This window comes from Maylandia zebra, linkage group LG6, assembly GCF_041146795.1.
Source record: "Maylandia zebra isolate NMK-2024a linkage group LG6, Mzebra_GT3a, whole genome shotgun sequence".
NCBI lineage: Eukaryota > Metazoa > Chordata > Actinopteri > Cichliformes > Cichlidae > Maylandia > Maylandia zebra.
This window is the reverse complement of record NC_135172.1, coordinates 5909997-5982085: the sequence shown is the minus strand read 5'-3', so window position 1 is coordinate 5982085 and position 72089 is coordinate 5909997. Positions and strand designations below refer to the sequence as shown.

General features: G+C 40.1%; 2 protein-coding genes and 2 long non-coding RNA genes across 6 annotated transcripts in view; 2 read left to right on the top strand and 2 right to left on the bottom strand.

Annotated features, from left to right (window-relative positions):
• Positions 1-4452, bottom strand: part of LOC101464068 (homeobox protein OTX1 B-like) — a 6272-nt gene extending 1820 nt beyond the window's left edge. The window contains exons 1-3 of the mRNA XM_004562179.3: positions 4197-4452; positions 2179-2370; positions 786-937 (exon numbers count right to left, since the gene is read on the bottom strand). Of these exons, the coding sequence (XP_004562236.1) occupies positions 786-937; positions 2179-2275 (249 nt within the window). The 5' untranslated portion in view covers positions 2276-2370; positions 4197-4452. The remainder of the gene's footprint in view (positions 1-785; positions 938-2178; positions 2371-4196) is intronic.
• A 21735-nt stretch (positions 4453-26187) lies between these two features.
• Positions 26188-29489, top strand: LOC112434913 (uncharacterized). Its single transcript, XR_013098818.1, has 9 exons — positions 26188-26408; positions 27370-27395; positions 27698-27783; positions 27932-27964; positions 28061-28150; positions 28562-28633; positions 28742-28830; positions 28943-29045; positions 29313-29489. It is a non-coding gene; the product is annotated as an uncharacterized LOC112434913 (long non-coding RNA).
• A 21-nt stretch (positions 29490-29510) lies between these two features.
• Positions 29511-35141, top strand: LOC112435011 (uncharacterized). Of its 2 annotated transcripts, XR_003024362.1 has the most exons (4): positions 29511-29547; positions 29653-29731; positions 34254-34447; positions 34556-35141. It is a non-coding gene; the product is annotated as an uncharacterized LOC112435011 (long non-coding RNA). The 2 variants fall into 2 exon arrangements; XR_013098817.1 differs by lacking the exons at positions 29511-29547; positions 29653-29731 and having other exon boundaries at positions 34080-34447.
• Positions 35142-36662: 1521 nt separating this feature from the next.
• On the bottom strand, positions 36663-41169 carry LOC112435026 (uncharacterized). Of its 2 annotated transcripts, none has more exons than XR_013098816.1 (5): positions 40924-41169; positions 39022-39118; positions 38538-38648; positions 37923-38089; positions 36663-37590 (listed from the first exon to the last, which is right to left on the bottom strand). XR_013098816.1 is itself a non-coding variant. In XM_024802905.2 (5 exons), exons 1-5 carry the CDS (start codon positions 39740-39742, stop codon positions 37128-37130), a joined length of 1194 nt encoding a protein of 397 aa, XP_024658673.2. In that variant the 5' UTR covers positions 39743-39974; the 3' UTR covers positions 36663-37127. The 2 variants fall into 2 exon arrangements, 1 of the variants encoding a protein (XP_024658673.2); XM_024802905.2 differs by lacking the exon at positions 40924-41169 and adding an exon at positions 39387-39974.
• Between the last annotated feature and the right edge of the window lie 30920 nt (positions 41170-72089).

The window sequence follows — 72089 nt, the reverse complement described above, 5'->3', positions numbered from 1 at the left end:
TGATGCATGCCAGCGACATCTTTAACTTTAAACTTTTGTCTGGTGCCTCCTTCAGTAAGTGCTGTGGTGATGTATATAAGTGATGACATGCTTTAGAAAATATTTTGTAAAAAGTGGAAAATGCTGATAAATAAAAGTATTCTAAAATATTTTGATTTTTAAATGTAAATAAATTATCAGTTTTGAAACATTACATCTTGTAAGTCTGATACACTGCTTTCATAATGTTCAAAAGATTGCATTAAACTATATTAACTGCCTAAGAACTCTTTTTATCGCATTTTATTTTAATAAATCCTGTGATGGCGTTTATGGTCACAACTATACGATGAGTATATTAATGTAAAATGGTGTTCTATGACCTTGTGGTTTATAACATCAATTTAAAAAGCGTTTTTTAAATGCAAATCTCCATAAGAAAATCAACCACTGCAGCTGAAATAATAATACAGATATCTGGGCTTGTCATAGTGTCATATCCCAGATATGCTATAATCCCAGCAGAGGGCTGCTAAAGCCACCCATGGAAAACCTTTCAGAGCCTTCTTTAAAGAAAGCTCACCACATCAAAAGGTGGCCCTGCGTTCTGCCACAGCCCAGCCAAATCCTTCCCTTACACTAAAGACTTTTCTCACAATCATGCAGATGCCTGAGGTTTTAAAAAATCCATCGAAAGGTGCCACGAAATGTAAAACGACAACTTCGGTGCATGGAAGTGCCTTTTCTTGTCCTACATTTAAACATTTAAGTTCTAAACCAGGAAACAGGTTTTGTGTGTGGCTGACCTGCACTCTTGATTCCGGCAAGTTAATTTTCAGCGCCACCTCCTCCCTCATGAAGATATCCGGGTAACGGGTCTTGGCGAACAGCGACTCCAGAATGTCCAGCTGAGTCCTGGTGAAGGTGGTTCGCTCCCTGCGCTGCTTCCGCGGGTTGGCTGAAAACGAAGTGCTTGTTTAGTATTGGACTGAAGTCTATTGAATACCGTATAATACTAGTTTGCTCGTCCCAAATTACAAATTTCCAAACCTCGAGCATATCGCACCTTCATTAAGTCTTTTGCTTTTAATTTTTGGATGCAGAAGTTATATTCCTTTTTAAGATTATATAAATCTTGACATATAAGCATTTCCTCCAATCGAGACAAAGGGGAGTGATAGGCCTGTATGAAATATCATATTAAGGTCTTGCGAAGTACTGCGAAATAAAGCAATGACAAAGTTCGGTCTTGAAGTTTCACTTTTGGATTTCAAAGTAATTTATCTAATAAGAACATTTACCAGATAACAGTGCTCTTTACAAATTCACCATCGAAATTCCAAAAATGTTAAAGGACGATAATATGACGCTTAGCAGGGATCTGTCACAATCATTACACTCACTGCTTAGCAGTACGAAAACGGAAAACAAACCAAACCTCCCATTAGCTTGAAGCAAAACACTTTTTAGGCTATGGCAATTTGGTTATTATTATAAGGATATTATTGGGAATAATTTGGCTGAAACTCATGCGGTAGTCTGCGTTAGGTTCTCACAGCTAACCAGCGTTAACACGGGCTTCAGGGGTCCGGGCCCACCCAGTAATGTCACTAGTAATACACTCGAACTATAAGTCTAATTATTACAGTCTGATAATGAAAAACTTAAACACTCATATCCCAGATATGCCACTGCATATCTGCCACTGCCACCCAGTTTATTCAGTTCACAGTATAGAGTCTCTGCAGCGATCGGGGTAACCAGCATGACTGAGGAGGACACTGAGCAGATGGGCCTGTGCAGGTCAGAGTCTTTGAAATTAAAAAGAGGTCTTTCATCAGTTTGTACAACTTGTTTTAAAGCACGGTTAAAGCTTGAAAACTGCTAAACAAATAGAAAAAAAGCGTGGAGGAATATTATGCGCGCGCTAGTCAGATGTTCTGGTGTCCTGGTGAGTTAACTAATCCACTTCTGCACTTAGAGAAAACGCCTCTCCTGCTTTGCTATAATCTGAGACTGATATTTATGGACTTTCTAACTGCGGCTCCATTTCTATGTTACAGGCGGCAAATGATAATTTTATAATGCTTTTTCATGGAATAGGAAGGTGAATCGATTCCCTCCCCGTCTCAGTATGTTGCATCTCCAGTTCACGTAGTCGTCAGTTTGGCACCGACCCTGCAGCTCACGGATCCTTACCGGGATATCCCACAGACGGGTGCAGCAGGTCCATGGCAGCTCCGCTCAGGCCCAGCCCGTTCATGCCGTACGGGGCCTGTTTGAGATAGGACATCATGCTAGAAGCAAGCGGGAGGAGAGACCGGAGTCTGGACGGAGAGGGCAGGTGTAGATCTCCCGGTTGTCGAGTGTTCAGCTCCCCTGTGTCCGGCTCTGGTTGTGAGACGCAGATGCGCGACAATTAATACTCATAATAAAAGAAACTTATTGAAAAGAGGTAATTTCGTAAGCTTATCACGTAAGTAAAAAAAAAAAAAAGGTGTTCGCTGAGAAATAAAACTCACAAAAAACAAACACAAAAAAACAACCAACAAAAAACCACACACGCAGAAACGATGCAAAACTTGACTTTGGGGAGAAGCCTGTCAATAATAATAACAACCCCAAACATTAATCACAGCCTTTAACACTCTGAAAACACGAAAAACACAAATACAATTTCATGCTGTTAGAAAAAGTATAACAATATTGATCGTCAATTTAAACATTTGATTTTTTATATTTTTATTTTATATTTGGGGCGTTTAAAATCATTTTAGCCCATGAATGTTAATGTATTATGAACAATAATAATCACTGGAAACCAAATTACCCAACAAGAAGCTTTAAAGGAAAACACAAACCATATACCATATGAACCTTTTCACATATTTGTGCTGGGGAAACCCCCCAACTCCAGCAGTAAAATAAACTGGAACAAAGTGTTACAAAACGCCTGAACTTTGCCCGTGTTGGAAGATAACATCAGTTTAGAGACACCCCCCCCCCCCGCCCCAAAAAATGCTTACGGGGAAACTGAATTCTTTTTTCTCATAAAGAAAACCTCAAACTCCCGCTAAACTATTAATCTAGTAATCACATTTTTGACTTTTCTTAAACATCCACCAGGATGTTTTAACAGCCCTGTTATCACTCAGATCTTCATTATGATTTCATTAATTCAATAGATCAATAAAATCGATCTGCAGCAACGTAGGTTTGCGTCAGTCCAAATGAACTTTTTTCTCAAGCAGACGTCTTTGCAAGTATCAGAGTCTTAAGTGGTTGCTCACTAGATCTTAATATTATAAATTAAAAAAAGAAGTATTTGCTATTCCTGTTCTAGCTCATATTTTATTATTTCTTTTGTATTTCTCCAGCAGTTCTTCTGAAAAAAAAAAAAGAATGCGCAAAATGGCACACGTAATCATCGGACACATGTAACATTACTGCTTTTCGCTGAAAATGAGTTCAAATAAGTAACATAACCTAAACTGGGGTAAGAAAATATAACAATAAAGACATGATAACATACAGAAAGCTTCCATATCTAAATTTACAGGGAATATCCATCATGTTGGATTTGATTCATTTATCCTTTTCTGTAAAACTCGAGTCTACATTAGTGTGGGGCTAAATATTGGCTCAGAATTTCCAAAATCCACTGGGGTCCGTTTGGCAGCACCTGGAAGGTGCCGCGGGCCTCCTGTTGGATCTGAACTGAGGCCTCAAGCGCCAAATAAAGCCCGACTTATTTCCATAACCACAGGAAGCAGACAAACCGCGCAATGTAAATGCTAAACTTGTGTGCAAATGAACTCCATTACAATTTAGATTAGGTCAACAGTGCGACAATTAGCAGAGTGCCCTTATCAGGAAAGTAACTGGTAGGCTGCGGGCTGAAAGTCCACCGACAGAATAGAAAGTAAGACCCCCCCCCCCCCTCAAAAAAAAAAACAAAAAACAAAACAACTTTTAGCTGGAGCGATTGATACGTTTAAAAGTTTTGTGTTGTTAAAGTTGTGAAATATGTCATTGATAAATAATTATATTTTTTGATTGACTGACTTGTTTTTAAACATTGCCTTTTAAAGCTAGTTTTCGTTGATAAAACGATTACATATTCAAAAAGGAAAAAGAAAGACACGTTCACAAGCGAAGAGAAAAAGAAAAATAGATCATTAAGAACAATTAAAATTAGGAACACATTTCAGTCTCACCTTCTTCGGGCTCCTTATTTTAAAATTCCCTTTAAGTGTCAAAACAGTAAGATCCAAAGTTCAAGAAAAATATCCTCATGAAGCGCAATTTTTTTTGTTATTTGGCAGAGGTAAGAAAAAAGGTTCGGAAGCTCCACGTGAAAACCACACCTGTCTTCGATCTGTTAAACAAATGCGTACGGAGAAATGAACAAAAACTAAAACTAAAAAATAGGCCTTATTTCTCTCTTCCGCGAGCGTTTTGTCTCCAGCCGACGCTGACGGATGGAGATTAATGAACGTCTCTAGGGCCCTAGCTTCTATGAGCCCAGAAAGCACACGGGCCTTCTTTCTGCGAGCCAATCACGGCACTCTGCGCCTATACAAGCCACGACAGCGACCAACCAGCCCCCGAGTTTGACACCGAAAAGCCCGCCCCTTGCGAATCTAAGTCACATCACGTGACATGAGTGAAAAGTTCAGGTCAGAAAGTTGGAGAGTGGTTCGGCTGCCATTACAGCGAGAAAACCACGATTCAGGTGCAAAACCTGAGATGGAACCTTGATACAATTAAAGAAACATTTATAACAAATAATGTTAACATTCATTAAATTAAACGCTAGCTTTAATCTGGCTTTGAAGAGTAACGAAAAACATTGATATTTATTAGGCGTAGTGTTTTGAGTGTTAAGTCATTTCCAATATAGTTTCACACTTAGGTCGCATTAATATTTACTTCAAAGAATTTCCATCAGATAATAAAAATGGCAGAGCTTTTAAAAACAGTTAAACGAAAGAAAACACAAATAAACAAACTATTAACTATCACATTAGAAAAAAACATTGTAGTGTTTCATTTAAGGTGCAATAATAGAAAAAAATAAACCTGTTTTATTCCGAGTTAATCACAAGCATATCTCAAACAACCTTGTTCTTCTATTGACAACACATCAAGTAAATAACCAAATAATCTATGTTAATGGAGAAAGTCTGCCTTGTGGCCTTGAGGAAAAAAAATGAATAATAATCAAAAAGAATAAAATCGGTATGTTGTTTGGGTAAATGAGTATGAACAAGTTTGTAATCTATCTCATCGCTTTCCCCCGGAAATTGGCTGTTGACGAAGGTGACAAAGCCAGGGATTGATCACTAGTATCAAGATATCAAATGGACGGAATCATTGTTGTGGAGGGTTTTTGTGGGTCTAATCCCAAATTGCAGGAGTATTTTCTTAATACTAAACCCGTAAATCCAGGGATCAAGCAGCTTGAAGAGGTTTGTGTGTGTGTGTGTGTGTTGGAGGTGGGGGTTAAGTTTGGAGAGGCTCTCATCTGTGGTGTTGGTGCTTATTAAAAGCAAGATGCATAAAACCCCAGGTTATCAGAAAGCATGGAGGAGGCTTTGGCTAGGTTGCTGCACATTTTCCCACCTTGTATATGAAAATCTCACATAGAACCTTCCATGCAGGCAGGGCAGAAACCCCCTAAAATCTTCAGTGTGCAGAGAAGATTTTAGGGGGAGAACACGTGATCCTGGATAACTAAAACACACTATCTGCTATGACTGTGATTTTCCTCAGTTCTTGCCCAGCTGGGACTTTCAGGTAAGCAATACTAAAACTTGATAATACTGAAAAATTGCCTCAGTAAGAGGCAAAACTGTATAAAAATCTTCTAATCTGATGCATTGTCTTAGGTGATGTAAATTTAGGATTGTTTCTCTAATAGTGCATTATTTCCCCAAGACTGTGTCATGTGATAATCTGTAGAAAACTGCTGTGGTAAGTGTGAGTGATCTAGTTCTTACTGAGCTTTGGGTCTTTGAACTGTTTTCTTACGCTACAGGAAATGAGTCTGTACAGCTGATCTGCAGTTTGTCTTTCATATATTTTTCTGGAAATTTCTCAGTATGATGAGAATGTGATTATGTAACACCTCCTCAGGACAATTACATTGAGGAGATGCTACTACAAGAAATGTTTTACATGTACTGACCTATATTGAATTTTCAAAATATCATGTAACTGTCCTTTTTGGATGTGTTATAGACTCTTTTACCAGACAAAGGTATTTTGAGTTTAATTAATTTTTTTCCCCAAAAACAGACAGCACACAGTAAACAAAGATAAATTTGACTGAGAGCATCATTAGTATTTTTCCCAGACATATTACAGAAAAATATGATTTATTTCATCAGCACAATGATGTGGAAAAATCATATGAAAATCTGATATCGTGATGGCTCAAGCTCAAGAGACCATCTGCAGTTAACACAGCGATTTTATACTGTGAAGTACACAGTTTAAAAAAATCTTTTAAAATTATCTGTTATATTTAAAAGCAGTCAAGCCTTTTTTTTTTTACATTTTACATATATATTTTTTTAATATCAGAAAAGACTACCAATAAATTTAAACATATTTTTGCAATATTGATTTATAGATCATGTCATTTAGGCACACAGTTTGTATGATACCACAACCCTAAATCTGATAAGAATAGAATAGAATAGAAAAGCTGTTACTGTCACTGTTACAAGAACAATAAAAGGCAGTTTGGCATCTCTCCGTGTGAAATACACAATAGCGTAAGTAAGTATTTACATAACAACACAGATAGATTTACATTTACACAAGAAAGACATGTACAACTTATTCATACACCTGCATACATACACATACATACATGTATATATACATGCATATATGCATGCGTGTGTACATACTTCCGCATACATGCTTACACACACACACACACACACACACACACACACACACACACACACACACACACACACACACACATATATATATATATATATATATATATATATATATATACACACACACACACATACATATACATACATGCCATCTGAGGAGCAGGTGCATTGAGAGGTGCAGTGTGTGATCAGTGATATTGCACCTCGAGTGAGGGGGCTGTTGCTACGGTTATAATAAATACCGTTTGGTGATTACCTTTTAATCTCTTTGGTTATGTGCATATGTAACAGAGAGAATACACATTTTATGATCACCAAATGGGCGTGCACAGGTATGAAAAGATTTATCTGTTTAGAGGTGTCCATCTGTCAAGTTGGACACTGTCACTCTAAGATATACTTTCGTTAGCCATGTATGTGTCAACATTTCTTTTCAGGCCATTGGCATCTCAAGAGTTTTAGATTTCATGTATTTCAAAGATTTAACTTGTAGTTTCCAAAAAGTGCACTGAAAGAGGACCCGTGCCCAGGGACATCTATCTTTTTTCTATTTTTTTCAAACTAAAGTTTTTTTAAAATCTGTAAATCAAAACCAGAATTTCAAAATGTAAACAGGGAGGGAAATGTTTAAACACGTTGTCCAGAGTTTTAAACAAATAGAGAAACATGCTCTGCTTGATTAAAGAAAATGCAACATAGTGGACTGATTAAAGTCTGAAGTTAAACCTTTCTATTCATTAACCAATTTCCATTATGCAAGTAAAAGAAATCCTGAGAAATCTGGTAATGTGCACTTTATCAACACTGTTAACCCCCTAAGGTTTTGTCAAGTATAAGTCTGTGTGACTAAATCACTAAATTTTAGGGAAATTCTGAAACTAGGTTTGAAATATTCTTTTGATTTTATGTTAATAGATTAAGCCTCAGTGCTAAAGGATGCCTTGCTCATATCTCTATTACACACGCTAATTCTGGCAAATGGAAAGGCAATGCGTTGGTTAACATGCCTTTTAAAAAGTCAACCCAAAGCATGAGCAGTATAGACCCATCTATATACAGGAGGCAGTCAGGGTGGATCCCCGAGTGCCTCCTGTTGAAACCTGTGTAGTTTCCATGAAAGTGTGTTCTCTGTTAATACTCTGTTAATTCCCCCTTAAGAAACTGTGCTCTCCAGAAAGTGTCCTTTCTCACACTCTGACGGTACTGCTACGAATCCACCCAGGTGTTGGACTGACAGAAGGCAGAAACCTGAAATGAAACATGTCTCGTTATTCAGTGTCAGGTACAGAACAGACAGCAGTGAACACTGACAGAGACAAAGTGAAGAGCAGTGAGTGAGGAGTATGTAGCTGTCAGTCACTGGCCCCTATGGCCACACCCCTCTCATTAAGAAGGCAAACAATGAAGATAGAGGGAGGGTGTGGTGGGGTGGTGGGGTTTACAAGCAGGGAGAAATCAGACACCAGGGCCACAAAACCAACTGACCCCATCCAGTACCCATCACCCCCTGAAACACAGAGAGGGATATGTATGGAGGGAATGACTTGGATGTGTGCATGTGTATATTGTGTGTGTGGGTGAGTGGTGGGATGGGGGGTAGACTTCCAATCCTTTTAGGATTATGCCCCCTCCAACTCCACACCCCCTTTGGCTCTGTTCTTCGCTCTTTCACTCTACTGCCCCTCGGGCAATCACCTTAAAACTTGCATAGCCAGCACTCATTCAGATGTCTCTAACAATGTGTAGCAGTGGTAACCATGTGAATGCTGGCAAGGCATGCAGGAATGCACAAATTCAGTTCCCTGTAACCCTCCCTGTAAACGGATTTTAAAAAAAAACATACTGAAGGTGATGAAGCATTTCCCAGGAATGGTTATTTTAAAATGGTTATTACCTTAAAGTACTTCTCTGTTTGAAAGAGAAATAAGATGTGTGTACTGCATGTGATCTTTGCAGTGCAAAAGTTACAGTTCTTGAAAAAGGTTTGGGTCATTAAAAAAATATCCCCTGCTTCCCCCCCTATAAAAGCACCTTTGATTTGATTTAATGAAAAAAAAAAGTTCGTTCATCATAATTTTCTTTCTTTTGAATTTCTTTGATTTTATTGTTTAAATCAGTCCCATCCAATCAGAATGTGGCAAACTAGCATAATTTCTTATTTCCCCCTCACCAGTTTTATTAGTAAATTCAAAGTATTGCATAAAACATTTACATTGTATTTATAAAGCACCAAATCACAACAACAGTCGCCTCAAAGTACTTAATATATATTGTAAGGTTAAGACCCTACAATAATATAGAGAAACCCCAGCAATCAGATGACCACTTATGAGCAAGTACTTTCGCCACAGTGGGAAGGAAAAACTCCCTTTTAACAGGAAGAAACCTCCAGCAGAACTAGGCTCAGGAAGGGGCGGGGCCATCTGCAGTGAGCTGTTTGGGGAGACGGGAGGGAGACAGGAAATACGTCATTTTCAATTCTGGATGCCAACAAAGGGTCAGAATTACACTGCATGCTAACAGTTGGAACAATAAATTTTTTTCAAAGTCTGCACTGCAAAAACCTAATTGTTTTTCAGTTTTCATACGAATAATAATGCTTGAGTTAAGCTGCCCAAAAAGTTGATTCTGTTCAGCTGGATGTAACGTTTTTCATTGGGAGAAACGTCATCGCTCATCCGACTAACTTCTTCAGTCTCAGCTGACTGGAGGTTTCCTCAACATTATAAACAGTACATTTGCTTACTGATCGAAATTAGCACCACTTACGAACAATGGGCTGTAAGGTCAGTTTTATGATCGTTAATATGCAAATTCACATGACCATTGATTAACAACCACTGATCAAAGAACATTGATCAGTGACAACTGATCAATGGTCATGAGTACCATTCACAGAGAGTTGGGGAATGGTTGCAATCACAGCATTGTAAGATGGTGAAAGATGTACCCTTAGGCCCCCTCCTCGATTCAGAGATGGTCTTTTCCCTTGTCCAGGATGTGTACAGCCTCATCATTGAAAGAGTGTCCACTTGTCTGTAGGTGTAAATAGACTGCGGAGTCCTGACCTAATGAGTTAGCTCTTCTGTTTTGTGCTATCTGCTTAACCAGAGGTTGTTTGGTTTCCCTGGATGTATAAATCATAGCAATTAGAGATTTGACTTTCACCCAGGTGTTTGCCACATACAGTGGCTTGCAAAAGTATTCGGCCCCCTTGAACTTTTCCACATTTTGTCACATTACAACCACAAACATGAATCAATTTTATTGGAATTCCACATGAAAGACCAACACAAAGTGGTGCACACTTGAGAAGTGGAACAAAAATCATACATGATTACAAACATTTTTTACAAATAAATAACTGAAAAGTGGCGTGTGCGTAATTATTCAGCCCCCTGAGTCAATACTTTGTAGAACCACCTTTTGCTGCAGTTCCAGCTGCCAGTCTTTTAGGGTCTGTCTCTACCAGCTTTGCACATCTACAGACTGAAATCTTTGCCCATTCTTCTTTGAAAAACAGCTCCAGCTCAGTCAGATTAGATGGACAGCGTTTGTGAACAGCAGTTTTCAGATCTTGCCACAGATTCTCGATTGGATTTAGATCTGGACTTTGACTGGGCCGTTCTAACACATAGATATGTTTTGTTTTAAACCACTCCATTGTTGCCCTGGCTTTATGTTCAGGGTCGTTGTCCTGCTGGAAGGTGAACCTCCGCCCCAGTCTCAAGTCTTTTGCAGACTCCAAGAGGTTTTCTTCCAAGGTTGCCCTGTATTTGGCTCCATCCATCTTCCCATCAACTCTGACCAGCTTAATAATAATAATAATGGATTGCATTTATATAGTGCTTTTCGGGACCCCTCAAAGCGCTTTACAATACCACTATTCATTCACTCTCACATTCATACACTGGTGGAGGCAGCTACAGTTGTAGCTTCCCTGTCCCTGCTGAAGAGAAGCACCCCAGAGCATGATGCTGCCACCACCATATCTGACAGTGGGGATGGTGTGTTCAGAGTGATGTGCAGTGTTAGTTTTCCGCCACACATAGCGTTTTGCATTTTGGGCAAAAAGTTCCATGTTGGTCTCATCTGACCAGAGCACCTTCTTCCACATTTAGGCCACGGTTCCTGGGTTGCTCTGTTAAGTTGTTACTTATTTTGATTTCCCCTTGTGACCTTTACCCTCTGTGTGCCCCTCTGTATCTGTGAGCCCTCATCTCCCCTCCTTGTGTTTCATTCAATGTTTTCCCCAGCCCGTTATGTCTGTGCTCTCTCTCTCTCTCCTTCTGTCTGAACCTCTGTGTACTTCCTGTTTTACTTTGACAGTCTCTCATCAGTATGCATCATGTTGTGTTCACTCCTGCCCTGTCTTGTTACGATTATCTGTGTCAGCTGTGTTCCCCGTGTGCTCCCACTTCCCTCCTTAACCCTCTGTGGATTTACGTCCGCGTCTCCCTCAGTTCGGTGTCGCGTTCTCCCTCATGACTGTGTGTGATTCTCCTTGTGTTTTCTGGTGAGCTTTATATTTAGTTTTTCCCAGTTTAGTTTTCTATAACTTGTGAGGTGCTTTTCCAGCAATAAAGCTGTGCTTTTTGAGTTTATCCCCCGTGTCCCCGTGAGTTTGCGTTTGGGTCCAATTCCTGCCTGCCACACAGCCGAAACCATGACACTTAAACAACCTCTGAGGCCGTCACAGAGCAGCTGTATTTGTACTGACATTAGATTACACACAGGTGCACTCTATTTAGTCATTAGCACTCATCAGGCAATGTCTATGGGCAACTGACTGCACTCAGAACAAAGGGGGCTGAATAATTATGCACACGCCACTTTTCAGTTATTTATTTGTAAAAAATGTTTGGAATCATGTATGATTTTCGTTCCACTTCTCACGTGTGCACCACTTTATGTTGGTCTTTCACGTGGAATTCCAATAAAATCGATTCATGTTTGTGGTTGTAATGTGACAAAATGTGGGAAAGTTCAAGGGGTTGAATACTTTTGCAAGCCACTGTACCTGAACTGATGACTTATTGGTGCTCCAGGGTTGGAGCACAGAGTCCTCTTTTCCACTTCTTACATTTATAAGTTGGCCAGAATAAGTGAAACCGGGGAAACCATGGCACACCCATGTTTCTGCCTGTAGTACCAACCCTTGTATGTGAAATATGCAGAATCAAGACACAGTTCCAAGAGCAAACACACTTCGTGGGTGCTGAGGGTGGTTCTGTTGCTGAGGTTGGGGTTGTCTTGTAATTTCTTACGAACTACTTAAACTGCTTCACTGACTGGAACACAAGTAAAGAGAACATCGCATGAGGCCATTGTTTCATCTGCCTCCCTAACGGCATCTCTCATTTTCTCAAAAAAATCCAAAGTGTTCTGGATTTGGTGTTTAAAGCTGCCTACCAACAGATTGATAATTACAGACAATTGTTCAATCTGGACAATCCAGATGGATGATAATGTTGTCGTCATTACTAAGCAATGTGAATGCCTTTCTCTCCTCCATGCTGATGTTGGATGCTGGGGACTTTGCATTGCTTAGACAGGCCAAATCTTTCGTCCATAGTTGGTCTGCATTGCTGAAAACTAAGCTGTTTTTTAATTTTTTTTTAAATTTACAGTTATAAAAGGGTGTAAAAGAGTGTATTTATTTATTTAATTATTTGTTAAAAAACCCTAACCAACCTAGCAACTGACCAAACAAACAAAAAACCCCTGAATAAACCAGCTAGTATTGGTGCTTAAAACCAAATCCCAAATAGTTTTCCTTTGAAGGTCCTCATTAGACCCTTAACAGAGGAAACATAATTGTTTCAGGGCACTTTCATGGGTTGTTTTGAATGTTAGAAACAAATCAATAACTTGATTTTTCAGTTGGAACATTTGTCAGTTCTGACACATCACAGCACAACAGCACAAAATGGGGACATTCATGCGGCGATCTGGAACCTTTGTATGATTATCAGATAAGTATAAATGAGCAATATGTCTTCTCATGGTCCTAGATGTTGGATTAAGGGTTTTTGAATACTTGGTTTCAAATACTTGTTTAAGTATTTTCTGCTTGATTCTCAAGTTAGTTATTGTTCATATCTTTATCTTCTTGCATTTCCTTAGTGCTTTCAATTTCAATTTCAATTTCTATCTTCCTCATTACCGTTTTATGTTCACTCATTTTCAGTATTCATAGTTATTTCCTGTTTTACTTTGGTAATAATAGTCATCTATATATTGTCTTTGGATTGACTGATTAGCTGCTCACTGTATAACTGTTTGGAAAAGAGCCGTCTAAAATGTGAATTTACACCTTCCCAAACAACTGCTGATCTTATGCACATGACACTCCCACCCTGTCCTTAGTGTACACGAAAAAGGGAACTGCCATTTGTCCTTATCTTGTAGTCCAGTCAACTAGAAGCAGTGAGAGAGTTTGCTCTATCATCAGGGCTGGGCATTTGATAGGATTCTGGCACTACAGCTAATCAATCTGCAGCACAGAGCTGCCAGGAGATGTGTAACAAAGCTCAAAGAACCTCACAAATGGTCCAGTCCTGGGGATTAGCCTCTGCACAGGATTAAATATTGATTTTGAACGTCTAAAAAAGCTTATTGTATAAAACTGCAGCAGACTACAAAAGTAGCGGACTCTATTCATGAATCTGTCTTTCAGAGAGGAGCATGAACTTTCAAATACAGAGACCCGGAGCATGAATTAAAACAGAAATAAATGGAGGAGAAATCAATGGCAGGGATGAACTATGGTGGCACATTGTTAACTGGGGAATCATAAGTCTCCCTCACTTCTTCATGTTGGAGGTGAGAGGGTGGTATATTTGCTTCTTCTGATTGTGATGACTACTTTATTGTAAATCCTAAAACTTTCTCACGTTATTTTTGATGATGGGCCGTTTCTATGGGAGTTCTAGTTTGTAACTCAAGTACAGCTGAACAATTTAATGGTTTTATGAATGATTAAAATATGTATGAAGTCCAGGGTGTACCCTCCCTCTCATCCTATGACAGCTGGAATAGGCTCCAGGACCCTATGACCTTGAATTGGATAAGTGGAAGGAAACTGATAAATGGCTGGAAGTACTGAAGTAAATAGGCCTTTATTGGAAATGATTACGTGATTAAAAAAGCAAAATAGCAGCTTTTTTCAGTGATTGTGTGAATGTGTGCGTGAATGGGTGGATGACTGGATGTGTAAAGCGCTTTGGGGTCCTTAGGGACTAGTAAAGCGTTATACAAATACAGGCCATTTACCATTGTGAAAACATGTTGCAAAAAATTAGATGGAAGGTGAGTCAGTTTAGTTCACACGGTGAGAAAGCAACTATGTGGTACACAACTGACGTTCTACTAGCAGCCTGGGTTTAGGGAGTGTGGGTAAAGCCTGGTTCTGCCAGAGGTTTCTTCCTGTTAAAATGAATTTTTCCTTCCCACTGTTGCCAATTGCTTGCTCAAATTGGTCATTGAGTATTATTGTGGGGTCTTCACAATGAAAAGCATCATGAAGGGACTATTCATGTGATATATATATATATATATTAGGGGTGCAACGATACACAAAATTCACGGTTCGGTTCGGTTCGATACTTTGGTGTCACGGTTCGATATTTTTTCGATACAAAAAAAATGTTCATGCATTTTTAATTTGTCATTTATTAAAATTATAAATATATATTTTAACTCAAAAGTACAGTTTTTAAATTTAACCCTAACCCTTGTGCGTGTTTTTTATTTTGACAGCGAATGCGCACCTGCGGACCACTTATGTGCAGCCCTGGTTATTTAGCTCGTCATATTGCAGCCACAGAAATTCTTTTGTCCATGAAACCATAAAGCTGCACTTTCTTTTTGCCTTATAGTCTGATTTGTCATAACTTCTCCGTTTTGTGGTAAGCTTTTCTTTGGCTGTCACTTCTTCACCCTGACCTGTCTTATTTGGCTCAGCAGAACTAAAATATATATCCTGCTGCTTTTACACACGGACTCACATAAGCTCAGCGATTCTCTGCGCGATCAACCTCTCACATGTTTAAGCTTGCTGCGGGAGATTTCACTTGTCATGTTTGCATAGTAAGCTAACGATTAATAAGACGATGTCAGAGGAATTGGTGCACAAATTATCATCACTCACAGATCAGTGCTGTCGCTCTCTATACACAGTTCGCACGATTGCAAAGTGAAAGCAAAAAAACAAGCGCAAATTCAAACACGATTTCAATATGTCACATATTGACAGTGTCTCACCGATGCCAATGACATAATTACCCAGCTACATTTCCGAAAGAATGCAAAAGCATTGACATATATTTTTCCTACAATAGCCCGACGGGCAGGGCAGAGATAGATTTTGGTAGCCCGACTGAAAAAAATCGCTAGCCCCGGGACGTCGGGCTAGCGATATTGCGAGCCCTGTATCTGATTGAGGAATCACTCATCTTTGGAAAAGAGAGTTTATTACAGAGAAATGTCTCTTTCCAAAATAAAAGCTATACTATCCGCTTCTTCTGGGCTATATTCTCAGCAGCATAAGGAGAATCATGTGCTAACAGCTGTCTAAATGACTCGGCTAAAGTTAGTAGCATGCTTGCTTGTTTTTGTCTGCTTCCACTTGTCTTTGCACTAGGATGATGTCGGCGTAAATGTGCAGTCATATTCGTTGTGTTCCCACTAGTGCTTTCAGGTTAATCTCGTTGAAATGACCTTAACGCCACAACACGGCAAATCTCCGTTAACGAGCTACCGCCGATCTCTCCGTGCATGGGGCTAGACGGCCAACACGTTAACGAGCTAACTGCGCTAACACACTAGTTCACACCAATGTAATTGAGCATTGCACGGCACATCCAACATACTGTTTTACTTTAGTCCATGACTCGCTTACCTTCAGGGTCATACGTCACATGAAAACCAAAATAATTCCAAACGCCAGATCTGAATGAGGTTCAATTTGCCTGTTGCAAGGAGAGCTTAACTTCTGTCTCGCTAGCTTGCCCTGTGCTCTTCCTTCTGACTATGCTGTCTGTGTGGAGTGCTCAGTGGATCTACGCTGGAAAGTGCAGCCTAGGCGGAGTAGTCGAACGCAGATTCACTGAGCGCTCAACACAGACAGCATCGTCAGAAGGAAAATTGATAAAATAAATTACAAATGTTGTATTGTTCGATACATATGCGTACCGAACCAAAAGCACTGTATCGAACGGTTCAATATCGATACGAATATCGTTGCACCCCTAATATATACATAGTCTAGCCTAGGACCCTTACTGGATACAGACGCCCCAGGCGGAAATTGAACTTGCGCTCCTCTGCTCCAAGGGCATGTAGTCTAACCACTACGCTATCCAGCTGCTATTCAGAGTGCTAGGTGCAGTGAGTCCCAAGCTAGGCGAGTGGCTCCAGCAGATCCCGGGAACAACATCGGAGATCTCTGTCCAGAAGAGCGCAGTCCTGGGAACAGCTAAGATACTGTGCAGGACCCTCAAGCTCCCAGAAGGAGAAGGAAAGTAGTGGGGCAGTCTACAGCGTGGATATTCAATTCAATTCAATTTTATTTATATAGCGCCAAATCACAACAACAGTCTTTAGAATAAAGGCGCCTTTATATTGTTAGGTAGACCCTACAATAAAATATACAGAGAAAAAACCCAACAATCATATGATCAAACCTTATGAGCAAGCACTTTGGCGACAGTGGGAAGGAAAAGGATGCATCAGTCACGGCCATCTGCCGTGACTGGTTGAGAGACCCAGAGATTAATAACAAGTGTGATTCAGCAGAGAGGTCTATCAACACATGTTGAGTGAGAAAGGCGACTGAAAAGGAAATACTCAATGCATCATGGGAATCCCCCAGCAGTCTACACCTATTGCAGCATAAATAAGCGAGGATTCAGGATCACCTGGTCCAGCCCTAACTATATGCTTTAGCAAAAAGGAAAGTTTTAAGCCTAATCTTGAAAGTAGAGATAGTGTCTGTCTCCTGAATCGAAACTGGAAGCTGGTTCCACAGAAGAGGGGCCTGAAAACTGAAGGCTCTGCCTCCCATTCTACTTTTAAATACTCTAGGAACAACAAGTAGGACTGCAGAGCGAGAGCGAAGTGCTCTAATAGGGTGATATGGTACTACAAGGTCATTAAGATAAGATGGGGCCTGATTATTTAAGACCTTGTATGTGAGGAGCAGGATTTTGAATTCAATTCTGGATTTAACAGGAAGCCAATGAAGGGAAGCCAATACAGGAGAAATATGCTCTCTCTTTCTAGTCCCTGTCAGTACTCTTGCTGCAGCATTATGGATTAGTTGAAGGCTTTTCAGTGAGTTTTTAGGACATCCTGATGATAATGAATTACAGTCATCCAGCCTGGAAGTAATAAATGCATGAACTAGTTTTTCAGCGTCACTCTGAGACAGGATATTTCTAATTTTAGAGATGTTGCGCAAATGGAAGAAAGCAGTCTTACATATTTGTTTAATATGTGCACTGAAGGACATGTCCTGGTCAAAAATGACTCCAAGGTTCCTCACAGCGTTACTGGAGGCCAAGGTAATGCCATCCAGAGTAAGAATCTGGTTAGATACCATATTTCTAAGATTTTCAGGGCCGAGTACAATAACCATAGTTTTGTCTGAATTAAGAAGCAGAAAGTTAGAGGACATCCAGGTCTTTATGTCTTTAAGACATTCCTGCAGTTCAACTAATTGTTGTGTGTTATCTGGATTCATGGACAGATAGAGCTGGGTGTCATCTGCATAGCAGTGAAAATGTATGCTATGTCTTCTAATGATGCTGCCTAAGGGAAGCACGTATAATGTGAAAAGAACTGGTCCTAGCACTGAACCTTGTGGAACTCCATAATTAACCTCGGTGTGTGAAGAGGAGGATATTACTTTGATTTTTTTACCGCAGAAAAGGATGAGAGCATGATGGTAAAGTGGAGGCTGCTCCAGGACAGTAACAATTATGCTGATAATACAACTTCGGGTCCTTGCAAGCACCTGCGAAGACAGCATGCTAATGCTAAGCTAGCCAAGAACACAGAGTAATCTTAAAGCTGAGTGAATGCTGACCCCAGCCCAGCATCGTCATAAAGTGAGCTGTTATTTGTGGTGAAGTCAGCCACTGCTAAACTTCAACAGGTAAAAAAGGGATGAGAAGTCAGGCTGCAGCCTCCATTTCCACCTGTTCATGTTTGTTTAGTAGAATCAACATGACCATCACTTTAAAGTTTGGTTTTCATCTTTGCTTCGTATTGTTGGCTTTGTGTTCATACCTAACTACTAATATATATATATATATATATATATATATATATATATATATATATATATATATAAAAATATATATATGTGTGTGTGTGTGTGTCCTCATTAGGATAGGGATTTGTGTTGGGGGGTGGGACTGTAGCCTGTAGGTTTATATTGTTAATTGGTAATTATGAGACAGTGAGTTTCAGATCATTTTATAGAGTAACATGATAGTAACTTAACGAGTAGTACAAAAACCGGTTCTTGATTCCCATCCCTATCGATAAGGGAATAGATTAAGAGATTGAATCAATAAGTGATCGATAATGGAAATGGAACAGCTAAATTACTCAAACTCATACTCCATTTCTCATACATACTCGGCACAGATGTTTCTGTATACTAATTGAATTGAGTGATCATGTGGCTCACATGAATAGTATTCATATTTAAAACAATTTTAAATGATGATAACAACAGGAGAAAGTGAATTAACATCTCCTTAAAGTTCAGTATGGTTTTTGCAAACAGTTTTAGTCATTCAGTGTTGTATTGAAGTGCACTAAAAGTGACCAAATTAAATTTTTGGGGTTGGCCTGGGTAAATGCCCTGGGACTGATCACTTGTTATATAATCTTTAATCCAAGAAAAAACAAAACTTTTTTCCACTTCCATTTCCACTTCACTGATTCAAAGATTTACAAGATGAATTCTCTGTAACAAGTTCATATTTCCCAGAGGAGCAATCTTTGGATTAATTCATTTTTGTCAGATAAACAGAGGAGTCACATTCTGTACAAAACCAACACCATCTGTTGTATGTCATTATTATTACTATAAAATGTGCTGTTGTTTTCTGATGTCCTTTATTGGTGATTGTAAGTTTGATTGGTTTAGTTAGTTAAAAGTGTTAGAGTTACTAAAAAATATTGGGAACAAAAGTCCTGCTCAGTGTAACTATATAATATCAAATATGCACAATTTTATTTATACAGTGCCAAATCACAGCAACAGTTGCCTCAAGGCGCTTTATATTGTAAGGTGGACCCTACAATAATATATACAGTGAAAAAACCCAACAATCATATGACCTCCATATGAGCAAGCCCTTTGGGACAGTGGGAAGAAAAACTCCCTTTTAACAGGAAGAAACCTCCGGCAGAACCAGGCTCAGGGAGGGGCGGGGCCATCTGCTGCGACTGGTTGGGGTGAGAGAAGGAACACAGGATAAAAGACATGGTGTGGAAGAGAGCAAGTATGATTCAATGCAGATAGGTCTATTAACACATAGGGGGTGTCCAAATTCATAGGCTGCATCCTCCTGACGCTGCACTTTTAGACCGATTACATCACAGCGACGTGACAAAGGCTGTCCAAATTCATAGACTCCTACAAATGCGTCCTCCTTTTCCTCAGATTTGAAGGATGGGTCGGGTGTAATCCTTCGTGGCCCACCATATCCCAGGATTCATAGCGCGGCCCAGCCAATTCCAGTTTCCAACAATGGTGACAGCTACTTAGTTTTAATATTATTCTTATTACTTTTTCTGGGTCACAAAATAAACTTTTAAGATATTTTCAGGTGAGAATGTAGCTGTGTAAACTTCAAATATCTGCTTGGTTTATCAAGACATCACATATTTGCAAAACAACTCCAACATTTTTGGAGACGTCTGTTACCCACCAGCTCGATAGCTAGCCGGGGCGATAACAGCGAACTCCTCACACATCGTTTTCAAACCTCCTGCGGTCTTTCGCTACTTAGGTTAAACTTAAAACTGTTATTGTTTTTAGTGTTTTATTTGTTCTTGAGTAAATCGGTTTGGCTGAGGATACAGCTGAACAAATGTCAAACGGAAAACTGATTAAACAGAAGTCTAAGATGATCGAGAATTTACGCCAGTGTCCTGTTATATTTTAGATAGCAAGGAGCAAACGGCTGAGTTTATTAAACTCCACCGAGACAGCTGGTGACGCAAAACTGAAGGCTAGACCGTCCAATTTCACAGCCGCTCACGTCCGGCCTACCCAGCCTTCGGAGGACCTGGCCCACGTAGACCGCCTATGAATTTGGACACCCCTATAGTCAGGGATGGGTATCGAAAACCGGTTCTTGTTGAGAACCGGTTCCCACTGTTTCAATTCCTTGGAATCGTTTGCCACTTTTAAAAACGATTCCCTTATCGATTCCAGTCGCCCCGAATGACGTCATCACGTTGAGTAGCGTCTTTTACCCAGTAGGAAACACGGCGCCTGAGTGGCACAAACGCTCAAAAGTTTGGTTACACTTTATGAGAAAGGATGACAACAGGGCAACGTGCAATACTTGCAAAGTAGAGATTTCATCAAAGGGAGGAAACACTACGAATATGCAAAAGCATTTGCTCAAAAAACACACGATTGCTTTCAACGAATGTCGTGTTTTTGATCCGCTCCGGACTAGCGAAGCTCAACCCAGCAGCAGCGGTAGCGTTTCCACGTCCTCTCCCGTTAATACTGCAGGTAACTAATCAATTAGCATTGCATATTATGTTAGCGCGATCTACCTTATTACAAAACCTGCTATTACTGTGCGTTGCATTTAGATAACCATGATGAGAGAGACAGAGTCTGGCTGGCTCAGATGCTGGCAGTTCTCGCTGCAGTCTACCGGTAGCGTCTCCTTTCAGGCCAGGATAGACGAATGTCACCCAGCAGTGTCTAAGTTTGTGGTCAAAGGCTTGCACCCATTTGCCACAGCAGATGCCCCCGATTTCACTTTGGTAAGTGAATGTGTTTAATTGTAGGCAGGGACATTACTGGATATTCTTGTGTAATTGCTACAGAATAATTTATGTTAAACTTTGTTATTGCTACAGGAGAATATTTATTTTATTATTTTACATATACATTTTTTTTCCTGGGGACCCTGTGACACCCCATTGAAGAGCCGTAGGCTGTGGATCTCTTAAGATCTCACTGTTGGGTTTGTAAGGCCATGTTACTCCTAAATTTCTATCTTGTTCAAAGAGAAGATATAAAACACAGTTCTAAGCTAATCGACTTTAGTGTTCTCCTTTTAAAAAAAAAAGAATCGATAAGGAATCGAATCGTTAAACAGAATCGAAAATGGAATCGGAATCGTTAAAATCTTATCAATACCCATCCCTACCTATAGTGAGTGAAAAAGGTGACTGAAGAAGAAATACTCCCCCAGCAACCTACACCTATTGCATCATAACTAAGAGGGATTCAGGATTCTGTATGTAGTTTGTACTAAATACAGATGTAAAACAATACATATAAAATAATGGACTCCTCTTTGTATGCCTCACAGTCATTTGGTCGACTGCCTACCATTTTCAAATGAGAAAGTACTGGATAATGTTCAGACCTCGACACAAGCAAGTCATGTGACAAACTGGCTGCTGCAGGAGTTAGACTAGTTTTAGACTAGTTGAGACAAAATGCTGACAGACTGGATGTTAAATCATAAATGTCATGCCAAAAAATAAAAAGTGAAACAAGGTTAGGCAGTAAACTTTTATTGGACTAACAAAACAAAACAAAACAAACATGCATGCATACACACAAACACATAAAACCCTTAGCACAAACAGTGAAGAGCAAACAAAAGCATCATGTCCTCGACAGAAGAGACTACAGCAAATACAGCCACTTCTCCTGCATCAATAATCCCCACTTAATAATCAGGAGATTAACTGATATCAGGTGTGCAGATGATGGTGGCTAGAAACAAATAAGGATGGTGGGTAGGGTGGGGCGAAAAAGCAGAGGGTCCCCTTAGCAAAGTGCAGCCCCTCCTTCATTCCCTGCAAACATAAAACTAATTACAATTGATTTATTATGGATCAGGTACCTTATCAGGTAAGAGAGGGAATTACCATTCTGAGCCAAAGGTTTGCAGCAGGTCACTGCTGAATGAGAAAATCAATCTAAGCTGAGTGTGTCACATCCCAAGGAGAACACAGCTAAAACACTTTCTTTTAAAAAGGCTGAAAATCATGTTTTTTTATACATGACATTACTCAGTAAATATGAACGGATCACCAGATCTTGCCAGGGAGAATAGTGTACACTGTAAAGTGAAATTTTCTTTGGTGGCGATATGTTGTATTTTATAAAAGAGAAGAAACATTGCCTGATGCTTTCCTCTGAAGAAATATTTTCTTTGTTTCCACCTTGTTTTTCTGTGGCTAGTGTCAGGCCCTCTCCAGGTCTCCAACACTCTTTTTTTTCCACCCTGAGCAACTTTGAAAACTTCATCAATATGTTAATGACTTAATCTTTAAACACTTAAAGAAACCGTTAATAAACATTGATTTGAACACTTGCCACCATTAAGTCACATTAATCCAGTGCAAATAGCTGATACACAAACTGCAACACAGGGCAATTTGTGCAGGATTACTAAAAAGGAAAAATTATGTCAAAGACACTGATCATTCTTTCAGTAGCAGGAATGAAATGAGGCAGTTTGACTCTGTCAAAAGATGACTAAGTCTTCACTTTTTCTGATGATTTCAGCAAGTTTAAAAGGAAGATACTCTCTAAAAGAGAGTTATTGAAAAATCGAATCATTTTTTCAAGAGTGTCATCCTCAACAAGACCACCTACAGTCACAATATTAACAGGTCTGGATTTGGCTTTTAAAGCTGCAATGAATAAAACAGATGTTTAGCACTATGTTTAGCACACCTCCATTGTCAAGTTTGCTGACGACACTGCTGTTGTGGGCCTGATCTCCGACAACATCGAGACGGCCTACCTGGAGGAGATTAGGAACCTGGAGACCTGGTGCCAGGAGAATAACCTCCTCCTAAACATCAGCAAGACTAAGGAGCTGCTCGTGGACTTCACTACAAAGCAGGCGAGGAATTACAAACCCCTCATCATCAGTGGCACGCCAGTGGAGAGAGTGGACAGTTTCCGATACCTGGGTGTCCACATCACTCAGGACCTGTCATGGTCCTGCCACATCAACACCCTGGTTAAGAAAGCCCGTCAGCGTCTCTTCTTCCTCAGAAGACTTAGAGACTTCCATCTGCCTCTGAAGGTGCTCAAGAACTTCTACTCCTGCACCATCGAGAGCGTCCTGACGGCAAACATCTGCACCTGGTTTGGGAACAGCACCAAGCAGGACAGACGAGATCTGCAAAGGGTGGTGCACTCGGCAGAACGCATCATTCAATCAGAGCTCCCTGACCTGCTGTCCATCTACACCAAGCGGTGCAAGTCCAAAGCTAGGAAGATTATGATGGACCTCTCCCATCCCAACAATGGACTCTTCTCACTGTTGAGGTCTGGGAAGCGCTTCCGCTCCCTTAAGGCCAAAACAGAGAGAATGAGGAGGAGCTTCTTCCCCCAGGCTATTCGGGGCCTGAACCAGGTGTAGGACTGGACTCTCCCAAACACGTCACTATAAGACTGGACTCTCACACACGTCACCACACGCACCACCACACATTTCCTATAATCCTATAATTCCTATAATTTATAATCCTTATCTTTATAATCTCTTCTGCTATTTGCACATTCTTTACTGTAAATTCCTAAGTTAATTTGTAAATTTTTGTAGTAAACTGTAAATTGAAAATATTGTAAAACTTTTCTTCTGTCATTTAATGGTCGGGCATTGTACAGCTACAAGCATTTCACCCCCATGTCATACTGTGTATGGTTATGTGTGTGTGACAAATAAAATTTGAATTTGAATTTGACACATAGGGAACACATAGGGAAAGATATTCACTAAGCACACTATCAGTTGTTAGCATCTTGATGGTCGCGATGAGAGAGCATCTTCACTAACTCATCCTGGATATTGGTTCTGACACTCACCAGCCCTCCCAGCCACCCTTCGTCTGTTTAGTGTACAGTCTCAGACTGCTGGATGTGGTGTGACGCCCTCCATGTATGGTAAGGAGCTTTCTTGTCTTGATGCCAGTGGCGTCTGTCTCCTCCTTTAACCAGCTTATTATCCCAGCAGGGTATCTGATGACAGGCAGGGGATAGGTGCTGAATTCCTAGATCCTGTTCTTCCCATTCAGCTGACTCCTCAGGACTTACTCTCTACAGGGATTTGATGGTTGCAGTTTTCCTAGTGGCCTCTTCATGGTTCTCATTTCAATCCTGTACTTAATGGTGACTTGTGCTGTTGGTTTGACGTTGTTCACTAGTGTTGTTTTCTATTTCCACTGCATTCCTGATTCAAGATTCAAGATCCTTTTATTTATCACGTACATAGTTATACAAGTATAACATGCAGTGAAATGTGACCTGATACGCTCCTCGACTGTGCAAAATAGAGAGAGAAAAAACCCCATTATACAGTAAGTAAGTAGATATATACAAAGAGGACATTATGTGCAATAAGTGAGTGGATTATATACACTAAGTTAAATAGAATAAAACAACCTGGAAATTCACAGTTCAAAAATCTGGGAATGTACATTGCGTGAGTGGGGTGTTAAAGTGACTTAAAGTGCCCCAATGAAGTCAGAAGGATCAGGCATGATTGGGAGTATGTGAGTCCTGACTCAGTTTGTTATGGTTGAGTGTGCGTGTGTGTGTGTGTGTGTGTGTGTGTGTGTGTGTGTGTGTGTGTGTGTGGGGGGGGTTCTGATGTAACACACGGCTGGCCTGAGGGTAGAAGCTCCTCTTGAGGGTCTCTGTTCTTGCCCGGATGGTGCAGAACCTTCTGCCTGATTGCAGAAGTTGGAACAGTTTATTGCTGGGGTGGAACAGGTTCTTCAGTATCTGAGTGGCTCTGGTCCAGTATCTTTTGGTGTAAATGTCCTGTAGGGAGGGAGGAGCAGTCCTGCAGCAGCGTTCTGCTGTATGGATCACTCTCTGAAGAGTTTTTTTGTACTTGACACAGCTGTTCCCATACCAGGACTTTCTGTGTGAGGATGCTCTCCACAGCAACTATATAGAAAGTCCTGAGGATCCCTGGAGAGGCCCTGAACTTCCTCAGTTGTCGTAAGTGGTGCAGGCTCTGAATAGCCTTTTTGAACTGGATCTGAATGTGAGCAGACCATGTCAGATCTGAGGAGATGTGGACACCAAGGTATTTGAAGGACTGCACCCTCTCCACTGGAGCTCTGCTGATGATAATGGGCTTGTAGTTCCTGTGCTGACTCCTTGTGAAGTCCACCACCAGCTCCTTGGTCTTGCCGACGTTCAGCTGGAGGTGGTTATCCTGGCACCACATTGCCAGATGAAGGCTCTTGGGGTCCTATTGGGTTTGTACAGTTCTAGGCATTCCAGGATCCATGTGTGAGGCACTGTGAGTCATAGGCTTTGTTGTAGTTAATCCAGGTAGTGCAGGTTGGTTAGTCTGGTCTTACAGTCTTGAGGGATGGATCAAGACTGGAGACAATAAAGAATAGTCGTGGTGGACAAGCAGAGGAAGATGTAGCTATACATCCTTCCTTCATCACAAGGAAGGAAAATGAGAAACTTGAGAAATACCAAGGGCTGAAAGCTTGAGAAGATGTGGAGGGTGAAGGCAACAGTGCTCCCCCACCCAGGTAATCGAAGCACTGCCCCAAGTGCTTCGATTACTTGGGTGAGTAGCTCCAGCTACTCCCAGGATTAACATCAAGATCGCTGTCCAGAAGAGCGCCGTCCTGCAGCAACAGTGCTAACCACTGTGCCACCATGCTGAGTTCAGTTCTCTTCAGTTTAATTGGATTTATATTGTAAGGTAAAGACTCTAGAATTCATCAAACGCTTGTGGGAAAAAGTTCTTTAATTGTAACTTTATGGAGTTTTCCTTGTGACTTTTTAAAATATGTGTGCTTCAAACATTTGTACCTCTTTTCTGTTCTGTGGCTTCTCCCACTCAGTAACCTGACCAAGAGGACTCAAGCTTGAAGGGTAAAGACTGTCCACAGTGGGGAAAACAAGTGTGTGACTGGGACTTCTTTCAGTTTTGTGTAGCTCATATTTTCTACAGCTGACCAGTTTCATGTAAGATTTACAGAAATTATAGGACGATCTGATTTCCTCGGGTCAGCATTGTTCCCACATCATCATAATTAATGTTGTTCCAGGTTCAACATTGCAAGTGACCAATCACCTTCTTGTGACGTCATTCCTTTGCGACTTCGAAATACCCGCCTTCGATTATTTCGAAATACAAGTGAAGAAGCGAAAAACTGCCGCCTGTCCGCCGAATTTGAAGTCAATTCGCCTGTCCGCCGAATTTGAAGTCAATTTAGGATACTTTCCTTTAATAAACGGTAAGCATTATACATATGTTCCTCACTTGGCTTGCTGTTTGTTTGCTAGCGATAGGCTACTTGACAACAGCATTAGCTAACCAGTGTTCTCTAGACCAGCGTTCCCCAACTTTTTGGGTGTTTCGTGGCCCGGGGGTTGGGTCAGGCAAAATTGCAGTAGCTTCCCTGATCATTTTACAAACATAAGTGAAGAGAATCTGGACTAAAAGGCCTAGACTTATGGTTGTGTGCTGAATCTATGAATCAAACTATCACCTGGAAACATAATTAACTGGTCCATAGCTGTGAAACTGGACATGAGTTCTTGATTCTATGGAGATTAACAGTAATCCAGAAATTTACAAATTTGTCCTGGTACATCGCGTAAATGTTGTCCCAGGGACATCGCGTAAATGTTGTCCCTGGGACATCATGTAGAATTTGCCCTGGGACATCGTGTAGATGTTGTCCCTGGGACATTGTGTAAATGTTGTCCCTGGGACATCATGTAGAATTTGCCCTGGGACATCGTGTAGATGTTGTCCCTGGGACATCGTGTAGATGTTGTCCCTGGGACATCGTGTAAATGTTGTCCCTGGGACATCGTGTAGATGTTGTCCCTGGGACATTGTGTAATTGTTGTCCCTGGGACATCGTGTAAATGTTGTCCCAGGGACATCGTGTAGATGTTGTCCCTGGGACATCGTGTAGATGTTGTCCCTGGGACATTGTGTAATTGTTGTCCCTGGGACATCGTGTAAATGTTGTCCCAGGGACATCGTGTAAATGTTGTCCCTGGGACATCGTGTAGATGTTGTCCCTGGGACATCGTGTAAATGTTGTCCCAGGGACATCGTGTAGATGTTGTCCCTGGGACATCGTGTGATAGCTTGTAAATAATGGAATGAAAATTATTGATTGTTATTAACTTGTGAAAAAGAAGTGTAACAAATCCACATGTTATGTTCTTACACCCTTACAGAAACTGTGACTCCTTCACAATGTCAGGTAAATGTCAACTCATGTTGAATAATCAACCAATCAAGCCTTTTATTATCACATGCAATGTTACACGTACAACTGCAATGAAAATTTCACCCCCTTCTGACCATACATATATTGCTTAAACATCACATTGGGAAGACAGGTCGGAAACAGTTAGGAAGGTCAGAAAACAATTTAATTAATAGATGAGGAGGAGAAAAAAGAACTACAACCAGACAAAGCTCCTAGAAGACTGAAATGGATGATGGTTGCAGCATGCAAAAAGAAAATGATATCTGTTGACTACAGCATATGCTTTCTCACAGATTACCTTGTGGGAGTAGCTGGACCAAACTCTATTGGTATTTCAAGTTTGAAATCCCTGTTTGACCAGACTAACATTTCAGATGAGGTACCTCTTGACATAAAAATCCTTTTATGTTGTCATAAAACTAATGTTAAATTCTGCTTTAAATACACTTTATTGTACAATTTACTTAATGAATCGTATTCCTTAGTTCTGTTTTTATTTATATGTATTTATTTATTTGTTTTATAAGGTAATAGATGGCCTAATCTATTTGCAGTGTGAGGTATGTTGAAAAGCTTGTTTGATCATAATGACATAGCATGTTTACGTTTTTTGTAATGTATTTGAAAACATAGGTGTATTTATGTTATTTTTATAGAATTTCCCTCACATTTATCCAATACCAAGCCAAATCACTGGAAAAATTTTGGATGGGTCCACAAGAGCACAAAGTGCATACTTTTTGAAGGTATGACTTGGACTGTGGTAACTATGTTCTTATCACAAAGGGTTTATAAGTTGCCACTATAAACAAACAGCATTTTCCAAAATTGAAGCCTTGTCAGAAGAACCTGAAAAATACCTTTCTGAAACCTTTTCTGTGTAAAGACTTGTTCAAAAGCAATGCACACAGATTAAAACATTTCTGTCTTGGCCAACTGATAAAGAACACCAAAAATTGAGTGGTGCGTGTTGAGTCTGTGGTCTTGATTTGTTTTGTACACACTATAGAAATTAATTAATGTAAACCAAAAATGACACTTTCTATATGTTTGTGTATCTGCAGAATTAATTACAAGTCTCACCTGACAAGCTTTTGCAGTTTTGCAGTGTCATTCTTGACAGAAAAACATACTTGTCACATTATTTTTATTTCCAGAAAAACATCTTTCAGATGTATGAGAAATTAATTGGTGCCTGTCTGGAAAACGGCAGCCACTGGACCTTGTTTGTAAGTTGCACAGATTTTGCACTCTCTCTAGTGCATGATACTTTTCAGTGTCCCTCATTAGGAAAGCTCAAGGCCCAAGCCTACCATATCCATCTTTTTACAAAACAGTTTTGTGACATACCCAAGAGGACCATAGTCTATATGAATTCATTTGGCGAGTCGGAGGTCAGAAAAAGTGCGGTGTTGAAAAACTGGAGGTAATTAATTAACATATTTAACATAACATATTTAATTTAATTGAAATCATTACCGAACGTGGTTATTGATTTCTCTATATGCTTTTTATTTGTAATAACTGCGATCTCTCAGCTCATTTGCTTCAGCAAGAGGCTGCGCTGGAGAGTGGACCTTGTCACATGTGAGCCACCCACATCAACAGGATGGGAACTCATGTGGAGTGCATGTCATAATGGTACTGAAAACTATAGCTTTAACCTATATAAGTAATGTTTACATTTTTGCCTATTCAGTTTTTAAAGCCTTAGAGGCAGGATGGTAAAATCTCAATTTTTTTTGTAGATTGAACCATTTCAGCAGTAATGCTTTGCTTTGGTTGCTCTGTTTTTTTTTTTTTTCTCGGGGGGGGGGGGGGGGGGGGGGGGTTAAAAACAAACAAAATTTCTTTGTTAATCTAATTCTTTTTGTTCTTTTTTTTTTTTTCTTCTTCGTCAATTATTAGTTTGCCCAATCTCTCATTGACGGTAAAACACAAGTGGAGGAGTAAAACACTGAAATCACAAAGCTCAGGTCCCGACTTTGCCGCTACTTATTTTCCTCAATAGGTAAAGATAAAATTAGCTGCCTTCTTTTTCTCTAACATTGGAAAATGTAACTTGTACTTAAACAAATTATATTTTGCAGATCGAACTAGGAAGTACAGTCAGTGCTGGTGTGTGATTGCAGCCAAAGACCGGGTACACTATGACATGTCCTTAGCCATATAGATTGTTTATTTAATGGACTTTGTTCATTTGTTTTTTGTTTGTTTATTTCTTCTTTTTTTTTTTTTTAATTCACAGGTGCAGTGCCAGAAATGTGGTGCATACAAGCACATGCGTTGTTCAAAGTCTGTTTGTGGCATCTGTATCTTCTGTGAGAGTAAGTCACAATATAACTAAACAATGTCCAAAAATGTTTAAAGTGAAATTTTTTTTCGTAATTTTGCCTTTGCACACCAGGACTGTGTAATTAAAGTGGACGTTTCAAGATCCAGTTTTTACACAAAACTATTTTAGACATAACTGTGTCGTATTGTGGGGATTTCTCTTCACAATTAAATTGATATAGTGCTGTTTATATCATTCTTCTTTATGTAACAGCACAGTGCAGCACAGCAGAGGGAAAGGAGTTGTGCAGCATAGTGGGTGGCTATACAGGAGGAGCAATAGAAGTAGCCAGTGAAGAATGTCATCAGGGAAAGCATCAGGCAGCGAATGACAAAGGAAAAGTTCCTAAGGGAGAGAACATCTGCAGCAAATCGACAAGTAACAGTGAGATAGGAAGACTGACAGTCAGAGATGAAGGTACACAGACTGAAAGAGATGAAGGTACACAGACTGAAGACAACGAAAAAGAAGCAGAAGTATACGGCACAAGTCTGAGTACAGATAATGCTGCTGCTGATGATGTTGACAGGATCGATGCAGATGCAGAATTTCAAACTGATTCAGAAGGAACTAGTACAGTTTACAGAGTGCATGGTCGCTTATCTGTACCAAGCTCAAAAAAGAAAACCTACACAATAACAGAAGACGAGATCAAGCGCAGAATCAATGCAGAGAACATGTCAGTTCATGTTTTCAGAGGTTTGATTGGGGTAGGTATACATTTCGTGATTTCAAATTCAAATTCAAATTCAAATTCAAATTTTATTTGTCACGTACACAGTCATACACAGTACGATATGTAGTGAAATGCTTGGACAACTGCTCGTGACCTAAAGAAAACAAAAAAAGAAAGGCTATGAATAAGATAGGAAATAAATATGAAAAATTAAAAAGGGTAAATTTAACTAGGAAGGAATAAAATATAAATTAAGGTTAAAAATGAAATAACTGTACAACACAAATTAGAATGAAGGGTAAATTTAACTGGGAAGAATAAGATAAAATATATAAATTAAAGTTGAAAATAAAATAACTGTACAACAAAATACACAATACACAATATAGAACTATATAAGAATGTATGAAGAAATCTAAATATAAATAAATATATACACAATAACAGCAGCTGTACAAGTATTAACTGGAAATGAAGAATATAGTGACCAGTGTTGTGCAAAACCAAAGTCCAGAAAGTCCAGTGTGTGTGTAAGAACCATATGTGTGGGTCAGTACTGTGTGGTGGTGTGATTGAGAGACCGTATCGCCTGCGGGAAGAAGCTCCTCCTCAGTCTCTCTGTGTTGGTCTTCAGGGAGCGGAATCGCTTTCCTGACCTCAACAGAGAGAACAGTCTGTTGTTGGGATGGCTGAGGTCCTTCACGATCTTCCTGGCCTTGGTCCAGCACCGCCTGCTGTAGATTGAGTGCAGGTCAGGGAGCTCGGAGCGGATGGTGCGCTCAGCTGACCGCACAACCCTCTGTAGAGCTCGTCTGTCCTGCATGGTGCTGTTCCCGAACCAGGTTAAGATGTTTCCCGCCAGGATGCTCTCTATGGTGCACGAGTAAAAGTTCCTGAGCACCTTGGAGGGCAGTTGGAAGTCTCTCAAGCGTCTGAGGTGGTAGAGACGCTGTCGGGCCTTTTTCACCACGGTGTTGATGTGACAGGACCATGACAGGTCCTGCGTGATGTGAACTCCGAGGTATTTGAAGCTGTCCACTCTCTCCACTGGGCACTCGTTGATGACGGGGGTCTGGTAGTTCCTCTCCTGCTTAGTGCTGAAGTCCACTATCAGCTCCTTTGTCTTACTGACGTTTAGAAGGAGGTTGTTCCTCTGGCACCAGTTCTCCAGATTCCTAATCTCCTTCAGGTAGGCCGTCTCGTTGTTATCAGAGATCAGGCCCACCACGACGGTGTCGTCAGCAAACTTGATGATGGTGGTGGAGCTGGTAGTGGCCACACAGTCATATGTGTACAAAGAGTACAGCAGGGGGCTCAGAACACACCCCTGGGGGGCTCCAGTGCTGAGAGTGGTGGAGGCTGAGACATGTCCGCCCATCCTTACTGCCTGTGGTCTGCCAGTTAGGAAGTTGGAGATCCACTGACACATAGATGAGCTGAGTCCCAGATGCTCCAGCTTGGTGGTGAGTGTGGAGGGAATTATGGTATTAAATGCAGAGCTGTAGTCTATGAAGAGCATTTTAACATAATTCCCCCTTCTAGTGTCCAAGTGAGTGAGTGATGTGTGGAGGAGATGAGAGATGGCATCGTCTGTGGAACGATTTGGACGGTAAGTGAACTGTAGTGGGTCCAGTGTGTCTGGTAGTGAAGAAATGATGAAGTCTCTGACCAGGCGTTCAAAGCACTTCATCACTACTGAGGTGAGGGCTACAGGGCGATAGTCATTGAGAGAAGCAGGGTGGGGTTTCTTCGGGACAGGAACAATGATGGACTCTTTGAAGCATGTGGGGATCACCGACTGAGATAAAGAGATGTTGAATATCTCAGTGAACACAGGAGCTAGCTGGTATGCGCAGTCTCTTAGGATACGACCTGGGATGCCGTCTGGTCCTGCTGCTTTCCTGGTGTTCACTCTCTTGAAGGCTCTCCTTACTTCATGCTCGGAGATGACGAGCACGTTTCCGGTGCTGGCAGTATCTTCCTGTCTGCAGCCGTTAGCGCCGCTAACACTAGCATTGTTGGAGACCTTAGCTGCAGCCTCGAAGCGAGCATAGAAAGTGTTCAGCTCGTCTGCCAGAGTCACGGCCGCGTTCGTCATACCGGTTGTTGGTGCTTTATAGTCCGTTATTGTCCTTAGTCCCCGCCACAGGCTCCTAGAGTCACTCTGTTGGAGTTGTGACTCTAGTTTCCTCCCGTAGCGCTGCTTCGCCTCTTTCACCGCCCTCCGCACGTTATATGACGCGGCTTTGTACGGGTCCATGTCCCCCGTCATGAGTCCCGTGTTGTAGGCAGCGGTGCGGGATCTCAGAGCGTCGCGGATGGTTTTATCCACCCACGGCTTCTGGTTGGGAAACGTTGTGATAGTCTTTGTCTCCACGGTATCATCCGCTAGTTTCCCGATGAATCCCACAACCGCTTCCGTAAACACGTTGACATCATCGTCGGAGCTGTTTCTGAACATGCCCCAGTCTGCGTCATCGAGTGCGTCCTGTAACGCGGCCACCGATTGATCCGTCCAGCGCGCGACCTTCCTCTGAACCGGAACTTCCTGTTTCAGCCTTTGTTTGTATTTTGGCATGAGGAAGATGGCGGCGTGATCAGATTTGCCAAACGGGGGGCGGGATTGTGCCTTGTAGCCGTCCTTGACCGTAGTGTAGCAGTGGTCCAGTGTCCTTTCACCCCTGGTGGGGCAGGTGATGTGTTGATAAAAGTTCGGCGCTGCGCGTTTGAGGTTGGCGCTATTAAAGTCCCCCGTCACAATAAGCGCAGCGTCCCGGTGTTGTGTCTGGTGCTGTGTGAGTGCCTCATGCAGCTCGCATAAGGCGGTGACCGTGTCCGCTTGTGGTGGAATATAAACGGCACTTACAATGGCCGATGTAAATTCCCGAGGTAGATAAAAAGGACGACACATGATGGACAGTAGTTCCAGATTTGGTGTGCAGGAGCGTGTGAGAGGAACAACGTTCGCACTGTTGCACCAGTTGTTGTTCACCATTAAACACACGCCGCCTCCCCTTGACTTCCCCGAGTCCCGTGTCCTGTCCATGCGGTGAACCGAGAAGAACTCGGCCGGCTGGATGGCGTGGTCCGGCACCGCTGGGTTCAGCCATGTCTCGGTGAAGCAGAGGAGATTGCAGTCCCGAATGTCTCTCTGGAACTTTATCCTGGCCCTGAGGTCGTCAAGCTTGTTCTCCAGTGACTGGACGTTGGCGAGCAGGATGCTAGGCAGAGGTGTGCGGTGTGCACGAGCTCTCAGCCTGTTCCTGACGCCGGCTCGCTTCCCTCTAGGCCGCCGCCGCTTCCCTTTGTTCTCCCTCGAGATCTCACTCGGCCAGCTCGGATCCGGAGTTAAAAACTTCGAATGACAAAGGATGAACTGAAGCTCTGCCATCACGTAATGTCGCATACTGCTGTTTCTGATGTCATTTAAAAAAAAAAAAAAAAAAAAAAACAAACTTCGAATTGTGAGTACATTGTATACCAATAGAAACAAGAGTGTCACTGTCATACCTAATGTACCCAATGGTGATGATTTTGCCGATTTAGAAACGCTGAAAACTAACTTAAAAAACAAAGACAAAGAAAAAGTGGTCGGAGCAGTCGTGACGGCAGCCGACCTCACCGGCGCCATCTTAAAAAAAAAAAAAAAAAAAAAAAATTTTGATGTCACCTGAAATAAATCCGGGTTACTCGTATCAATGAAGTGACAATGTGGCTGGAAATTGTGCATTTGCTGCAACATATACACAATTACACCATGTAAACAAAAGCATTTAACTTTGTGCGCGTGTGTGTGTCTCTCTCTGCTCTTTTGGTGTTTGCACTTTTTCTTTTTTAGGGCCGTAAAGCCAAACTGCCCGCAATGATTCTTGACAGGCCTAAGAAGGCCAAAACTAAAGTAACAGTGTTTAGTGTTCTGAGTGAAGAGGAGGCTGGGGAGCTAGCCCTCGGGTTTGCCGGAAGATTGGCCTGCGATGTCACAACAGACATGGTCTGTAAAGGCATCGACCATTCAAGTGCTGATATGACAAAGTAAGTTAGTAAAACAATATGAAAGTTGTATCTTTTTTGGTATTATTTGTCATTTCCCCGTATTTGGGTTATTGGTGTAACATTGTTAATCTTACTTTCTAATAACAGACAGACTCTTCTCAAAATCCAACACAATCTTAAACATGAGCTGACTGATTCCTCAACCTTCAGTTTGCTGACACACACCTTTGGCCCCGCTGCACTGGATTCTGTCATTTCATTCCTGTGTGAAAAACTTGATCTTGTCTCTTAAATAATGAAACCTTTTGTGACTTTTGTTTGTTCTGTAAATCAGAATCTTGAAAATTGTTCATTGTTGTTCTAAGTTTGTGTTAACTATTTGGCAAAAATGATTGGTTCCTAATCCAAACAGCATAATGACTGTTCTAACACATATCTTAAAAATGCTACAAAGAAAGAAAATTATCACATATGTTTCAATATGAATGTAATTGTGTCACACTCGGTTTGTAGTAGCTTTCCTGTTTTATTTTGAGTTTTGGTATGTTTACACTGTTATTTTTATTTCCCGTGTGTTCGTCTTCCCTTATTAGTTTTACTGTATTTAATTAGTCTGATTTAATAACTTATAATTATTTACTTTCCAGTGTGTATATATGCTCCTCGTTTGGATTATTGTTTGTTTGAGTTCTGCCTGTCTTTTCTATTAAAGATTTGGACTTTTGGACTATTAGTGGACCTCGTAGGTTTTTATTCTGTTCAATTGGTAATTGACTGGGTTTAATTTAGTGGCCTGGAAAACAGGCCGGAGGGGTCTGGTCATTTTAACCCCCTAAGACCCGAAATCTTCCATGGCATGCATTTTTAATTTCTCTTTGATATTTGGGCCGATTGGAACCCGATGAATGTAAAAAGAAAGAATTACCAGGTTTTGTTTTTTTTACCTAATTTTTGTTTCTGAGAAAAATGAGAGCCACATATGAGGACATTAATTTGAAATTTCGATAGAACAGTTGCAGTATAATGTCCTCGTAACTGTATATCAGGCACTTGTTGATCAAGATTTAGTATTTTGGTCTAAATAACCCAAAATGTGATGTCCACATGTGTGGACGCCAGGCTGGAGTAAAGTGTTAGAGCTATTTATACCTATGTAAACTTTTATACACTGGTTTTTACCTGTCTTGTTTCAGAAAGGTTTAAAAGGTTAATGTCCACAGTTTATTTGTTTATTTATTTGTTTGAATTCAACATATTTTATTAAAGTAATTGAGCTTGAACACAGAAAAAACTGAATCAAATAATCATAAAATCAAATCACTTGCACTATACTGAAGTCTAATCTACTCTGAGCTAATGCCGGTTTCCAACACTAATGATCGGGTGAAGGAAAGAGATGAGGGTGTGCACGGCCACTGGTGCTCTTATCCCTGTTCTTTGTGATACAATCCAACAGGAAAGCAGTCAAACCCTTGGACATTAGCCAAGTTAACGTTCACAAATATATACACACAGAGGAACTCTGAGCCCCAATGTCAGCATTAGCACAAACATGCCACTTCATACCAAATCTCAGTGTGAGGTCAGGTGTTAGTCTCATTCCATTATTCTGGCTATATTTTCTTACTCATTACTATTAAACTTATACTTAAGACTAACTATTAACAAAATCACACCCCAATAACTCTGTTATTACACTTTGTATTTAATCATAAAAAGGCTGGATGTTGAAACCTTTTACTTCTATTTTGTATGAGCCAGGATTCTCAACAGCTGATACTCTATGTCCAAAAAGTGACAGGTATCGTTTTATGGAGCAAAAAACTTAAGAGCGCATATTTTATAAATAATACCAACAATTACAAATGCAGACCTTTAATAGTAATAAGTAATCCTTTATTTATAATGCATAGCAATATAAAAATAGTAACATATGAAAATATTACAATGGGCACAGATGAATTTGTATCAAAAACAGCAACCAAGCCAAAGTAATGAATAACACACATAAATAACAACTGCTTGAGAGACCAAACAATTTCTTTTCATCTGTTCCTTGGCAGAAAGTTAAGACAGCTATTCAGCTTTAGGTTTCAATAAACAGAAGTAATGGATGCAGTCCCTTTGAAATGTCACACAAAAGTCTACTTGTGCATATACTTAGCTTTAACTCTTCTCTTTTTTGTTTTGTATTCCAAAAGGTTTTCATTTTCTCCAGAGGATGTCTCTCTTTCAGTGGTTATCGACCGTTCACATTCATTTTCAGACTGTTGGAATGTCGATGCTGGCCGAACGTTTCTTGCTAGAATACAATGGCCTAATTTTGCGTGCATTATCTGTCGTCTTTATTTCGTACTGGCATATACTTTTGCCTACTTGTTTTGTTTTTAAGACATTTGTATGCAGTTCATCTATCATTGCAGTAATACCCTCTGGAATGAATGCCCACTGTTTAACTGTGTCTAAAACAGCATTTAGTTTTCCAACTGCATCTTCTGTGCATTTTTTGTCTGTGCTTTCAACTACAGGAGTGTCATTCAAAGTTGATAGAGGACTTTTCAGAGAGTTTTTCATTTGTTTAAAATGGCTACAAGCCACCTTCAGGCAAGCACATGTGTTATAGTGAGAGAACGTACAACAAGTGCACTGAAGTGTTTCAGCCGATGCAAAAAAACACAGATTTCCAAACAAACTTGGCATTTTTATCACTTTCAAGTCCTCACAGTGTACAAAGTAATGCCTTTCTTTCACTGCAATTCTTGCCAAGGTCTGTTTCCATGTTTGGATAGATGTCATTGTCAGCCTCTGCTAATTTTGCAAGTAACACTAGATGCTTGCAAAGAAGTCCTCGTAAGCCATATGTACAGTTGCAGTAGGACTCAACAGGGCAGACATCATACACCATGTCTTCTCTTGACTCAGATGGGACTTGATATGCATTAACTCCATGGCTGTTCTGGACTGTAATTTTAAGAGCCCAACCACTTTCCATCAGTCTTGAAGCAGAGTCTGAAACTTGAGACAAGGTGTCAGCAAACCTGTTTTTCATGCGGCCCACATCTTGCAGGGTTTTTATGACTGAGAAGTAGTCGTCGGCCTTCCCTAGGAGCACTTCAATCAGATCATCCAGACGCCTATTCTTGTAGCCAGATAAAAACTGGTATTTCAGGCGGTGGAAAAATCTGAAAAACAGTTATTTGAAATGATTAGTAACTGTAATTGAAGGAATTTAAAGTTTTAATCAAGACTGTATTATTTTTTTAAAAATTGGAATACCTATTGCACACGTCTTTTATAAAGGAATGCTCTGTGCCGGTTTAGCTGATTTAGGCAAATCCACCTACTCTGTTTTTTGTTGTGATAACATAAAAAACGCTGCTAGAATTTAAAGGATTTGCCTAAAACCTGTTCTGGCAATGACATGACGAACCTACTCAGTTTAGCCTCTTGGATTAAAGCATAATATCTTTTTTTCAGCAATACAATTGAATGAGGTCAAAATAATAAATCATACCTTTCAATCACATTGTTTGTTTCAGAACGAGCGTGACTGAAGCGACGGCCGTAGTCACACCACATGTGGCCAATGCCTTCCCAGTGCTTCTGAAAATACTGGCACACCAAAGGGTATTGCTTAAATGTCTGGCAGAACTCTGCTGATGTGGCTTTAAAGTCGTCCTCCTAAGAGAATTGGATGCAACAGAATATATTTCAATCCATTTAACAGACCTATTGAAATCTTTAATATTATGTATTGAAGCCCTTTTCCTTTTATTGAATAACATTAAGAATTTTAAGTTATTAATAATATGTCGTGTTTTTGTATTAAGAAGCAATTATTTCTTCCCTTACAATGGCTAAGAAGGAACACTAAACCTATAAGCATATTTGGTTTCAGCATCTGTCTGTGAAAGAATCCCACTCACAAGTTCTACTGCACAGTGGGTGACACAATGATGGTCTGCACAGCTTAAGTACTTGTTTTGATAAGCAAGATAAGAAGCCAGTTTTAGAAATTGTTTCAAAAATCTATTTTGTATCTCTCTGTAACTTTTTTTAGCAACTGAAAGTTATTATGCTCTTAGTGTAATCAAGAAATCAAAATGTGAAATAGACAAATTACACTTACAGATGTGCAAGCTTTCAGCTTACAAAAGAAAGAAATGATTTCATTTCTCTTTTGGGTGTTAGAAAGCCCATGGACCCCGGACTCTGATTTTGAAAGCCATCGATTAACAGCCTGTGAATGTAAGAGAAAAAAAGTTAATCTGGAGAGAGAGACAGAGGAGCAGCTGTACAAAAAGCATAAAAGAAAGCTGACGTCCAAAAATAACTTTGTCACTCACTGGACAAGAGGACCTGTGCATTACAGAAATCAACCAGGCAAACATATTTTTAAATGTCAAAAAGAGCTTTGGGAAGCAGCCACCAGAAGATGAGTGCACTGTGGTCTTAAATGGATGGACATAGTCACTCAACATTTTATCCCTTTATATTCATTAACCTGAGTAGGTGAATATCACAATGAGGCAAATCATAACAACAGGACCCTGTTGTAAAAATGTGTTTCAGGTGCATCTTAGACAACGTGAAAAGAAAACACTGTGGTTTACCTGCAAGACATGGTACCAGCATAGAAGGATAGCTGACTCTGGAAAAACCTTCTGCAAAGCATTTATTTCCGCAAAGTCTTTGTCAACCATAAATGCTCTACAGAAAAAAAGAAAACACTAAATGAGATTAAACAGTATGAAAATGTTTTTGCTATCTCAAAGCACCACTTCAATGCCAAATTAAACATTTCAACTCACAAGTAGATATATAAAATACTGCATACAGCCTATAGGAATAACTTTAACAACTGGAAAGGAAAGTTTTTTGCAGCCCATGCTGCAGCTATAGCATTAGATTCTGGCATGTTATAACTTTTTTGAAAAGGAATTATTTCAAAATTAATAGCTGTCAATGTATTATTTACCTCGGGGAAGTTGGGAAATGCTCACAAACTATTCCAAGAACAGTTTCCAGGGTTTTCTGACTTTCGTTGCTGACAATAGCATAGGCCACAGGGACTCCATGCCCATGATCATCTCTTACAACAAGTGTGAATAAGGGAAATGAATACTGGTTAACGCAGTGCGTGGTGTCAACAAATACTAACTGTTTTGCATAGTTCTCCATGTTTGATTTCATTACAGGTGTCTGCAAAACAATCATTAGTTCTTGGTCAGATGTGTATGGTTGATAGAAGAGAACATGTTCTTGATGTTTTCCATTAAGTAAGGTATGTACACATTGACTGTCTCCACAGTTAAAGTGCTTCTTCCTCATCATGCAGGTTCTAACACTGTCAATGTCACGTGGTGTGACAAAATGCTCTCTGTTGTGAAGATCTCTGTGTCCATGTTCTTTGGCCCATTTATGACATTCGGTTAGTATGATGGCTGGCTTAGTTCCAAGGGAAAGCAGTTCCTCAATCTTCCTCCTCAAATCACTGGAAATATTGTTGAAATGTGCGTCTTTTGGGTCCGAAGGATCATGCCCATCATGCTTATCATATGTACGCTGCACGGTGACTGTGTGGTCTTTCCAACATTTGAGTACTTTAAATGAAACATAGGCCTTACAGCCCACTGCTCTGTAGCTGTTTCGACTTTTTCCCCAGCTCTGATGCAGTTGAATTTGTAATAGTCTCTTTTCCTGTCTTTACCTGAGGCAACATTTAAACATTTATAATGTCCATGAAGGGTTAATGAGTTCAATTTTTCTAACACAACACTGAATGGGTCCTCCTGGCATTGTGACACATGCACACAAAGTTGTGTGTCTTTTCCAGTTCTTTTTTTTTCGTCATTCAGAACACTTCTTCTAATTATGTCGTCCATTTCTGGTGGAAAAATAACGAAGGTTTAATTAGTCAATATTCATTAATTCATTTTAACTTGTTTTGGGGTTTTTTGCAATACAATGTAAATATTAAATATAATATTAAAAAAAAAAAATATATAAAATAATATAAAACAAACAGGGGCTAAAAGAAGCTAAACTTTCATATGGTATGTCTCTGGCAACTTTAACATGATGTCCCAGGGACAACATCTACACGATGTCCCAGGGCAACTTCTACATGATGTCCCAGGGACAACATTTACGCGATGTCCCAGGACAAATTTGTAAATTTCTGGATTACTGTTAATCTCCATAGAATCAAGAACTCATGTCCAGTTTCACAGCTATGGACCAGTTAATTATGTTTCCAGGTGATAGTTTGATTCATAGATTCAGCACACAACCATAAGTCTAGGCCTTTTAGTCCAGATTCTCTTCACTTATGTTTGTAAAATGATCAGGGAAGCTACTGCAATTTTGCCTGACCCAACCCCCGGGCCACGAAACACCCAAAAAGTTGGGGAACGCTGGTCTAGAGAACACTGGTTAGCTAATGCTGTTGTCAAGTAGCCTATCGCTAGCAAACAAACAGCAAGCCAAGTGAGGAACATATGTATAATGCTTACCGTTTATTAAAGGAAAGTATCCTAAATTGACTTCAAATTCGGCGGACAGGCGAATTGACTTCAAATTCGGCGGACAGGCGGCGGTTTTTCGCTTCTTCACTTGTATTTCGAAATACTCGAAGGCGGGTATTTCGAAGTCGCAAAGGAATGACGTCACAAGAAGGTGATTGGTCACTTGCAATGTTGAACCTGGAACAACATTAATTATGATGATGTGGGAACAATGCTGACACGAGGAAATCAGATCGTCCGAAATGATAGGTGATCATTTATTTATTTATTTTTAACCCGTTGTATCCAGTAGTTTTAGCAAGCAGACTCATGGTCTGAATGCTTTGTTCTACCAAACACATTTGCTTTGCCAAGAGGAGTGCTATAGACTCTCTATAGGTCCCTCTTTTTTCTTTATACATCTATTTTATATAATTATTTAAATTATTTTCTGTGTAGTTATATAAAGCCAGAGCTGACAGGTGGTAAAAGAGAGAAGAAGGAGGAGGAAAAGAAAAGGGACAGAAAGTGAGATACAAAAAAGGTGGGGAAGTGAAAAAAATAACAAAGCACACATGAGCACACTAGGTCTTCAACTGCTGCATCTTTAATGAAACACACTAAAAAAATAAATAGCACCTCAAAGACAAAAAATAACTAACCAGAAAACAAAACAAAACAAAAAACAGAAGTACCCCAGAGACCCAGAGGCCACGGGCAGCTGACCCCACCAGATGCCGGCCATCACAGGACGAGCTGAGGTATTTAAATCTAACGTAAATATGTTTAACATGTTTTGATGGATTTATTTACTTTGTCCTCGTCTTTTGGCTGCTCACTTTAGGTCACTAGAGTGGCTTATCTGCCTCCATCTCACCCTATCCCTAGGATCCTTCTCTGTCACACCAACCTTCTCCATGTCCTTCTTCACGCCATTCACGAATTTCCTCTGTGGTCTTCCTCGTTTCCTTTTGTCTGGCAGCTCCATATTTACCGTAACAACTGTCCTTTCTCTGCTTATTTCCAAACTATCTCAACCTTGCCTCTCTAGCTTTTTCTAAAATTTATGATATTCTTGTTTAACACATGTTGGACTATGATCTCATAGACCTTCACAAGTGCTTGAGGCCAGATTTATTCCTTGCCTTCCATTTTATGCCCGGACATGTCAGGGCAGCTGTCCACTTGCACACAGATGGTACAAACTAAAGATCCTAATGATCTAAATACATTATTTTGAACACTTTTACTAGAAGATGTTTTATTGAGATATCAAGATGAATGATGAAAGTAAAAAAAAAAAAAAATAGAAGTAAGAATGAGGGCTGTTGAGTGTCCTTGTTTAGAATTATTGTGCATTTTAGATTATAGTATCAGTGTACTAGTTTCAGGTATTACCATCAACCCACGTGTGTCAGGGCTCTGTGTGCAGGCAGATGGAGAGGAGGATCCAAATGCGAGGCTCGGACACTGAATACACCTCAAAACCTCAGCTTTATTGCTGGCACGAAAACAAAACATGAAGTGACCACTGACTACTGAGAACAGAAACAGATAGGCATAATCTGATGGTACGACACGACGCAGAGCACAGGAAAACACAGGCCTAATATACACAGGGTGGTAATCAGGGAATGGGCAACAGGAGGGAGACACAGCTGGGAGGGATTGGACTCACGAGACAGGGGGAGCAAAGCTGCACACACTAACATAAGATGTGGACTTTCACAATAAGACAGGAAACATGAATCACTAAACAAAGACGCAGACACTGAGAGACAGCCTAGACACTGAACTAAACCTGCAATAAACACGAGAACACAACCAAGGAGCAAATCCTAAAACAGAAACAGAAACCTATAATTCTCATAATGGTCAACAATGTAAAAGAATCAAAATACAAAATTAAACCAAGACACGAGAAACTCAAAATACTGGGTCAAAACTGACCCAGAACCGTGACAATGTGACCCTGAACTGTAAAGTTGGTTAAGAAAATGATTAATAAAAGCAACATAATTTTATGTTGTTTTTAAAACAGGATGGAGGCATTTTTTAGGTCAGCTAAAACAAAATCCTAATATCACCTTTTTTCGCCCAATAACAAAACCTTCATTTTTAGGTTATATTTTTGGCGATGGCCATAGATTTAGACTAAAAAATCAGAGGCTTCAGCACTTTTCTGTCAGTTAAAGAAACAAAAATATCCCTTCTACAGGTTGATCATTTACAAAAGTGATGTAGATGAAACTATCATCTACCAGACCCACTTTATAAAATTCTGCACATACAGTCTAGTTCAGCTGAAGACAAAGAACAGATATATAAAGCAAACAGTATCTCAATTTTTTTATTTGTCCAGTGCCTCGACTTTGACGGGTTTTCTGCTTTGTGCTAAGAAATTGCTCAACAAACTTACACTTTTTTTAAATTATAGAATCAGATTTACAGTGAATGGCATTTAATGTCATGTCTCACTGCTGTATAATTTTTTAAAAATATATTATTTTAGCCCTTAGCCCTAATTTCAAAGACAATAACAAAATCTTGATATATTGTGAAAGACTGTAACTTACAGACTGTAAGATTTATTTATTTATTTTTAATTTAAATCTTATTTTGTAGCGCAGTAATAGTCTTGTACAACACAACACTGAGGAAGACTAGATATTTCAACAACACAGGAATGGGCAATGGGCCAAGAGATTTGGTCCCTTGAACTGCAAACCCTGAGGAAGAAACCCAAAGGCCAGAAAACAGTTGGCTGATATTTATTTCTTTTCTGCAGAGGTGCTGATTTTTTTCCCCAAAGAACTTAGTACTTATCTGAGTGGACAAAGCCTCCATAAGCAAATAAGATTAAGATCACAATCTGGCCAAGTGCTTTATTAAAAAGATAAGGCTAATGAGAACGGCCTATGAGAACAGCTATGTCTCGTTGTCTGCTGAACAAAAGAAGAGCCTTTTTTTGCTATTATAGATTATTAATATATAATAATATATGATATTATAGCTATGAAAATGTTTTATTAGTCACAATTTCATATGTTATATTTGAAATAAAAAAAGGATACAATATTCCAAAGATTTGGAGCAATTATTATATTTACACAGATTATCCCAAAAGGCTTTTATTTCACCGCTTAAATAAATATCTGAGGGATAACAGCTTTCGCACAAAGCTACAATCTCTCAGAAGCCCCACAGATACTGCCCTAAAGCGCGTGTCGTGTTGTTATAGTACATTTTTTCCTGTTTGCTTTAGATAACAAATCTTTCGTTGACCCCGAGGGTTAGGAGAGCATTACAAATTAATCCCAGTTTTAATAAGTCTGTCTTAAGCCTGGGATCTTTGCTCGAAAAGAAAGAAAGAAAGAAAAAGGGGGAGGGAGAGAAGAAAGGGATCCGAGAGGAAAAGAAATATATTAAACCCTGTGATCACAGGCAGCTTTTCTTGTTTGTTATCCCTCCGTTTTACCTTTAATCCAATACTTGCTAATCCAATTTGTCTTTTGGGCTCCAACCCTAACTTCTCCTTATCTTACAGCTTTCTCTTAAATGTGCCGGAGCCTCCAGAGTCAGTGACTGCACTTCATTTCCCAGTGTTGCTGGAGCAAACTGATGTATGTGAAAAAAAAGTTTGGAGGAAAAGGGAAAAAAAGGAAATTGTTGCATGTTAACTGCTCATAACGATGAACATAAAACATAAGAGACTGCTATAGACAAGTTGTAGCTTCAGCCTGAATATGCATGAAGAGCCATAATCAGATCTTGGGCATTCACTCACTGAAGGGGAATATTGGGCAATACAAAGGGATTGATTTAATTACTTGGAGTGGGCCTGTGCTTTGGAGCTGCCTTGTTAGGAGGGAATGAAAAGGCTGGCAGTATCCTTGTGCTATTTTTGAGGGGGGGGGGGGTGGAGAGGTTGAAGAAGGGTGGAGGGGGTGAAGTTGCAGATGGTGGGGGTACAGAGGTAGTCTAGCTTCTTAAGTCACCAAAGTAATCCCGGGTATGAAGCTCTCCCAATTGAAAGGACCTGCATTGATTGCAAAAAATGAACATGGTGCATTCTCTGTTTAATGTCCTCTGGTTTAATAACCTTCTTTCTGGGGTAAATTGCAGTGTATCACACACACATTTGTCCTTGTATTGAAAGCTTTCAAATTTATTGTCTTTTCACCCGTGCTGTTTCCTGAACGCTGCTAAAGCTGACAAAGGATTGTGATAAACTAATTCTGACTTACTGGCTTTGATGTAGCTTAACAACAAATTTATTCTTTAAATTCGTTACTTTTTTCTGGCTGTTGAACTTGTTCCGTTGCAATTATCATGAATAGTGTAGCAAGACAATGAATTTTATTGGATGACTGTCTTTAACTGTTAAAATCACTTGAAGAAGCACATCAACTATACTTCCCACCCACATAAACTTATATAAAGTGAACTGGTTTCACATATGTACTAATTTTTTCTTCAAGTTTCTTCTCTTTGCTGCTCCCCTTTCAGGCAGTTGTCTTTGCCCAAAGATGACGACAGATTCAAGGGTCTTTAGAGGAAAACAAAGCACTTAAGATATTTTGAAGGGGGAGTAGATGTGAGACTCCAATGCAGAGCTCACCTGATAGATCCCTGAGAGGTGTATTCATCAAAAGGTCCTCTTTCTACCACATAGACTCACACAATAAGCCAGTCAAAGTGGATTCTAGTGCCTTTGCGCTCAACAGGCAGCGGTGACAACGAAGCCCTTAATCATCTCGTGACAAAAGCCAAAAGGCATCATCCCATTAAGCAGTGTGCTCTGCCGCTAATATGAGCTACTGCCCAGGAACCTTTCATAGGGCGTTCAGCTATTAAAGTGCTTCTGAACCAGCCAGCAGGAACCTAGACGGATTCACCTTTCATCTAGCAGCCTGTTGTTTGGTGGCTATAGTGAAGGCAAGCTCAAGATGTTAGTGATCTCATTACAGCGGTTGTGAGAAACAGCCTCCAAATTTGAGCATCTCTCTTCCTATTCGCATCCCTTTCAGTCTTTCCAACTCATGATTCATCCTGCGTCAAAGGCTTTGCCCTATCTTGGCCATAAATTGATTATTACTTCAGGTTCACAAATTTGCCATTTTCCCTGAAAAGTTTACTCATCCATACCCCCTGCAGCACTCTCTTTCTTATCCTTTCTTTTTGGGGAGGTACATTGAATGGGCGGCCAGGTTGAAAAGCAAGGAGGCCCCTAGCGTCACAAAAAACGTTCAGATTTCTCATTTAGTTGTCTTTATGCTGCAAGCGCCATGTGGTCCTTGAAGGTGTTGAAAACATGGGAAGCACTGGAGGGATCAGAGCAATCTCATTAGCATTCGCTCAGAATTGGAGTGGCCCGGCTGTATGGCAAGACCAAGTTCCCTGTTAGGCTTGAGACGGCTGTCTCAACTGCTGTACCCTCCTCCTCTTTGTGCCTTTGTGTTCTTTCAAGATTTTTTTTTTTGTTATGTCCGACTGCTTTTCTAGGTGGGATGTTGCAAATAGGATCATGGGAAAATGGATTGATCAAAATAAAAGTGAAATTACACAATGAAACACAGTGAAGTCATATTATTGTCCTATCTCCAAATGGAAAAGTACTGGGAGCTTTGAGGAAGACTCCAGCAATAAATCTGGTTAAAGCAAATAGACATTAGGTACCCAAAGTGAACTCAGTGGGTCAGAAGAAAGCTTTGATTATTTTGGATTTGTATACATTTAAATATAAGCCCATTTTATTCCAGGTTAGTGTTAAATATATGACTTTGTGTCTCAGACTTTATGCATATAAATAAAGTCAACTGTGTTAACCTAGAACATTAACTCAAAATAGTATGATTACATACCCTTTAGTTACATAGGACACACTGATTTCCTCTTGGTTTTCCATAGTGTCATCATTGCTATGACACTACCAACACTGAATTGTGTCAGGCTATGAAGCTTAGGTAGCTGCAGAGATGTAGTGATATAAATGAAATAAAATGAAACGGTATGGTTATATTAAAAAATAAAATAATAATGGGTGTCAGGATATGTGGATATATCAGGGATATGAGGACAAACAATGGAAACATCCTTCAGCCCTGGGATTTTGGCAACCTAATTAGCTAAAAGCAGAGATTAAAGAGAGAGATAAAATAGAGATTAAAAAAAATCTTTAGTCCATTATAGGTTTATGAACTGTTTTCTGGCTTTGCATTATAAAATAAAGTAAATTAAGAGCAGCTAACTTGCAGTGATCATTTTTCTCTGATCCAGCATAGCGTTTTTACTCAAGCAGAGTATCATTATTATTATTTTGTTTGTAATTTGGCGCTATGGCCAAAAAATGTTGCAAATGTAGTCACAGCATCATGTTTGTTGTCAGCTGCGTATGTGTGTTAATGGCCAGTATTTCAAATTAAAACTGATATTTTATTATTCAAACTGTTAAAGAAATTTCTCCAGGGATGACTGCAATAGTGCAAAAGATCTATTTTTAGCGTCAGACACTATTTCATTCAAGGTCGATGTCACGAGTTCTTTTATTCCTCACTTTCTCATTAGGAAGATTTTCAACATATTTCCTTATAGTAATTTCCTAAAAACCATGTAAATGTTACCAAAATCTTTCTGTTTAAATGGGGCAACAGTAACTGACGTATGGAAAACTGTAATGGACGTGGGTTTCACTCAAAGGGTTTATCTGCTAAATCCCAGCAGTTGGTCCTGTTATCATAGACAATGACACTAAATAATGTCAACAGCTCATTTCCACGAGATCTGGCCTTCTCGTTCTCAGTGTGTGTGTTTGTGTGTGTGTGTGTGCAGGAGAGTGTTTGTTATGGAGAGGCGTATATTAAGTGCTGGTGATGCAGCTCAAAAGCAGACTGACGTGACTGATATTAAGCCACCTCTCCACTTTACTGAATAAAGTAGCGGCTAGAGATTTAATTTGTTGGTGCTGAGTCAACAAATTTCTCTCTTTTATTCAAGTGAAGCATTCAAATATGTTAATACTCTATGAATTTCATAAATTTTAAAACAAACCAAACAGATGTGTTGATAATCTGCAAATGAATGAACAATTAAAAAACAAACAAACATATTTCACAGATAAAATCCTAAATTGACCAGTTGAGTGACCAGTTGATAGAAATGATTGATGCAGGCTTCTTTGCGGTTTGTCTTCCCCAGAGCCTGCCCAGATTAAAGTCAGTCATGAGAGGGCGCATGAGTTGAAGACAGGGGAGTGAGCAAATCCAAAACACTTCAAAATTTGTCATTAGACACAAATGACATTCTTTCATTACTGAGTTTATCAGAGCAACCAGCCATAAGACGCAGGTTCATGCACCCTTGAGCACAAAGACTCAAGTTGTTTTACATTTACAGAATCATTTAACTTCTTTAATTATTCTTCAAATTACAATTGCAAATAAAGGTGCTGCCTGAGGTGGATATGCATGGCCTGCAAAAAGAGCAACATTTTTAATGATTACTTTTCACATCGAACCAAACTAATCTCCCATGGACAAGAAATGAATGAAAAAGGGAAGATTTTCTCTGCCATTCTACTTTAATGGAGGGTGCATCCATCATCAGGCGCACTGACTGTTCTGGACCAGATGTTGCCGAACTAACCAACAATTGGGCTGAAAATAGAAAAGGAGCCAGGGCAGGGAGGTTGGAATAAATTAATTGCTAATTTCTTAGTCTTTGTTGGAATTAGGCTCACTTCTTTCCACGTATGTGGTGTGTGAATGTCTATGAGCTAAACATTTTTTTCTTCTCTTGCCCCCCCCCCCCCCCCCCCCTCCCCCCACACACACCCGTCTTTGCTTTCCTGATGGTTAAGGGCCACCCAGAGGAGGTTGAGCGATGCAAAACCGAGGAGTAATCCCTCTGTTTATCTCGGCTTCGAAGCTCAGTCCCAACCTCTGCCTCTATTATCCAAAGGATTTAAGGCAAACTTTCATTTATTGGCTGGCCTCCGTTCTCTATCTCAGCTCCTGAGCTGAGGATACCCCTCCCCAACCCTCTGTCCCAATGTGAGTGGATTTGCATAGAGCAACAATGCATGTTGCTAGGGCAGTGGGCAGTCAGCGATGGGATAGGCCTGCTTAGAAGCACAGTTTGCTCAGGCAGCACATGGCTATAGAAGAATTTGGCCTTCTGGGGGGAAGGAGCCGCACCTGCGTGGCATAGCAGCCAGACCTTGCTATGCTATTAAAACAGCAGATGTACTGCAATACGGACACCTCCCCATTCACACAAATGAACAAACAGTGCAGGAACTGCTTGGCCAAAAATTTATAAATTTGGAGCTGGGGTGACGAACTGAAGTGGTTTGATTTTCTCAGATTCTCCTGAAATTTGCACAAGATTTTTAATAACTGCTACAATAACTTTAACACAGTGTGGAAATTGCTGAATTTACATTTTGGATTTGACTTTCTTAAACTATGAAAATCATTTCAACAAACTGCACTTGTTGCTAATTTGTAGGAAATGTCACAGGTGCCATTTTTTTCAAAATAATTTTGTTTAGATTTTGATACTACACTGCTCTGCAATAGTAATATAACAAAAACAATTACACTTTTCATGATTCAAAATTAATTCATGAAGTTCACGACCAAAAAATATTGTGACCATTACAAAAATTAAAGCAGACATAATGGAGTGGAGTGTTTCATACTAGTTGTTAAATATATCGATATAAATGTAAACAAAGATGCAAGCTCTGTCATAAAAGATTTTAAATAGATGGGTTCAAACATATATGCCACCAGATTTGTTTTGTCTACCCATTTAAAGAAACTGACTATAAATGAAGAATCAGGATGTTTTATAGTGTTTTACAAAAAAACTCTTTCATTTAAAAATCCTCCCAGTAAGCAAACACACAAAGAATGAGAAATCAGTAAATTAAAAAAAACCAAGCAACAACTAATAAACACTGCATTACATTAATTTGGCAGTCATATTGTCCAAGTGTCTTAAAATACACTTCACTTCCACAAGAAATATAATAAATGGTACAATAAACAACAAAATTAAAAACTACTATGTAAAAAATTTGCTTTTATATAATTTCATTAGGATTATACTACATTATTAATATATCCAGTGTGTTTGCATAGTGACTATTCTACAATTAAGCATACTGTAACTACCTATCAGAAAATCTACTTTAGTACCCAAATTAGACCCAATGTTCTATATTTTATTACTGAAAACAGTTATTGTGAAAAACATCAGAAACTAACCATCAGAATAAAATTATAATAAAAAACATACTACTATTAGTTATTATTTAACACACATTGGGATTTTTTGAAGACCAGTGCGGTCCCATAGTCAGTTACTACTATGAATACACCACAGCCAAATATTATAGTCTCAATTGCAAACTTCGAGCTCATTTCACCATGTTTTGATCCCTGTCATTGTTTGCGTGAAAGCGTTCATGAGGAGAGGGTGACCATATGTTCCTTGGTCTCTTGTGTATGAGTCCGTTGACTCTGCAGTGCTTGCCGTGAGTGCTGACGAAGCACAAAAGGGGGACACAATGTAAAGCAGTGACCTGCAGGGAGCTGAAATCCCCTTCAGTTACAGGTAAATAGAGACCACCCACCCTCACATCCACAAGAACTGGCCTTATCTCCACTTGCCGCAGACATCGTTTCCCTACAGAATAAAATAAAAAAACCAAAAACCAAAACAAAACAAACAACAATCTGTGGTTTGCTGAACCCAAAGTTTGTTTTCAGACACTAGTATCAACCTCAATAATGGAATCACTAATGTTATCTGTTTCCCAGTCATTCAATGGGGAATGACTATAAAGCTTTAACCAAATACTCATTGTAAGTATCTGTTCTACTTCTATTGTACATATTAACCAGCATCTGTGTGTGGACAGCAGAGAAAGAATTTCATTGTACAGAGAAATGCTTTTCTGTACACATGACAATAAACGCTTGAATCTTGAATGAGGTCAGTCAACCTATAATTCTGTGGAGGAAACCTATGGAGGAATATGCCCAAAACCATACAGTTAAGCTTTTGTAGTTTAGTGTTACAAAATGATCTTTAACTAAAGATATGAAAGTTTATTACAAAGTTTAATTTATTACAAAATTGTTACAAAAAGATGATCAAACATGCTATTAAAGAGCAAACAGTTTATGCAGATTATCTAAGCTGCAACTGGTAAAAGAACCCAGAAAAACACGCCTGAAATGTATGTTGAAGCAGGAAAGTGTGTCTTGTATGAGTTTAGTTCCAGTTTGTTTATTTTCAGTGCCAGACTTTTCTTAAATTCACTGACAATGCAAATGTAAAGTTTTACATTTGAACCAGGACTATTGCCAAGGTCCTATACAGATAGGATATTTATTTTGGTCCTGGCCAAAAGCAACACATCTATTGAATAGATCTGCATCTGTATTATATTTTGTTTCTGTCTTACTTATTTTTTTGGCATTTATATTGAACTATATACCATTAAATTGAGTTTGTTCCACTCCCCCAGCCTTAGCATATTCTCTTCTCAACCCATGTTTGTAGCAGGTCAGCTTTAGCTACTGTTTTCACTGTTGATTATGAATCTGACGGATTATGCTTTTAACACTTAAATACTCCATAAGTTTGTCTGCAGGAAGAACATAACATAAAAATTACAGTTTTGGTGACATCAGTGACTTGATAGTCTTCATCAGTGCTAGCTGTATGGATTTTGCAGCAAGGGTAGGTTTGTGTACAAGAATTTTGTTTTATATACTTTTGTTAGTCAAAACAACACAAATCATTTAAAAAGTTCCTAGCTCATAGGGAAAAGCAAAGAATTAAAATACTCTGAAGTTAACTTCCTATTTATATACTTTTTTATGAAAAATAAATCACTTATGCCTATATGTTTTTGTAACTGATATATCCAAAATCTATATGTGGCCATATATACTTTTAAATATGACTTATTTAAATGATGTAAGCAGATGCAGACCTTCATAAATAAATACAAGCTAAAGGCCTTGTATCTAACAGTTCTTACAGACGGACTCGTCATCAATCATCATTAATTTTAAAGATAGTAACAGGTGGGTTTGAGGTACTTTTTACTTAAAAAAAGTTCTTCTTATCAACTGTGAAACTGTAAAACTGCTTTTCTGCAGACTAAGAGAAGAAGAGACGTTGCTGTGTTTGAGTGGGCTGAGCCAGCTGATAGCACACAGCGCTAATATATGTTGACAGTCAGCTCTTCCCTGCATAATTGACTCCACCTCCCCCATTAGCGCAGCTCTGTTTGGCTCCCCAGGGCATGTGTTAGAACAAATTTGAGAAGTGTCATATTGCACGCATTTCAACAGGGCCAACAGGGTTAGACTCACATTAGTGTAATGAATCAATCTGCTTTGCTAATGGCTGATCTAACTCCATTAGCACCAGGAGCCGTCTGAGGCGTCAGATTCCACCAGGGAAGGAAGATTTCACCTCATCTGTAAAATCATGATATTACTAATAAAGGAAACGGATAAAATGAACAAGTTGGGGGAATAAATAAATGAACTTCAACGGCGTTGACATTCAAATAATAGCGATCGAAGAACATCATTTTTATCTTCTCGTTTTTTTAATTGTTTTTTCTTCTTTTTTAATTGATTAATTTTTATAACAAAATAGATAAATACATAATTAGTAGTGACTTTCTGAGTGCTGACCTTTCTGAATCTGAAAGACAGTCAGTTGGTAGTATCTATATATTCATGTTCAGCATGTCATACCAAACAAAAAATAATATCTGATTTAGCTCAAGGACTGGTTCGATTGGAAACCAAAATCATTCATTTGTGATAATCACAATACCTGAAACACTGTTGACAAATGGCAGTGATGGGTACTTTTAGCATGTGAATGGAGGCAGATTACTGGGAGAGATTCAGTCTTTGCAGATTAACTGATATGGAAAGGATGACAGGCTGTCGGCAAGCAGTTGATAGCCACCTGCTGATCCATCAGCACTGTTGTTATGTTTTAAACTTATCTACCTGCTTTGCACAAATATTTGACAAGTGAACTTCTCTTATCCACAATCTTTGCACATTAAACCCACATTGTGTTTTGAAAATGGGATGGGTGCTAAAGTTGCTTTAAGATTTGTAAAGTAGCGTAGTAGACGTTTATGCATCTTTAAAACCTTCTGCAGGACGTTTTAAAATGCATTTTGGTGAGAAAGAAAGAACTCACTCAGTGACGTCCACACAGGAGCTGATTAATCATCACTTAACTGCATAACTGTCTTTAACCTCTGATCAGTGTTACAAGTTTCAATAGTACAAGTATAAATAGCCTGACAAATATACATCTTCTGAACTCTAGGCTTTTTCCATCAGATTTCAAACATATCAGTGAAGGTCATTTGATGCAAGAGAACATCGACATTCAACAAGCGAACATTTGTAATTTATCACTTTTTATTATCCCTTTATTATTAAAATGATCCTATGCCAGTTTCACTCTGTCTACTGTTCTGCAGAATGCCATCCATCCATCCATCCATCCATCCATCCATCCATCCATCCGTCAAAGTCATGGTACAGGATGACATGTTGGTTCCTTTTCTGATTGCCAAACCTATGTTTCTCTCTGACTAAGTGTTTCAGTGTTGCAATGTTGTTGACCCATGGATGGACACAGATTATGTAATCAATTTAATGGATTAAATTGATGAATTATCAGTCATTAATAATTGAAGTCAATGGAAAAATTATAATAATCAAATAAACCTGTGATAATTTTTTGTGAGCATGAAATTCATACATCTTGCTTTGGGTCACTGTGAATCATTAATTAGTTGTGCATTACATAAGCACATGTACCTTCACAGACATTTAACAGCTCTGGTGTAAAATGCTAATCAATGAACTCAGAGATGCTGACAGGTGTAGATTAAAAAAAAGTTTATTTGTACTCAGTATGTAACTCTGTTAGCTCCATACACAACTATTTTACATACATGTGTCCTTTGGTGTGTGTGTACGTTTGAATGGTCCTTGGAATCATCTTGCAATTACACCAGTAATTAAATATCAAATATTCTAATCCTTGACATGTTCTCCATAAACTGATCTCCCTCTGAGTCTTAAGGTTGGTTATATAAGTCTGCAAATAGAAACATTAATTTAATAATAATAATAATAATAATAATAATAATAATAATAATAATAATAATAATAATAATGCTGTAACCTTAAATCTTAACACTTAAAGCACCAAATACATACTTGAATATTTCTCTCTTAAAATTAGTAACTTAACTTTAACTAATAAAGTTTCTCATAACATAAAAGCATTGACATAAAGATCTCATGTCTTTCCACTTAAAGATTCCCAAGTTTTCTGATTTCTCTGAACCAACATAGTCTCACAGCAGGTTTATAGGATTTTTCCAAAAGGATTTTTAGTGTGACTTTCCAGTTTTACATGCATCACTGCTACTGTCTTTCTGACAAGAGTCCTGTTGACATGTCTCTGTTCTTACCGGCTCTGACCTCATTGGCATGGTTTCAGTGGCTTCCTCTGATGATATCCACAGCTGCAAATATTGTCTGTTCCTTCTCATCTCTCCCTCTCTTGGAGAGTACAACTGATACAAGCACACCAGTCATTTCCATTTCGTATCCTCAATTAGCTCCACCATGACTGGATTCCTGACTGAAGCGGAGGAAAGTCTTACACTCCATGTCTTCTGTTAAACTAAAGGCCTTGTTGTTGCTTTGCTTCAGCATTTCTGCCTCTGATTAGAGCTTTATCTGAACATTTTGGAATCAGTTTATTTTTAATGAGTGGAGAGTGGTGTGGATTTTTCATCTCATGAGCAGTTTGGCTGGGCTCATGCCAGTACGTGTTGTAGGAGTTGCACTCTAGCATATTAATGCTATGCCTTTTTCTTGGTGGTTATGTGGATTTGATTTGACATGCTTGGTGTCACAGACTCTACAAAAGTCTTTCCTCCTGTCACTGTTATACTATTGACTGTTAGTTAGGTAACTGCTCTGGGATTCTAAATCTTGCAAATTTCAGTGTATGAATAACTTGATCTGTGTGTAACTGCAAGGTTTCCAAATAAGATGAGTATGTGGTATTTATCTTTGTATTCAGATGTCTTTTCTTTTGTGGTTGTTGGTTGTAATTCCTCCCTCATGTTTTACTGGGAAAAGTCAAATGTCTCAACTTTGTGTTTGAAGTCAGCTTAAGCCACCACCACCTACTTTAGCACATTTTGACAAACAATGATGTCCAGAGTTTGATGTTTGAACTCCATATACTGTCTCTCAAAATGCTCCCTCACACATTGACAAATAGTTACTCACTGGAAAATAGTCTTTAACTTCTTCTGGGATGCTTCTCACATCCAAACTCATTTTCTCAGTTTTCATACGAAACTAAAAAAAGAAGCTGGTCATTTACTTTGTGCTTCTGACAGCATCCAGTCACACTTCCTGCTCCTTAAACGCCGTCTTGCAATAACACTGAATACATATCATTATAACTCTATAATGTGATACCATGACAATAGGTGGATTTTGTTTCCTGTGGAGAGAACTAGAGTAGATTGAGACTTATCCAAGTCTTTGAAATAAAGCAAATTTCCCTCTGCTTAAAAAAAGCATACAAAAGTTAAATAAAACAAATAAGGACAGAGCCCTTTAAAAAAAGTAAAACGAGTATTGCCACTAATTATTCAAAAATAATGAAGCTCAATGAGTAACCATATTGAAGCAAGAAAATACTCTTTCTGCCATTAAACAGGAAACAGCAGCATATCAATTCCAGATATCCAACCTCCTTTTATTCCGAATCCCCAGATACCAGGCGGCCAACCACCAACACCACCACCTGCCTCCAAATGTGCTATCCCCATCCTCCCCCTTCTCATCTCACCCCCACTCTGTCCCTGCCCCCATCCCCAAATCAAAACTAAACCAATGCGTTTCTTTCTTTCTTTCTTTCTTTTTTTATCTGCAGATTCTCAGACAATGCCTGGAGGATCCTGTAGCCTAATCTCCCCCAATCCCTCCCGTCCCCTTTATCCCACTTTTAAAGAATGTTTGAAAGGGTGACACTGAACACTAAAAAAAGAAAAAAAAAGTGTGTGAGCATTAAACAAAGCATATATTTTCTAGTATAAATTTAATTTTCTATTTACCTAAAATCAAAAGAATATAAACACTAAATAGAACAACATTTCTCAAATGTAAGAAACCGAAAATGGATTTTGAATGTCTAGTGTTGTTTTTACTAATGTGTTTCAAACAGGAGGGTACAGATGTGTCACTAAGCATTTACTACCTTAATAGTCCACTTAATACATGAATGCTTAATAATAATAATAATAATAATAATAATAATAAAATGCTTGTTACTTAACTATATATTACTAACAATATCTATATGGTGTTTTTACAATTTATTCATTAATAAATCAGTTCTGAAAACAAGGTTATCTGGTTATCTGCTTTCACAGTTACACACGGTCAACACGCTTGTTTCTGTCAGCAGTAAAGAAAAATAAAGAAGACTCAAAAGTCAAGTTGACAAAATAACAACATTTCTGTGTCACAGTGTGACTCTTGAGTGTCACATGGGCCCACTCAGCATTGGGAAGAGCATTATGTTTAAAACACTTTATTCCTCCCATTGCTGTGAAAGATTATACTAGTTATCCCATCAAAGTTGAGTAAAAACTCCATTCTTGTGTGTTTAAGCTCTTGCATAGGAGGTCAATAAGACTCTGCCTCTGCTTACAAGACTGGGCCGGGTGTAATCTCGCACAAGTTACATTAATTAAATGGTAAGCTGCTTTAGCAATACATCCCTAAAAAGAACTTGGCTGATAATATACTTAAAGCATTTGCAGGCTGTTTGTTTCAAAGCCAGCTGACGTTTAGCCATGCGGCTCACGTACAACGGTTTAAAACCTTCAGCTTAAGCTACAATGAGCGAGCTGTGGCTGGCAGCAGAAGTGAAATTTGAATTATCAAATGGAAACATATTTGTCTGAGCATGCTTGAATTATGAAACTAGCAGTCTGCTTCTGAAAAATTAAAAATGTTGCAAACTAACAGGGTTTTTGGCACAGCAAATGATTTGTCGTAGGATGCATGGAAAAAGTGTAATGCTCCTTTTGAAACTTGTTTGTAAGACAGCATAAATCTCTTTAACCACCTATACACATCATGATCTCAAAATTCAAGTTGTGCTAAATTCAGTGTTGTACATATCAGGTTAAATTATGGTAATAGCAAAAATGAACTAACCTTACAGAACTATGATAGCATATTTCACAAAAAGGAAATTCATTTTAGTTATTCACTTTATTTTATTAAGCAGACTGCTAGTGTCATAATTCAAGCATGTTCAGACAAATTTAAAATTTAAAATGCATACAAAACACTTGACTATATCAGTTATTGATGCCTTTTTACTACACCACATTATGTGGCTTTATGTTTTATCACATTTAAAACTGCTGTATTTAGTATTTAACTTTATGAATATTTTTTTTAATAAAACTAGATGAATAATTATGATAGATTGCTTATAAAATAAATTACATGAAATCCAGTTACAAAATTAGCTTTTTAAAAAAAAAAAATGTTCCAAGAAGATCAAACAACAAACAGTATTGCCTTTAATCGACTATAACACAATAAACAAATACTAAATACTAAATACTAAACAATGGAATGCATAATTCATAATCTGTTTTTTCATCACACAAACTTATTAAATACATTTTTTCAACAAAAAGCAACTTTATACTGTTAGTTTACGATGCATTAGTGAAGCATATTATGACGTGAGTTCTGTAATTTAGTGTTTTTATTTTTATCCTATAACACAAGTTAATCTCCACAAAATTTACAATGTGTATGTATGAAAAATCTGTCTTTATTTTAAAGTAATTTTAATAAACTGATGTCTATCAGCTCTCCAATAACTATCGTTAGTGCTTTGCTGTAATTCAAAGAATTTGTCCCAGGAATTCCTGCTCTAACTTATGGAAGTCTGCTTAATTAAGCAAAGTGAAAGTAGATAATCCTTCCAACCTACTTGACAAAAAAAATCTGCTATTATAAAGTGGAAACCAATCAATTCCACACCAATACTGAAGAACAGAGTGACAGAGTATATTTTTTCAATAAAAGGACAGAATTGTGGCACTGGACCCCTGCCTGCAGCTCCAGACCTTGCCCTTGATCAAATATGAGCCTCACAAATCAATTTTACACTTGATCGCAACCCCACGCCCTCCCTCTCACAGGCCCTCCCCTCCAATTAAGCGTACACATTAACATATATATGATATCAGTAGTAAACATCACTCAGTTGGTAATTCACAAGCGCCACTGGATAATAGGAGGGTTGAACACCTATTAACCCCAGCCAGCAGCAAAGAGGAGAGCTGGGAAATTCCCCAACCGTCTCCCAGAAGAGAGAGCAGGGGAGGCGGAGACAACAAAAGCCTTTGATGATCCTGGAGAGGTTGTTGATGGAGGAAATGAAGTGATGTCACCGGTAAACTGTGTTTGCTGTGAGTGTGTGTGTCTGTGTGTGTATGTTTCTGAAATAACACCGAGGAACCCTTGGGACATCCATGCTTTTGTCTGTAGACACCCTTGTTTTATATGTGGCTGTAACTCAGAGGTCTAACAGTGTGCAAAGCTGATTGGAGGTAAAGCTGGTTCTGTGTAAGGTCCATAATCACAAATGACCATGAGAGCCAGTAGAATTAATTCAACTGACAATCAAAAGACGTCCTTAAATGCTCTTTAAGTGGCAGAACAAATGAACAAACAGTTAATCGCTTACTTGAGATGAAATCTGCTCAACTACTTTGAAAACAGCTTCTAACTGGTTCCTCCTGTAACAGGATGACTGCTCAGGGGTAAGGCCATCATGCAGTCCAGCAACCTTTATGGTTCTGCTTTGATTCACCAGGAACTATTAGGGAAACCTTTCAGCGCCTCCTGTGAAAGACACAGGGATAAACACAAACATTTATTAACATGTTCCACAGTCTTCCAGTTTGATTTTCTCATCCTGTGGACAACAACGTACAGGGATGCAGGTTTATTGTTAACTTTTGTAAGGTTTATTTAGTGAACATATCCAGCTGCAGCTCCACTGTGATCCTGAACTGGATAAGCACCTAAGAAAATGTGTCAATAAATGCACATACATCAACTTACTATATTTATCCAAACAGACGGGACCAATAATGCTTCACTGAGTTAGAGACTTTAACGTCTCTTCTATGTAAGAATGTCTCATGCTGATAGACCTGCAAACTTGACAACAAAGGTTTTTCAGACTGCATGTACAGTGGGGCAAAAAAGTATTTAGTCAGCCACCGATTGTGCAAGTTCCCCCACCTAAAATGATGACAGAGGTCAGTAATTTGCACCAGAGGTACACTTCAACTGTGAGAGACAGAATGTGAAAAAAAAATCCATGAATCCACATGGTAGGATTTGTAAAGAATTTATTGGTAAATCAGGGTGGAAAATAAGTATTTGGTCAATAACAAAAATACAACTCAATACTTTGTAACATAACCTTTGTTGGCAATAACAGAGGTCAAACGTTTACTATAGGTCTTTACCAGGTTTGCACACACAGTAGCTGGTATTTTGGCCCATTCCTCCATGCAGATCTTCTCGAGAGCAGTGATGTTTTGGGGCTGTCGCCGAGCAACATGGACTTCCAACTCCCGCCACAGATTTTCTATGGGGTTGAGGTCTGGAGACTGGCTAGGCCACTCCAGGACTTTCAAATGCTTCTTACGGAGCCACTCCTTTGTTGCCCGGGCGGTGTGTTTTGGATCATTGTCATGTTGGAAGACCCAGCCTCGTTTCATCTTCAAAGTTCTCACTGATGGAAGGAGGTTTTGGCTCAAAATCTCACGATACATGGCCCCATTCATTCTGTCCTTAACACGGATCAGTCGTCCTGTCCCCTTGGCAGAAAAACAGCCCCATAGCATGATGTTTCCACCCCCATGCTTCACAGTAGGTATGGTGTTCTTGGGATGCAACTCAGTATTCTTCTTCCTCCAAACACGACGAGTTGAGTTTATACCAAAAAGTTCTACTTTGGTTTCATCTGACCACATGACATTCTCCCAATCCTCTGCTGTATCATCCATGTGCTCTCTGGCAAACTTCAGACGGGCCTGGACATGCACTGGCTTCAGCAGCGGAACACGTCTGGCACTGCGGGATTTGATTCCCTGCCGTTGTAGTGTGTTACTGATGGTGACCTTTGTTACTTTGGTCCCAGCTCTCTGCAGGTCATTCACCAGGTCCCCCCGTGTGGTTCTGGGATCTTTGCTCACCGTTCTCATGATCATTTTGACCCCACGGGATGAGATCTTGCGTGGAGCCCCAGATCGAGGGAGATTATCAGTGGTCTTGTATGTCTTCCATTTTCTGATGATTGCTCCCACAGTTGATTTTTTCACACCAAGCTGCTTGCCTATTGTAGATTCACTCTTCCCAGTCTGGTGCAGGTCTACAATACTTTTCCTGGTGTCCTTCGAAAGCTCTTTGGTCTTGGCCATGGCGGAGTTTGGAGTCTGACTGTTTGAGGCTGTGGACAGGTGTCTTTTATACAGATGATGAGTTCAAACAGGTGCCATTCATACAGGTAACGAGTGGGGGACAGAAAAGCTTCTTACAGAAGACGTTACAGGTCTGTGAGAGCCAGAGATTTTCCTTGTTTGAGGTGACCAAATACTTATTTTCCACCCTGATTTACGAATAAATTCTTTACAAATCCTACCATGTGGATTCATGGATTCTTTTTTCACATTCTGTCTCTCACAGTTGAAGTGTACCTCTGGTGCAAATTACTGACCTCTGTCATCATTTTAAGTGGGGGAACTTGCACAATCGGTGGCTGACTAAATACTTTTTTGCCCCACTGTAGCTGTCGTCTATGTCAGCTCACACAGTTACATTCATGTCACACTTATTTCTGCTTTCCGATTTTATAACTATTACTTACATTTTGATTAGATACCTTGAATTTGTAAATGATCAGATTACATAATTGGAATACAATTCAATACAAGTCATGTATCCAATTCAAGGTCGCGGGAGGATGAAGCCTATCCCAGCTGATACAGGACAAAGACAGGCTGCCAGTTTATCGCAGGGCTAACACAATATGTGTAACAGAAAATCCACTTAAATGTTTGATATTTCTAATAATAATCATAATTATGACTATTATTTAAAGGTTTCTTTATAAATACATTTCGATTTTTTTAATAACCCCTAGAATATAAACCTGAGCTGTTTCAGATTCTGACCTCTGACCTCAGTGACCTGGCTGTGTCCTCACTGCAGCTCCTTCTTGGGAGTACGTCTGCTTCTTGTCTTCCCCCAGTGTTGACCGCCTGCCCTTGATATCACGTACTGTACCTGAGGAACAAAAAAGACAAGCACTTGCCTTCATTTAAGAAGTACATTCATACAGAGGTAATCTATGGAAACACACTAGTTCACCCTTTGGGAGAAATCAGTTCCTGTGAAACATTTCTGTAAATGAACATCATGTGGAGAATGAATGAAACGAGTTCTTCAGGTATCTCAGCAGACCCACACTGACAAATGAAACTTCTGTGGAAGAAGAATCTGGAATTTTTTTATTTCAAATCCAGTTAAACTATTAAGGATTAAGCAACAGTGCTCATCTTTGCTCTTCTGAAATCTGTGTTAAACAACAACAAACATAAATTAGTAACAAAAATACAGCTGAGTAGAGGCTTTACAAACCACCAGCAGCCATAATGCTAAATTTTAATCTTCAAATGTTTCTGAGCCGTCATCAACCTGTTTTTAACACAGAAAAGTCCCACAGTCAACGCAGCCTGACTCAATCCTAAATGTTCAGCACACAGAGACACAGAGGTACTGTTTAAAGTTTAGTGTTAACCTGAGTCACTGATCATTTGCAGTATTACAGAGTCTGGCAGTCTTTGCATGATGTCTACGTCACTAAGTTTCTAGCTGACTCTCAGGTGTGACAGGTGTGTCAGCAGGAAAGAGTAATAATAACCTGCATCCTGAGGTTTGTCATGCAGGATTAAAGGAGCCAGGCTTTGTTCACACAGCTAGGATTGTATTTTACACTGACCCTGGGTCAGTATAAGTATCATACAGTTTAAACGAAGCACTGAAACTTGCACATATTTATTACAGATGCACTGAAGCTAATCGAGATATTTGCTGTCAATCTGTGGCTGCGATTAAACACTTTACTAGAAACTTTATTAACTAGTAACTTCATCAGTCATGACAGAAGCTAATATTTCTGTGCTAACATCGTTTAAACAGTAACAGCTTTACTCCAATATAAGCTAACGTTTACACCGTAACTTTAAGCTAGCACCATAAAACACATACTAATATTTACAAATGCACCTTAAAGCTGCTATATTAGCACTCGGTGTATTACTAACATAACCACATTAACATTATTGACACTCGCTGACTTTTAATAGTCATTCTATAAATGCTGTCCGTTTAAACGGTCTTATCTGTACACACTGCATATCCACCGGATTGCAGCCAGAGTGGATTCTGGAGTCTTCCACGCTCCTGTTAGTGATCCTCCATCTGGATGGATGATAACAACCTTCTGAACAATCTAGCAGGAGATGGTCCATATCTATGGGACTGATTTGTGCTAATAACGCCCATTGTATGGACTGATAACAGCCGAAGTGGGTGAATAAAGTCACCCAGTCGCTAGCTGTGCCATTACCCAGCATACACCACTCCCTCCATAAATGCAATAACCGATACAAAAGTAATAGCCTATAATTAATATATCTGCTGTATCTGCTGTTTCTCAGGTAGTTGTTTACATTATATAATATAGTGTGTTCTGTATACGTCACTACAATGTGATTTTGGAAATGTATAAATATACGGACAACAGGCTCTTCCGCGGAAATCTCTTGTTGTCAATAAACAACGTTTAAGGAGCTCTATAGTATTCAATGAGAGGACCCACCACGTCAATTCTCGATGCGAGGGGGGTACCCTGCGCGTTGATAAGTGAAGCAGAGGGAGCCTGACCATGCGTCACACATTTGACGAGTTGGGAATGAGAACGTGTTGGTTTGTCACACCAACTCCGACAAACGTTTCTGGTTTTTCTTGGAATATTCTAGAATCCTTCCATATTCCAAAGAACGCTTGTTAGAAAACTGGTGATTCTTTAAAGTGGCTTTAGATATGAGAATACAAAGCTCTCTTCTTTTTTTTCATGTTTTCCACATCACTTTTTAAAAGTGAAGTGGACTCAGCTCAGGCTACTCATAAACAATAAAATTTCTGTTTGTTGGTAGGCTTTCACAACCCAGCATCAAGGGAACTTTGCTCAAAATTGTTTTAACATGTGTGGACATCTATTCTCCTTTATTCACATCAAGCAGTAAAAATTAGAATAGCACATATGTAAATGTTACAGGCAAAAACTTTGCGTCTGGTGTTAACAAATATTTGTTATTTTGTTTCTTGTCCAGAAAACAACAAGCATTTCAATACCAATTATAAATGCCTAGATCATTGATCAGATGTCAGTATCAGTGTTGGTCAAGTTACTTGAAAAGAGTAATCAGTAACTAATTACTGATTACTTCCCCCAAAAAGTAATCCCATTGCTTTACTGATTACTTATTTTCAAAAGTAATTAATTACTTAGTTACTTAGTTACCTTTTAAAAACACGATTTACAACCTGAATAGGTGATAAAGCGATAGATCTTTCAGCCCAATTCTACTTTTTCTACATAATCCATCATACAAAATGTAATCAAATGGAAAAGTCTCTTTTTAAAACTTGTTTTATTAGTTTTAACCTTTTAACTTTATGCATGAAGTAAAAATTTTATTATATGAAACATTCTCTGACTGGAAGAAATTTGTTTAATATTTAAACTTATTTTCTACACATTCCAGCGCATAATTTTTTTTTGTGTGTGTTTACACTCACTCTTTCAAATAGATGCAAGTAAAACACAGCAGAAAATAAATAAAATCAAAGACTAGTGGTCCTTTTGCTCTATTTTCACCTGTAAAGCAGGAGTGGGGTAGGCGGAGGTTTACCCTGGTGCAGGTGTGCCGCGGCGGTCAGTGGAAGAATCCGCGAGTTTCTCTGTGAATTTCCCATTACGTCGTTGCGCACTCAGTGCTTGCTCGGAAGTTTAGGGGTTTTTTCGCTGTAAAAAGAAGTTTTCTTCCCACGCACAACGGACACTAATGTTTTTGTCACTTTTTATGGAATCAAACTTAAAGTAAGGTCAGTACTTCCACGCTTTAAATGCTGCACGCTCATACTCTCTCCCACAATTGATATATTATCCACTGTTGATCTGCACACAGCTGTTGTCACAAACGGCGCACTCGCTTACGTCACTGTTATGAGACATTCTCGCAAAAAATCACGGTTTTAGTAACGCAGTAACGCAGCATTCCTACGGGAAAGTAACGGTAATCTAATTACCGTTTTTGCAATAGTAATCCCTTACTTTACTCGTTTCTTGAAAAAAGTAATCAGATTACAGTAACGTGTTACAAGTAACGCGTTACTGCCCATCTCTGGTCAGTATACATATAAAGTTACATTTAAATCAATATACTTTTAAAACAAGTGCTTGAGCTCAAAAAGTTTTTGAATGCTACACGAAGTTAGCTAATGCACACAATTCAAGCTACACTGTAGGATGCACACTAATATGTGTTACTCTCCTCACCTCCTGCCATTATCTCACATTAGTCAAATTTAGACTTAGTTGATTGGTTGTAAGATGCATTATTTATGGGCGCCTTATCTGTTGTGGAGACCATTACTAAAAAGCCCATGCTTTTTAGTACAAGGACCAAAAATACAAGTATCTAACCACTTATCTTTAATGTTAGGCAGGTGGTTCTCTTCTGGCATTGCCATAGTAATTTATAGTGCACAGCTAATTATGAACAAGCCGCATTTGAAATAATTCAATTCAATTTCAATTCAATTTTACTTATATAACGCCAAATCACAACAACAGTTGCCTCAAGGTGCTTTGTATTGTAAGGCAGTTAGTAAAGTGTTAAAATTACAAAAGAATATTGGGAACAAAAGTCCTGCTCAGTATAACTATATAATATCAAGTAAGCACTATTTTATTTATACAGCGCCAAATCACAGCAACAGTCGCCTCAAGGCGCTTTGTATTGTAAGCTAGACCCTACAATAAAAGAGAGAAAAAACCCAACCCCCTATGAGCAAGCACTTTGGCGACAGTGGGAAGGAAAAACTCTCTTTTAACAGGAAGAAACCTCAGACGGAACCAGGCTCAGGGAGGGGCGGGGCCATCTGCTGCGACCGGTTGGGGTGAGAGAAAGAAGACAGGATATAAGACATGCCGTGGAAGAGAGACAGAGATTAATAACAAGTATGGTTTAATGCAGAGAGGTCTATTAACACATAGTGAGTGAAAAAGGTGATTGAAATGGAAAAACTCAATGCATCATGGGAGTCCCCCAGCAGCCTGTGCCTATTGCAGCATAACTAAGGGAGGATTCAGGGTCACCTGATCCAGCCCTAACTACATGCTTTAGCAAAAAGGAAAGTTTGAAGCCTAATCTTGAAAGTAGAGATAGTGTCTGTCTCCTGAATCCAAACTGGAAGCTGGTTCCACAGAAGAGGGGCCTGAAAACTGAAGGCTCTCCCTAACCATTCTACTTTTACTCCAGGAACAACAAATAATAGTTAAAAAGTATAAAAAGGGTTGACTACATTCAGTTCTCTCACAAAATGGCATTGATAGACAATGCTAAAGAATTCAGTATGCAGATCACGAAAGGATCTGTTGTGTCTGTACTGTCCTGTGTCATTCTGTTCTGTCTGGTGTTGCACTGTTTTTGCAGTTTTTGCCGATTGCACTTTATGTGGTCCTGTGTTGTTTGTCTGTTATATGTAGCACCACGGTCTTAGAGGAGCACTGTCTCACTTCATTGTGCACTGTACCACCACACATACCATACCATACTTAGGATTTAAGATGGCGCCGGTGAGGTCTCTTCAACGACGTAATCCGATAACAACCGATCTCTTTACCCGTCGGCTTCCCGTGGCTGTCATGCGCCCGGCTATTGCAGTTAATAATACAACAGCTTCTTGACATTTTTGTGTTTCTTTTTATCGCTGTGTGACTGATTTCAATTGAAAGCCTGCATGCGCTAGTACCTCTTGCCACGAGTTCCCAGAATCCTTTGCGGTTTTACCCCTGAATGACGTCACATTTTCAATCTCTATATAATATGCATGTTGAATTTTATATTTGGGGTGAAATATCAAGTCTTTTCAAGTAAACCGGTTCAAGTCCAATTCAAGTCCCAGGTCATTGGTGTAAAAGTCCAAGTCAAGTCACAAGTCTTAGAACATTTTTTCAAGTCAAGTCTAAAGTCATAAAATTAATGACTCGAGTCTGACTCGAGTCCAAGTCATGTGACTCGAGTCCACACCTCTGGGGAAGCGAGCCGGCGTCAGGAACAGGCTGAGAGCTCGTGCACACCGCACACCTCTGCCTAGCATCCTGCTCGCCAATCTCCAGTCACTGGAGAACAAGCTTGACGACCTCAGGGCCAGGATAAAGTTCCAGAGAGACATTCGGGACTGCAATCTCCTCTGCTTCACCGAGACATGGCTGAACCCAGCGGTGCCGCACCACGCCATCCAGCCGGCCGAGTTCTTCTCGGTTCACCGCATGGACAGGACACGGGACTCGGGGAAGTCAAGGGGAGGCGGCGTGTGTTTAATGGTGAACAACAACTGGTGTAACAGTGCGAACGTTGTTCCTCTCACACGCTCCTGCACACCAAATCTGGAACTACTGTCCATCATGTGTCGTCCTTTTTATCTACCTCGGGAATTTACATCGGCCATTGTAAGTGCCGTTTATATTCCACCACAAGCGGACACGGTCACCACCTTAAGCGAGCTGCATGAGGCACTCGCACAGCACCAGACACAACACCGGGACGCTGCGCTTATTGTGACGGGGGACTTTAATAGTGCCAACCTCAAACGCGCAGCGCCAAACTTTTATCAACACATCACCTGCCCCACCAGGGGTGAAAGGACACTGGACCACTGCTACACTACGGTCAAGGACGGCTACAAGGCACAATCCCGCCCTCCGTTTGGCAAATCCGATCATCTTCCTCTTGCCAAAATACAAACAAAGGCTAAAACAGGAAGTTCCAGTTCAGAGGAAGATCGCGCGCTGGACGGATCAATCGGTGGCCGCGTTAAAGGACGCACTCGATGACGCAGACTGGGGCATGTTCAGAAACAGCTCCGACGATGACGTCAACGTGTTTACGGAAGCGGTTGTGGGATTCATCGGGAAACTAGCGGATGATACCGTGGAGACAAAGACTATCACAACGTTTCCCAACCAGAAGCCGTGGGTGGATAAAACCATCCGCGACGCTCTGAGATCCCGCACCGCTGCCTACAACACGGGACTCACGACGGGGGACATGGACCCGTACAAAGCCGCGTCATATAACGTGCGGAGGGCGGTGAAAGAGGCGAAGCAGCGCTACGGGAGGAAACTAGAGTCACAACTCCAACAGAGTGACTCTAGGAGCCTGTGGCGGGGACTAAGGACAATAACGGACTATAAAGCACCAACAACCGGTATGACGAACGCGGCCGTGACTCTGGCAGACGAGCTGAACACTTTCTATGCTTGCTTCGAGGCTGCAGCTAAGGACTCCAACAATGCTAGTGCTAGCGGCGCTAACGGCTGCAGACAGGAAGATACTGCCAGCACCGGAAACGTGCTCGTCATCTCCGAGCATGAAGTAAGGAGAGCCTTCAAGAGAGTGAACACCAGGAAAGCAGCAGGACCAGACGGCATCCCAGGTCGTATCCTAAGAGACTGCGCATACCAGCTAGCTCCTGTGTTCACTGAGATATTCAACATCTCTTTAGTCGGTGATCCCCACATGCTTCAAAGAGTCCATCATTGTTCCCGTCCCGAAGAAACCCCACCCTGCTTCTCTCAATGACTATCGCCCTGTAGCCCTCACCTCAGTAGTGATGAAGTGCTTTGAACGCCTGGTCAGAGACTTCATCATTTCTTCACTACCAGACACACTGGACCCACTACAGTTCGCTTACCGTCCAAATCGTTCCACAGACGATGCCATCTCTCATCTCCTCCACACATCACTCACTCACTTGGACACTAGAAGGGGGAATTATGTTAAAATGCTCTTCATAGACTACAGCTCTGCATTTAACACCATAATTCCCTCCACACTCACCACCAAGCTGGAGCATCTGGGACTCAGCTCATCTATGTGTCAGTGGATCTCCAACTTCCTAACTGGCAGACCACAGGCAGTAAGGATGGGCGGACATGTCTCAGCCTCCACCACTCTCAGCACTGGAGCCCCCCAGGGGTGTGTTCTGAGCCCCCTGCTGTACTCTTTGTACACATATGACTGTGTGGCCACTACCAGCTCCACCACCATCATCAAGTTTGCTGACGACACCGTCGTGGTGGGCCTGATCTCTGATAACAACGAGACGGCCTACCTGAAGGAGATTAGGAATCTGGAGAACTGGTGCCAGAGGAACAACCTCCTTCTAAACGTCAGTAAGACAAAGGAGCTGATAGTGGACTTCAGCACTAAGCAGGAGAGGAACTACCAGACCCCCGTCATCAACGAGTGCCCAGTGGAGAGAGTGGACAGCTTCAAATACCTCGGAGTTCACACCACGCAGGACCTGTCATGGTCCTATCACATCAACACCGTGGTGAAAAAGGCCCGACAGCGTCTCTACCACCTCAGACGCTTGAGAGACTTCCAACTGCCCTCCAAGGTGCTCAGGAACTTTTACTCGTGCACCATAGAGAGCATCCTGGCGGGAAACATCTTAACCTGGTTCGGGAACAGCACCATGCAGGACAGACGAGCTCTACAGAGGGTTGTGCGGTCAGCTGAGCGCACCATCCGCTCCGAGCTCCCTGACCTGCACTCAATCTACAGCAGGCGGTGCTGGACCAAGGCCAGGAAGATCGTGAAGGACCTCAGCCATCCCAACAACAGACTGTTCTCTCTGCTGAGGTCAGGAAAGCGATTCCGCTCCCTGAAGACCGACACAGAGAGACTGAGGAGGAGCTTCTTCCCGCAGGCGATACGGTCTCTCAATCACACCACCACACAGTACTGACCCACACATACAGTTCTTACACACACACTGGACTTTCTGGACATTGTTTTTGCACAACACTGGTCACTATATTCTTCATTTCCCGTTAATACTTGTACAGCTGCTGTTATTGTGTATATATTTATTTATATTTAGATTTCTTCATACATTCTTATATAGTTCTATATTGTGTATTGTGTATTTTGTTGTACAGTTATTTTATTTTCAACTTTAATTTATATATTTTATCTTATTCTTTCCCAGTTAAATTTACCCTTCATTCTAATTTGTGTTGTACAGTTATTTCATTTTTAACCTTAATTTATATTTTATTCCTTCCTAGTTAAATTTACCCTTTTTAACTTTTTCATATTTATTTCCTATCTTATTCATAGCCTTTTCCTTTTTTTTTTTTTTAGGTCACGAGCAGTTGTCCAAGCATTTCACTACATATCGTATTGTGTATGACTGTGTACGTGACAAATAAAATTTTGAATTTTGAATTTGAATTTGAATTAAGACCGGCGGGCCAGCTCTAATAGTAATTTGGTATGGCCTCGCGGGCCAAATGTAATTAGGCTGCGGGCCAAATTTGGCCCGCCGGCCAGAGTTTGACACCTATGTGCTAGATGATGTGAATGCAGCATTATGGACGATACCATTACCGAGAACAAGCTGATCTACACTAAGATGAACAAGCATATGAGTGTCCCACTCAGCACATGAGGGCGACCGTGGCTGTAACCGGAAGGTTGCCGGTTCGATCCTTGGGCTCTCTGTCCTGGTCGTTGTGTCCTTGGGCAAGACACTTCACCTACCGCCTACTGGTGTTGGCCAGAGGAGCCGATGGTGCGATATGGCAGCCTCGCTTCTGTCAGTCTGCCCCAGGGCAGCTGCGGCTACAACTGTAGCTTGCCTCCACCAGTGTGTGAATGTGAGAGTGAATGAATAGTGGAATTGTAAAAGCGCTATTTAAATGCAATCCATTATTATTATTATGAGTGGGGCACAGAAAATATCAGAGGCGCAAAACACCAGCTAGTGGTAGACCGAGTAGTTGCCCGAGGCTGCAAGACTAGGCTAACCAACCTGTGCACTGCCTGGATTGATTACAAGAAGGCCTATGACTCAGTGTCAAACACCTGTATCCTGAAGTCCCTAGAACTATACAGATCAACAGGACCCTAAGAGCCTTCATCAGGAACTTAATGGGGATGTGGCGGAAAAAACACTAGAGGCCAACCTCAAGCCCATAGCAAAAGTCACCATCAACTGGGGATCTACCAAGGAGATGCTCTGTCCCCACTGCTGTTCTTCATAGGCCTGAACCCCCTCTGTGAGATCATTAACAAGACTGGCTACGGATACCGACTACGGAATGGAGCAGTTGTCAGCCACCTCCTGTACATGGATGACATCAAGCTGTATGCCAAGAGTGAACGAGACATCGATTCACTGCTCCACACCACCAGCATATACAACATGGAATGACGTTCGGACGGGAGAAGTGTAGTCGGATGATAACGAAGAGAGGGAAGGTAGTCAGAACTGAGGGGATCGATCTACCAGAAGGCAACATTGCAGACATAGAGGACAGTTACAAGTACCTGGGGATCCCACAGGCAAATGGGGACCATGAAGAGTTCGCTAAGATGCCTGCAACCACCTGCAGAGGGTCAGGCAAGTCCTAAGGAGTGAGCTGAACGGTAATGCCCCTGCACGGTATGTACCACCAGCAGATAGAGGAGGTGGCTGACATTCAGAAATCCTACCAGTGGCTGGACAAAGCTGGACTGAAAGACAGCACAGAGGCACTAATCATGGCAGCACAGGAACAAGCTCTGAGCACAAGATCCATAGAGGCTGGGGTCTATCACACCAGGCAAGGCCCCAGGTGCAGGTTGTGTAAAGATGCCCCTGAGACAATCCAGCACATCACAGCAGGGTGCAAGATGCTAGCTGGCAGGGCATACGTGGAACAAAGTGGCTGGAAGTAGCATACAGAAACATCTGTGCTGAGTATGGCCTGGAAGTCCCAATGTCAAAATGGGAGATGCCCCCTAGGGTGGTGGAAAATGACTGAGCTAAGATCCTGTGGGACTTCCAGATACAGACGGACAAAATGGTGGTGGCTAACCAACCGGACATAGTGGTGGTAGACAAACAGAAGAAGACGGCCGTAGTGATCGATGTAGCGGTTCCGAATGACAGCAATATCAGGAAGAAGGAACACGAGAAGCTGGAGAAATACCAAGGGCTCAGAGAAGAGCTCGCGAGGATGTGGAGGGTGAAGGTAACAGTCGTCCCGGTGGTAATTGGAGCACTAGGTGCAGTGACTCCCAAGCTAGGCGAGTGGCTCCAGCAGATCCCGGGAACAACAGCAGAGATCTCGCTCTCTCTCTCTCTCTCTCTACACACACACACACACACACACACACACACACACACACACACACACCATCTTATTACTGTATATATTTACACTTTTAAATACCCTAGAAACCACTATTAAGTGATAGTGATATGGTACCACAAGGTCTTTAAGATAAGATGGGGTCAGATTTTTCACGAACATGTTTATTATGTACCCCGCCTTTCGCCCTATGACAGCTGGGATAGGCTCCAGCGCCCCCCGCGAGCCTGAAAAGGATAAGCGGAAGCGAATGGATGGATGTTTATTATGGGAAGGATTTTAAATTCGATCCTGGAAGCTAATGAAGAGAAGCCAATATAGGCAAAATATGCTCTCACTTTCTAGCACCCTTCAGTACTCTTGTTGCATCACTTTGGATGAACTGAAGGCTTTTCAAATAATTTTTTAAGACAACCTGATAATAATGTTCATAGTCCAACCTAGAAGCAATAACTGCATGAACTATT

Excerpts from the sequence above, each read along its gene's own strand:
- LOC112435026 (XM_024802905.2), bottom strand. The coding sequence starts at position 39,742 with ATGATGAGGAAGAAGCACTTTAACTGTGGAGACAGTCAATGTGTACAT. Across the intron at positions 38,649-39,021 it reads GCTGGTACCATGTCTTGCAG|GCTGTTAATCGATGGCTTTC; the intron begins GTAAACCACAGT and ends TTACATTCACAG. Across the intron at positions 37,591-37,922 it reads ACAAACAATGTGATTGAAAG|ATTTTTCCACCGCCTGAAAT; the intron begins GTATGATTTATT and ends ACTGTTTTTCAG.